The 72,089-nt window shown below is 40.8% G+C and overlaps 1 protein-coding gene and 1 long non-coding RNA gene across 2 annotated transcripts; both read left to right on the top strand.

Annotated features, from left to right (window-relative positions):
- The first annotated feature begins 36,618 nt into the window (after positions 1 to 36,618).
- On the top strand, positions 36,619 to 39,896 carry LOC119263270. The gene is made up of 5 exons (XM_037538113.1): positions 36,619 to 36,974; positions 38,573 to 38,766; positions 38,862 to 38,967; positions 39,618 to 39,710; positions 39,827 to 39,896. The coding sequence occupies exons 1-5, from the start codon at positions 36,619 to 36,621 to the stop codon at positions 39,894 to 39,896; spliced, it is 819 nt and encodes a 272-aa protein (XP_037394010.1).
- A 477-nt stretch (positions 39,897 to 40,373) lies between these two features.
- Positions 40,374 to 41,749, top strand: LOC119263160. The gene is made up of 3 exons (XR_005130162.1): positions 40,374 to 40,552; positions 40,692 to 40,847; positions 41,260 to 41,749. It is a non-coding gene; the product is annotated as an uncharacterized LOC119263160 (long non-coding RNA).
- Positions 41,750 to 72,089: the final 30,340 nt, after the last annotated feature.

The following is a 72,089-nucleotide window of genomic DNA, read 5'->3' as shown; positions in this document are numbered from 1 at the left end:
CAATTCATAACATTCCACTATACACACTGGGCCCCACTTAGAGGCCAACAGACAGACAGACCCCCCCCCCACCACACACACACACACACCCTCCACTCTTGCCTCCTACCTGCCTCTGTACTCCTGTTCTGCTGGAACACTCCAGGCTGTGATCTCTTCTTTATCCTCATTACAGTCTGATATCCAGCCATTCAAAATTTCAGAATGCATTTTATATACTATAATAGCTGTTGCTATTTGATGTCCTATAAGAACACTATGGATAAAATTTATTTTGAGAGCAACTAGAAGTTATAAATCACATGCTGTAATTATCTATTTACAGTCATTCTTGTCATATTATCAGCTTTAACACACTTTCTAAAAATGTATTTTATTATAACTTATTATCATCAACATCAAAGCTAGAATGGTAGTGTATCATACACTTATTTAGGACTGTAACAGGAGTGTGAAATACAGGGAGTTGTGGGGGGGTCCCTGAAAATAAACTTATGACATTATGCTGTCCATTAATGAAAAATAAATTCAGGGCAATGCCACTGCTTAGCTGCTACACCCACAATACAAACTAATTAGAGCTGCAGTAACCAGAGCTGTGCCTCAGGGTGGCACTGTAGCAAATTGGTTCACCCAGTTGATCCTTCATGGGCTAACAGCAGTAACTATGCGCAGGATACCTTTGAAAACTTTACACCACAGTGTATTGCCACAGTGTATTGTAAACCTGATAAATTGGTAATTTCCCAAGGAAAGGGGATTGTTACTCATTTCTCAAACTGAAGACAAAAGAGACACAAGTAAGATCTCAGTGCATGGAAGGCCACATTACCAAACTAGAAAATAACATTTCCAGAAGAAGAATTGTTAAATCATACAAGCTAGCATCAGCACCACTATGGTGAGTGACTTGGCAGCCGGCCATCACTGGAGTCCCTCCTAAAGAAGAACACAATGTTTAGTCTTTACCACTGCAGTTCCACCATCTCTAGTTGGAACCAAAAAAGCTGCATATCATTTCACAGTGGTGAAGATAAAGCAAATACCCCTCTGCCCAATTCCCATTGGTAATAATCACATTGATTTGCTCCTAATTTGCAGAAACCTTTCATGGGACAACATTCCATGTATTCAGCAGCATATCCAGAGTTTGGCTTCAAAAATTAGATACGAGTGCTGCTAGCATTGCTCAGACCACACGACGCATAATGCATCAACTCTGTCTGCAAGGCCGTCGTCCCAGAAGGAAGCCTCTTCTGAAGCTGATGTACAAGAAACTGTTTGCTGAAGACTGGATTTAATTACTGGACCCATTTTAATGTGGTCTGACAAGACCAAGATAAATTTGTTTGGCTCAAATGGTGTCCAGCATGTGTGGTGATGCCCTGGTGAGGAGTACCAAGACAAAAGTCTCTTGCCTACAGTCAAGCATGGTGGTGGTAGCATCATGGTCTGGAGCTGCACAAGTGCTGCCTGCAGTGAGGAGCTGCGGTTCATTGAGGGAAACATGAATTCCAACATGTACTGTGACATTCTGAAGCAGAGCATGATCCCCTCTCTTCGGAAACTGCTCAGTATGGCAGATTTATAACTCAATAACAACCCCAAACACACCTCCAAGATGACAACTGCCTTGCTGAAGGTAAAGGTAATGGACTGGCCAAGTATGTTGCCAGACCTAAAGCCTAATTTAGCACCTGTAGGGCATCCTCAAGTGGAAGGAGGAGAAGCGCAAGGTGTCTAACATCCACCAGCAACGTGATGTCATCATGGATGAGTGGAAGAAGATTCCAGTAGCAACCTGTGCAGCTCTGGTGAATTTCATGCCCAAGAAGGTTAAGGCAGTGCTAGATAATAAGGGTGGTCACACAAAATATTGACACTTTGAGCTCAATTTGGATATGTTCACTGTGAGGTGCACTCAGTTGTATTGCCAGCTATTTAAAGTGGTAGGCCACGAAAAATGACAGATCGTGGGTCAGCGGATGCTGAGGTGCATAGTATGCAGAGGTCACCAACTTTCTGCAGAGTCAACAGTTGCTACAGACCTCCAAACTGTTTCCTTTAGATTAGCTCAAGAACAGTGTGTAGAGAGCTTCATGGAATGGGTTTCCATGGCCGAGCAAGTACATCCAAGCCTTACATCACCAAACGCAATGCAAAGCATTGAATGCAGTGGTGTAAAGCGCCATCACTGGACTCTAGAGCAGTGGAGACATGTTCTCTGGAGTGAGGAATCCCACTTCTCCGTCTGGCACTCCGATGGAAGAGTCTGAGTTTGTTGGTTGCCAAGAGAATGCACTTGTCTGATTGCATTGTGCCAAGTGTAAAGTTTGTTGGAGGGGAATTATGGTGTGGTGTTTATTTTTCAGAGATTTTGGACAATTTCATGCTCCTAACTTTGTGGGAACAGTTTGGGGATGGCCCCTTCCTGTTCCAACATGACTGTGTACTAGTGCACAAAGCAAGGTCCATAAAGATATGGATGAGCAAGTTTGGTGTGGAAGAACTTGACTGGCCTGCACAGAGTCCTGACCTGAACCCGATAGAACACCTTTGTGATGATTTATAGCGGAGACTGCAAGCCAGGCCTTTTCGTCCAACATCAGTGTCTGACCTAACAAATGCACTTCTGGAATTAGAACAGAGACTGCAAGTTAAAGCTGTTATAGCTGCAAAGGATGGGCCGACATCATATTAAACCCTATGGATTAAGAATGGGAAGTCACTCAAGTTCATATGCCTGTGAAGGCAGTAGGAAGTAGGCTGTAGGCAAGAGACACACATGTTGGACACCATCTGAGCCAAACAAGTTTATCTTGGTCTCGTCAGACCACAGGGCATGGTTCCAGTAATCCATGTTCTTGGACTGCTTGTCTTCAGCAAACAGTCCAAGAACAGTCTGTTTGCGGGCTTTCTTGTGTGTCAGCATCAGAAGAGGCTTCCTTCTGGGAGGACGGCCATGCAGGCCGAGTTGATGCATTGTGTGGCATATGGTCTGAGCACTGACAGGCTAACCTCCCACTTCTTCAACCTCTGCAGCAATGCTGGCAGCACTCATGCATCTATTTTTTGAAGCCAACTTCTGGATATGACTCTGAACATGTGGACATCTTTGGTCAACATTGGCGAGGCCTGTTTGGAGTGGAACCTGTCCTAGAAACTGCTGTATGTTTGGCCACCATACTATAGCTTAGTTTCAGGGTGTTAGCAATCTTCTTATAGCCTAGGTCATCTATGTGGAGAGCAACAATTTTCTTTCTCTAATCCTCAGAGAGTTCTTTGCCATGAGGTGGCATGAATATCCAGTGGCCAATATAAGCGAGTTGTACCCAAGATACCAAATTTAACAGCCCTGCTCCTCATTCACACCTGCAACCTTGTAACTCTAACGAGTCATTGGAAATTGGCACAATTTGTATTGCCAGCTATTTAGACATTAATGGCTGTGTGTTGAGTTATTTTCAGAGGATAGTAAATATGTTCTGCTGTACACTGACTACTTTAAGTTATAAAGTTATAAAGCCATAATGTTGTCCCATGAAAATATATAATAAAATATTTGCAGAAATGTGAAGGGCTATACTCATTTTTATGAGATACTGTATACATACACACACACACACACACACACACATATATACATAAATAAACTGAGAAAGTGAAGTTTAATAGGGTTTTTGACTTTTTGAGAGTATTTGAGTATTCATGGCGGACCTATACTCATGCTTTCCCACCTCCCTGGCTGGTGCCCAGTTGTGTGTGTATGTGTGTTTTAGCTCAGACATTGTTTATCTCTGCAGCAGTGGGACGTGTCTCAGTGTGAGTGAGAGCATTAGCATCTGTAAATGACCAAACCAAATGTCCCCACACGCATTTACATCTTTGACTCGTTATCTGTGTATACACACATGGCAAACGCAAACAAATACACACAGGCGAATCATCACACTTTGTGACCAGCCTTCAAAACACTACCCCATAAAGCACACACACAAACATATGCCATATTCCTTCATATTCATTGATCGGTGCAATTGTTTACATATGTTTGAGTGTGTGTGAGTGTGTGTGTGAGATGTTTTATTCAGGTCTGATGTACAGTGTGTTCTGGGAGAAGGTGCTGATTTTATGCTGATAGCTTTTGATGAGGCGAAGGGGCTGCAAGTAGAAGAAGGCATGAATATATTTATGGTGTTGATGCTGATTGGGCTGTGGCTGTGCTAACACTGCCTTGCTGGGTGTTAGATTAGACCTGGCCGGCACTGTATCAAAGTTCAATACTCCATTAGTTTTGTTTATGCGGACTGGCTTGTGCCATTATTGAGGTCATCTTGGGCTTTGCAAAAGCCACTCGAGCCAATCGCAAAATGGCATGATTTATGGTGAACTGCAGACCCACCAGAGCGAGACGCAGGTGAATATTCCACCTACTGCATCAGGGACACACACACAAACACACACACACACATATCTGCATACACATTCATACTAGCGTGTATGAGTGTGCTCACATACACTCACACATACGCCCACATTTTAAATGTCAGAGTGTTTGGGAGATGAAAGAGTAGATAGGGGAAAGAGGGAGGATTCTGTGAGAGAGCTTTGGAATAATGATGGTTTTTAATGTCATATTATCACTTCACTGATAAATACCCTGGACACTGGCTCTAAAAACCAAATGGTCATTGTGAATATTCAGAATGAATAAACAGTCACACACTCTCCAATCCCATAAACACAACTGCAATGATATATGAAAATAAGCTCCTAGTTTGGTGGCTGGGAATTTCCTCTACACAGGGTAACAATATACAAGGCAACCCTCTCGGACAGGGGTGCACAACTCCAGGCCTGGAGGGCTGGTGTCCAACAGAGTTTAGTGATTTACCTGCTCAAACACACCTGATTACACTCATCTGTTAATTGCTAGGTTTGATGAATGTGTTTCAGTAGGGAAACTACTAAACTCTTCTGGACACCAGCCGTCCAGGACCAGAGTTGTGCACTCCTGCTTAAAGTGTTGGCCCTATCATCAGGAGAGTGTTAGTTTGATCCCCAGGGATCTGTGGCCAAGAGATCAAGAGATGATAGAGGACCTCGCTCTCTGTGATTGGGTAGGGCAGCCATCCCTCACTCCATGCGCTGCTAGCCAATGATAATGTTCTCCTTCAAATGTGTTGAGCTGTCCAAACACATTCCATTAACAGCAGTTGATATAGTATGTATGTTATATATCACTGCTGTCAGAACAAAACCTAATTTCTCCAAAACTGCAACTTTATACACATAAACCTTCTAAGCCACTTCTCCTACTGGGTCGTGGAGGTGCCAGAGCCTGTCCCAGCTGTCATTGGGCAAAAGACAGGATACACCCTGGTCAGGTTGCCAGTCCATCACAGGGCAGACAGACAGACACGTTCACACCAAGGGGCAATTTAGCTTGTTCAAACAGCCTGACTGCATGTCTTTGGACTGTGGGAAGAAACCCACACAGACATGGGGAGAACATACAAACTCCACACAGAGAGGACTGTGGTTGCCCAGCTGGGGACTTGAACCCAGGTCCTCCTTGCTATGAGGCGACAGCGCAACCCACCACGCTTTACATTCCAAAAAAATATATTCTTAACTTTTATTCTTCTTCTTTCGGCTGCTCCCTTTAGGGGTCACCACAGCGGATCATCTGCCTCCATATTAATATGTTAATATTCTTAACTTTTAATGAAAATAAATGCAGAGATATTTTTTACCTAGTAATTTGGTCTGTTCATCATGAAATTTTCAAACGTTATAAACGGAAACGTCTTTTTAAATGTAAAAAAATGAAAAATAGCAAAAATTGACATGTCTAATGGCAATCAAAAAATCAGTATGAGAAATTATTTAGCATAGGTCATATTAGTTACCTCACCTAGACCTTACCCAGCATACAGTATTAAACAAAGTTTTTAAGGATAGCTTTTAACTAAACTAAGCTATAAACATTTAAAAATGTCATGTTTGGCAAAACATGTTTCAATTCGTTCAATTTGAATGTCTGCATGACTGGACCTCAAATAGGACATATTCAAGCTTCTCGGATGAGGAGCTCTGATCTAGGATCTGTTCTTGTTCATAAGGTCCTAGTAAATAAGAGAATAATCTGATCTTAGGTCAGCACTCATACTTTAAGAGGTTTTATGAAAGTGTGCCCTAATCTGTGGCTAAATCATAATAATAGTATAGAAAGACTCAAATAGCACATACAACAATTTACTGTGCCTCTTACATACCAAATGTTATTCACAGAACATATGGTTTAAACAAACAATCTCTTGGTAATCACTTTAACGAAATGTTTTCTGTAAATGCTGATCAACTCTGTGCAGTGATTATGATATACAGAACTGTTTTAGTCTTGCTTGAATTGCTTGCTTCAGATCATGATATAGCATTTCAATGAGTCAATACTAAAACTGATTTGATTTACTCTTGTGTTTAGAGACACTATCATGTCATAGTAGACACTGACTCAACTTAAATATTACAAGTCCTTCACAGTTGGGATAAGGTCTTAGTGTTGGTGTGCAGTGTTGTTTCTGTATATTATGTGTTTACATTTATTAGAATGTTCAATGTTTTGTTTCACTTCCATTTATATGACCACTGTCATTTTCAACATTCTGTGGCATGCTCTTGTACTATTGAATATCATAGGAGATAGCCAAGCCTAAGGGGAGTAGCGATGGTGCTGAATTTCTTTTACTTATCTATTATTGTCTATTATTAACCAGTCTGCCAAGTCTCTAGAAATCCTCATGTAACCTTTTCTTTTGTAACCCTGTTGAAGTGCTATGAGCTTCAGCAATATATCTTTTGAGATTCTTTTGAAATCTCTGGATTTATTTTATGCATTTATTTATTTATTTTAAAGGTAGTGCATGTCAGACCCACTAATTAATTGGAACCACTTGCCTTCTTTCAGGTGTCAAAGTATTTATAGTTCACATGCTGTAAAGGGGAGCGAGGAGGCGGATGCACGTGCTGAGATAAGCAAGATTTATTAAGGGCATAGTCCTGGGTCAGAGATCCAACACGGATTAATCGGGGGCAGACACCAGAATCCAAGAAGCAGAACAGTACAAAGATTAGTACAAACAACACAAGCAACAAACAACAATGCAGACAGATTCAAGCAGCAAACACAAGGCTTAATTACATATGGGTAATGACGGAGAGGTGCAAACACAGGTGGAGACAATCAGGGGTAGAGTCATGAATTGAGGGGGCAGGACTAGAAAACCAAAAGAAATGCACATGGAAGATCAAAACAAAGGGACACATGGAGTAGTGGGAGGAGCCAACCATGTCAGTACCCCCCACAAAGGCGTGCACACCGAGGCGTGCCAAACCAAAAAAAAAAAAAAAAAAAAAAAAAACACCAGAACAAAACCAAAACAGAAACCTAGGACAGGACTAAAGCACAGACACAGAAGGAGGAACACGAGCAGAAACGGGCACAGGAGCAGAAACAGGAGTGGAAGCCAAAGGCACAGGAACAGAAACAGGCATGGGAACAGAAACAGAAGACACAGACACAGAAATGGGAGACAACACCAGACGAAACAGGAACAGAATGAGGACGAAACACGGAGGGAGGATGAGGAGGCACAACACAAAAAGACGCAGAACGAGAGACTACCGGAGAAACAGGACGAGGGAAACAAGAACGGACCACAGACCACACAAACGACAGGGAAACAGGAACCAAGACTGACACAGGAACAGAAACCGACACACAGACAGAAACAAAAGGAAACACAGGAACAGTAATCACTACAGGAACAGGAACGGGTGCAGACACAACAGACAGGAACAAGACAAAACCAGGAACAGAATAGGGCAAAAACGAAGGAACAGAAACAAAAGACACACAAGCAGACACAGAAGAAACAGGAGACCCATGGGGAACAGACACAGGCGAGGGCGGGATGGGCAGGAACAAAGGGGCTGCAATGTCCACGGGGGCAGGCAGGCCCGCAACGACATCCATGGGGGCAGACGGGCCTGCAACGATGTCCATAGAGACTGGTGACGGGTCCGGAGGCGCGGCGACTGGTGGCAGGTCTGGAGGCGCAGGCTTGCCGCAGGGTGTGGCCACGGGATCAGGAACTCGGGCTGGGGACCGCTGCTCCAACCTGGCGGAACAAACAGAAATGGGACCCACTCGGCCGTTCCCAAGGCTCACTCGAGAGATAGGCAGCTTGCAGTGGCACTTGCGAATGAGCAGAGTACCACAGCATGGGTTATCTGAATGTTCCATCCATCTAACCACGTCTTGTGCTGCAGGTCGCTCCTCCCTGCAGTGTTGCTCAAGACGAGCAGACCCAAGGTGCTTACCTGAGGTCTCGTCATCCAAATCGAAGACGGAATGGTCCTTCGCCTTCTTGCGGGACCAACGAGACGCTCGTGTTCCCTCAGCACCAGGGGATCTGCTCTCACTGGCAGGCCGGCGTTGGGACGCGGGTAACTCAGGCTGTCTGGAAACAGCTGGAGTTTCGTCCCAATGGAACAGCCACATGCCAGTATCTCGCTTACTCGCTGTGTCCTTAGAGGGGAGCGAGGAGGCGGACGCACGTGCTGAGATAAGCGAGATTTATTAAGGGCAAATCCAACACGGAGTGATTGGGGGACAGACATGACAGACACCAGAATCCAACAAGCAGACCAGTACAAAGACCAGTACAAAGACCAGTACAAAGACCAGTACAACAATGCAGACAGAGATTCAAGCAACAAAGACCAGCAAACACAGGGCTTAAATACATAAGGATAATGAGGGAGAGGTGGAGACACAGGTGGAGACAATCAGGGGTGGAGTCATGAAATGAGGGGGCAGGACTAGAAAACCAAAACAAACGCACATGGAAGATCAAAACAAAGGGGCACATGGAGTAGTGGGAGGAGCCAACCGTGACACATGCTTTTTCCATCAGTAATCTTGATTGTTTATATCATTTGTTAAGTAAATTGCGAAATAAAATGCTTTTTCTTGTTTAGTTAATTATTAATATGACTTAGATGAAGGAAAAAGGCTTCTACTCTAAAAAAAAAAAGATAATAGATACTTAAGCATTTATTTTCAAATTGAAATATGCACATCACATAAAAAAACCTGACATATATAGTAAAGTACCACAGATACTTTATAATATCTAAAAATCATCTAAAAAAGTTATCCTAACTGCCATTACTATTTTCTCAGTTAAGTAAACAATAGATCATTTGTTCATAGTCTGTTTCCCAACTAGCTTTCTATCACCCAATCCTGACAGACATTTTCCATGGGATCACTGGGGTTCAAACTCACTATCTCTTAATGGAATCTTGGATAGTGGATCCTTTGCTCTGCATGTAACTACATTACTTTTCAAACTTAAAACAGTAAATATTTTTGTATGTATTCAACATTGAAGAACACAGAAATCTCAGGAATTTTCAGAGCTTGCCAGTGGTCAAGACAGACTAAGCAGTCACCCCCACCAGGAGGTTGAGAATTTGAACCCTGGTGATTCCATAGCTGTCCGTAACTAGGAGCTGAAGACAAGATTGCTTGATGGAAGTGCCTGACTGAAAGAGTCCCAGCCACTGAGTAAAATACATACATTTTGTGTTGTTTACCCAACTTAGATAGAGAACACAAAAGTGAGAGTCTGGGGAGCTTTTCACTAAACCAATACATTGGGTGAACTCTAGTTTCCTCATGTTAAGGTAAATCAAGAATAGCAGTGTAATAACTTTAAGTTGGCTTTCATTTTTAGCACTGTAAACAACTCTATGTCTCTCCATATTAGACATTTCCACCATTATTCTATGAGGACAAAAGCCTGAATTCCCTTGGCAAAAAAAGTTGTGAGTGGATTCAGTAATAAAGATGTGAATTGACTTTAACCATGTTTTTGTTTTTGGTTAAATTAAATTATATTAATTTATATATAAATTATTAAATTATTTTGTTGTTAAATAGTGACCAACTGAGACTAAGATTGTCTTTACACAGTACTAACTAAATTGCACTTGAGTTGAATAATGTAAAGTACCCTCCTGCAAGTAATTTGAAACAACAGTGCAACAGTGGCAAGTGTCTCAGCTTTGTGGAACAAGTTCAAAATGGCCAATCAAAAAGGCCATAACACATCATATGATAATGTTGGACAACATACTTTCAGACAGTTGATTTCACCAAATCAACAGATGACAAAAATTAAACAGAAGATGGTTTATTGGGCAATTGAGAAGAGACCTTCCTCCCCCTTGACCCAATGTTGGTTGTTTTTTATGTTTCTCAAAGCTAATATTTCTGTAACCATCTGTTAAACAGCTGCTTGTGCCACTCTTTATTCTTCTGTGTTAGCCTGCTGATATCAATAGATTGATTTTTTCCTCTCTTCATGCCCTTAATTTTACACAGAGCTCGAAGGATGAAAACAGAAGGTGGAGAAGAAGACTCGGCTAATGATAAACTTGGGCTTCTATGACAGAAAAAGTAAGGCATCAAACCGAGTATACCTGTAATAGCTACTTATTTATAATTATTAATAAGCACTTATTTTGAAAGGTTTGATATACACGCAACAGATAAAAAACTCAAATATAATATGTATATTTTTTCCTGTAAACTGTCAACTCACAACACACAAATAGTTGCACGTAAGTCTTTGTGTAAAGCCAGCTTAAAAAGCAACAAGACAACAAAAGATTCTCAAGCCACATTTCAGGAAGTTTACTTTATTTTTCACATAAGCAAGGTTAGTATTAGTATATGGGTGCACAACTCTGGTCCTGTAAGGTCTGTATGCAACACAATTAGGTAGTTTTCTTCCTGAAACATTCCCACTAAACCTGACAATTAACAGAGGAGTGTAATCAGGGTTTTTTACCAACCTTTGGACACCAACCTTCCAGAACCAGAGCTGTGCATCCCTGAATGGTGCTACTAGACGTAGTGACAGCAGTGGTCTAGTGTTGCTACCTTTGGTTGCATAATGTGATTCATCTAGGGAAGAAAAATGGAAAGGTTTGATACATTTCTGCCCATGACCATACACAATAATCAAAGATGCTGTATTGCAAGAGACAGCATTTGAGAGCAGGGCTGTTTCACTGATCACAGGGTACTGCTGAGGCAAATTATCTAAAGCCTTATCAGAAATGCAGACTCTCATGAGACCTAATGGCCATGATCTGGTCTGGCATCATTACGTCGCTGAACTTTGGACAGCTTTCAATCAGTTGCCTTGAGGCAGACATTCTGCAGGAACTCTCTCGCCAGTCCACATTCAGCCATACATGGAGCTGTCTGGCGAGAGATGACAGCAATGCTGGAAGCATTAAAAGCTGCTGTCAAAAGAACTTAGTCATTAAATCTGAAACAATAAAAAATTAAAAATCCATAACTTTTGCTTCAACTCACTCGGTGAACAACTTAATTCCCATGACTTCCTACCACCTGAGGGGCCCTTATGTGTGTGTGTGTGTGTGTGTGTGTGTGTGTGTGTGTGTGTGTGTGTGTGTACGTATGGTGTTAGTCTACACCTGTCAGAACAAATACATCACACCTACACAGCTCCAGATGGTTCTCTTACTCATTTGTTTATTTATTTATTCTTGAGCTCTTCACATTGTTGGGATCTGTTTTAAGTCTTTAAACTTACTGTAATTGACTTCCAGGAGTGTTTTTTACCATTCTGTGGAGACATGATTTAAAATCACCACTTAAAAAAAACACAAGCAAACACACACAAAAAAAACAAATATCAATGACCCACTGTGTGTCAATCACTGTGAAGCGAGTTTGCATGGCATCAATTTAGTGCTGATCAACAGCAAAAATCACTCTTCATATTCTGGGTATAATGAATCTAAAGAGTGAGGAGAGTTTTTTTATATTAACACATTAACTATGTGTGAAATTAAATGAAGATGATGGCGAGCGCTAAAGTTAAAGTAATATGATCTAAAATTATCTCAGCTGTTTCTGGCACTCTGAAACCCAGCCTGCGCCTGAAGCACTAAACCGACTGCAGAAATCTTCACTATTCCATTTAACACCATCAGTCACAGAAATCTAGAGGACAGGAACTGTACTGGATGATTTGAAGGAGTGGTGAAGAGCTAAAGACAGAGCTGCAGGTGAGAACACAGAGAAAGAAAGAGACTGCTGTGATAGTTTAACCTGTAAGACTGAATGTGTCCCTGTCACATTCACAGCACAGTTTAAGTTTTGCATTAAAAAGCTGGAGCTGGACATGTACATTGTTGTGTATGTTCCCTATGAATTTCCAAGCCTAATTTGCATCACACTGTAAAAATGTTCTGTATTCTCTTGAGTGATGGAGTATCATCCAATGTCTTTGGGATGAGCTAGAGTGGTGTTTATGATTCAGAACAAATCATCCAACATCAGTACCTGACTTCACTGATGCTGTTGTGGCTGAATGCAATCAAATCCTCACAGCAACGTTCCAACATCTAGTGTAAAACCTTCCCAGAAGAGTAGAGGCCGTTACTGCAGGCAAAGAGGGGGATAAATCTCTCTTAATATCCTTGATTTCAGAAGAAACCTTCTGAAGGCAATATCTACAAACTAGGTATCTAATGTCCATGTGTTTTTATGGGCATTCGGTTGATTATGGTTGGTTATCTTCAACATTGCACAGGAGATGTGATAATTAAGTTGACAACAAGCTAATGATTACCAGTCAGAAATTCAAACAGTGCTAAAAAGTATTGTGGGAACAAGTAAATCATTTAAATAATAACAATTAATGCAAGTGCTAAAATCAGTTCAGCTGCACATTAACATTCTAACCACAATGGAACATTGTTTCATTGTTCAAAAGCATTTGGAAAGGCACTATTTTAATGGACGTTAGAATAAAGCACAGGTTCAACAAATGAGAGCCAACAGTGGTGCAAGTACAGTATTAGGACATTTGCCCATTTGGCCAGTCTACTGAAGCAGCTGTAAAAGGATCAGGTAAAGACAAAGCTACAGTGTCCAGCTCTTTCACAAGCTTGATTGGCAGTTCTTTCCTCAGCAACATTTGAATTATTGACAGAAAATATCTTGAAATTCAATAGAACATCAATAGATAATGACATGAATGAAAACACAAACACAGCCACACTGAGAGAGAGACAGTGAGCGAGTGTGAGAGAAGTGAAAAAGACTGGTGAGCCCACAGCACAGTTTTGTATAAGAATATGTAGTCTCAGTGTTGCTCCAATGTAAAGGATCTGAAATGTGTGCCAGCTCACAGGAGAGCGCTGGTCAACGGTCTTCTCAACTTCTCCAGATCTTCAAGAGGCCCTCAGCACCGAACACACTGCTGTGTGTCCTCGAGGGGCGAGCCACAGTATTTAGAAAAGAAGGTCAACATTAACTTTTCAGAAGTGAATTCATAAACTATTTATCAAGCAGCTATACAGTCCAAAACTTTGTAGGAGCTGCTTAGATTCCATCTACGTTATTCTCCCCAGTGAAACAACATTGCAAGATGCAGAACAAAATATGATGAAATACGAGAGTCTCTTTGAAAAAAGGCATAAACAAACTGGACTGAGCCTGCATTCAGCTGGGGTCCAACTCATTAACCGGTGATTTAAGTGTGACTTTACAGACGGTTAGTCAGATAATAAGCTAACAATAAAAATACGAAGAAAGGAAAGTGTTGACACACACATGCATACACACACACACACACACACACACACACACACACACACACACACACACACACACACACACACACTAACAGTAGCCTCATTACGCTGGCAAAGGGCCAGGTAGCTTACTGAGTTCACTCAATTAACGAGAGAGCTTTTTAAAAAGCAGCTTGCTCAATTTCCAGGAACGGCACTGCGCTTTGAGATGAGAAACTCCAGATGAAGCGCAGAGGAACGGCCGAGATTGCCGCATCTAGATTTTGTCGTGAGCCAGCAGGTGAAAGTGTCATTTGGTAATGGCTCTGATTGCTTGAAGCCAGAGAAACAACCCCCTGGATAGTAATTTCTCAGCCGAAAAAGATAGGAGAACTCAAACTACACAACTCCCCCCCCCTTGTGTTTACACAGTGGACAGAGGTGTATGACCAGACCTTGGCAATTGGTCTTAGCCCTCAGGTACAACAAAATATCTGAACAAGCTTTCCATTGGGGACTTCTCTCACAAAGCTAAAGGTCACACAAGGGGGAAACTTGTGTTTTACCTTCATGGCTCCACACATGCAGCAGTGGCAAGTTTATAAAGTTTTCAAGGAAAGTGTAATGACCTTAACGTGTGGAGATTTAGCTGGAAGTCTGAATGCTGGACTTGGACACACTCTGACCTTTGTGAGAAAACCTGAGCACGTTTTTTTTTTTTTCATTCTTCTTTTGCAGGTATTCGAACCTTTCATTCCGTGACCTGCTGAGGCAAGAGCTGCTGTGCAAGCACACTGTGAATCATTTAAAAAAAGCTAGGGCTTTGCTCGAGCGCATCCAAAAGTCACCATGTGGACCTCTTTTAATTCTGTTTGCAGAACGTTGGGATGTCCTGGTATGACCCTGCTGCCACCTGAAGCTGCGCATTCTAGTGGAATGTAAATCTGAGAAAGAACTTGTGAAGTGGCCGAGCATTACCATAGCAGGCTATCTCTCAGAGCTAATGGAAGAAATGCAAAATGTGCACATTTTTATTCTGTTTCATTCCCCTCCATCTCAAGTTTAAATTGCTAGTACATGGTTGTATTTAAGGCATGACATTTTAAAGCTCATATCATATTTCAGGTTGACGAAGTGCCTTGACTGACTGCAGTTAAAGTGATGCATCTGCAAATGGTTTGTTAAAGATTGATGCTTGCAGACAGCGTAAGTGTGTTATTGAGTAATGAGAAGAGCATCTTTGAGAGATGAAAGAAGCTTGGTTATCAGTGAGTAAGTAGTTTTCCTGTGAACAGTTGCATTACCCAACAGCACCTCTTATGAAAAACTTCAGTAAAACCTTCAATCTCTAGATAAACTGATCAGGGTTACATGAGACCTAAGAACATTAGCACTTCACCCCTTAAAGGGCCAGGGCCCATCAGCGGCCTCAAAGTTTTATTACACATTTCTGTAACCGAAGCATAGCTTGGCCAGTTTGCATTGAACTGCCTGTAGTTACTGAATAATGAGCCTTAGTGTGTAATAACCCTGAGATTTTAAGGGGATAACTCTTTTGCTGTCATTTTGCCACACTTTTTAATATAATTACCCACTTAGATCATTATTAGATAGTTATATAATTGTTTACTTTTAACTTTGGAGTTCAGTTCTCACATTGACCCTTATTTCACATTATGACTGAAATATCCAGTCAGGGAACCAAAGAGTCATTCATTACTGTTTTAGCTAAGTGATGGAAGATGTGCTTACTTGTTAAGTCATTATGTCCCATTATGTCTCTGAAGCATTTACTGTGGTTATCAGTAGGGACGAGTGAAAGTGAAATTATGGCAAGAATGGGACTGTAACAAGCGTAACATCTCAGGAAAGATCCAAAGCACGTATGAATGTGGCTTCATAATCATTGGTTGAAAAAGACAGTTTTTACTGTTGAAATCATGCACAGAAAATCCAACCAGACGACAAACTTCCAGTTAAATATCACTGGTTGCTGCTAACAGACTTCTTTTTATAATCGCATATATTCAGACCTCAGGGCAATATACTGAACAGGTCAACAGAAAAAAAAAATCTATGCTATTTTTAACGCAACGTTGATGAATAAGGGCCAATGTCCTTGCTACACCACAAGGTAACAAACTGAGGTTAAGAAACATTATGCATACTATCTACAATGGAGGTATGACAAGCTAAGCAATCCGAATTTCCTTGACCTGTCATTGCAAGGCTTGGCTCATGCCTCCACTCTCACAACTTTTGTTCCCGCTGCTCTTGGTTGTCATGTACAGTTTTGTACAATGTTTTGTTCTTGCAAATGTAGAAAAACCTCCCTTTTTACTCCTGCTTCCTGTTTATTTTCTTTCCCGTTCCCATCTTCAGTTTCAAATCCTTGCCGTATTGAGCCAGCACGCCCACAAGAGACAAACACAGTGAGATAACAGAGCCATCCCGCCTCCTAATGTGAACACAGGGTAAGCTGCTTTTGCTCTGAGGCGACAATTTGGCACTCATTTTATGGGAAATCTCATTCGCTTTTCAGACTCGATAAGACGCAGGCTCATACTGAACGACTCGCAGGAACTCAATGTTCCATTATTTAGTGAAACAGATCAGCATTTGAATATTCGCTGCTGCTGCTCTCTCTAATAGATGAGGACAGGGGAACTGTTGTGAGTAAACAGATGAAGCAGAGAGAGATTTATATCATGATCATGTGAATTTCCATTTATCATTGTATTGTGTCAAGGTTGACTTGGCAGCTGTGGTGTGTATTTTTATACACCAGATAATTAACTGACTCACTCAATCAATCACTAACTTACTCACTCACTCACTCACTCACTCACTCACTCACTCACTCACTCACTCACTCACTCACTCACTCACAGCAGGTTGATGATTTTTCAAGGGGGCACCATTAACACCATGTAACTTTTTGTGCTTCATGAGAGTGATGCTTTACATTAGTGACACTTTGCAACCTGATACAGCAAGTAATTGTGTATCAATAGATTGCAGTTGTCCTCTGACAGATCCCCTTTCAGTCCCCATTTGTGTAGAGGAGGTATTTTATTATGATATAAAAGTGAACTGCAGTGTGTACAGTTTTATTTTGCATACAGAAAAACAATCCTTTATTTTGTGTCTGTTGACCTTAAAACAAAAGGAAAAAAGTCACATGTGCAGATTCACGCCTGTGAATAAGGAATGTAAATTGAATGCATTTTATTACATATTTATGTCACTGTGTAATTATGTTTATAGCAAAATTATGGCAATAAATGTTGACCTATAAGAGTTAAATTGCGTATCCAGGTAAAACGAATATAGCTTAAATCAGCACAAACAATGCAAATATATGGCTTAGTTAATATATGTTTATGAGTTTATTTTTATGAGTATACACACTACCAGTCAAAAACTTTGGACACAACTGATTCATTTTTTATACTCTTAAAGATATTCTGAGCTAAAGGATTATGCTGAAATGCAAATGAAATTTCCAAAAAAGAACAAAATTAGTAAAGGTGCCAATTATTTCTAAAACAAAAATATAACTCTTTTCACAGTAGCCGTAAATGCAGTTTAAGGCCCCTATGGGTCTGCAGAAAAAGAGTAATTTGAAAAAAGTGCTTGCAAAACAGCTAGTAGTTCTCAAATGCATCTCATGTGGCTGCTCATGAAGCTGCTTGAGAGAATGATGAAAGAAGTGTGTTTAAAGCCATGGTCAACCCAAATGCAAGTAAAATGTGCCTGGTGAAAAAGCAAATAGATTTAAATGGTAAGGATTTTAAGAAAGCAAAAAATGAAATTGTTAGCAGTCAGTTTTGCTTCACACCAAGTTCATCTATGTAAACTTACCCCTACGAATTTGCAAAAGGTGACGGTCAGGTGTAACTGGCATAAAAGTGCATTATAGCAAAGGAGAAAATAGAACATAGTTTGATTTGTTTAATGCTTTGCTTCTTTAGTTCCAAGTGTGTTATTTTCTAGTTTTGTTGTCTTCACACACACACAATCTAAACCACTTATCATCCTGGGTCGCTAAATCTCAGTGGTCACTGGGCAATAGGCAGGAAGCACTCTGGACGTGTCATTAGTCCATCACAGGGCAGATAAAACAGACATATACATGCACACCTAGGGCCAATTTAACTGACTTCTTATCTTTGGACTGTGGGAGGAAACCTGAGGACCCGGAAGAAAAACACACACACACACACACACACAGGGAGAACATGCAAATTCCACATAAAAAGGACCCTGGTCGTCTGGCTGGGGCATTGAACACAGGCCAGTCTTACTGTGAGTCGATAGTGCTATTAGTAAAAGTGAGGAAAACCCTTCTATGGGTAGGTCTGTGTATGTATGCACATGTTAATCAGGATGTATGTGTATGTGATGTGTATGTATTCATTGGTTTGACATTTGGCATAGCAGAACTGCATTGTATGTAGTTTCAGAGCGTGACCCTTCATGATGAATCTATGAATGTGTGAAGCTGCGAGTCTAGCAGGGAGAAAGGACGAGGCCTTTTTTTTTCACCCTCTCTCCTCCTCACAGACAACCAGAGACAACAGAGAAAACTATCCATAACTACAGCGCACAGTGGGTCATACAGGAGTATGAATGCACCTCTGGGGTATCTCTTTCTCTGTCTTTCTGGTTCTGTCTCTTTGTTGGGTCTCCAGGGGAGGAAAATCAAGCCCAGCAGCCAGAATCCTGTTCCCTGTGGATACCATGGATACCATCGCTACGGAAACTGGTGCTGGCTGCCTTTCCCTGGAGCACAATACATCCTACCCAACCCAGAGAGAGCACACAGGGAGGATAGTCTGTGTGTGTGTGTGTGTGTGTTTAAGAGAGAGAGAGAGAGAGAGAGAGAGAGAGAGAGAGAGAGAGAGAAAGAAAGAGTAAGAGAGAAAGAAAGAATGAAGAAGGGGGTGAACACAGCACAGAAAAAGAGTGATGGGGAGAAGGTTAGAGAATGATCACTCCCAGTTTGTTGGTCCACCCCATGTATACCCTTCACATGCACAACACACACATACAGCTCTCAGTGAAGATGTGAAGATGACAGTTGGCTGTATCTTTGCTCTTTTTCTGCCTTATTCCGCCCCCTTATAATCGCACAACACAAGATTATTTTAAAAAGCAGCTAACGCTCTCTCACACACACAGTCTGTGAGCCTAATTGGCCTTCTTGCGTGGGAGAGTAGATCACAGTCTCACAGTAATTAAAGTCAGGGAGCGAGGACTGAGAGAGTGAGAGAGAAAAAGGACAAGAGAGGAAAACGGAGAGCACAAACCATCAAAGTGAGGGTGGAGGAAAAAGACCTGAATGGAAGAAAATGTTGGAAGGGGGGGACAGAGAGAGAAAGAGAGAGAGAGAGAAAGAGAGACAGGTGGAAGGGGGATCTGAATGAAGGAAAATTAGGAGGGGGAAGGCAAGAGAGACAGAAACACAGAAAGAGAAAATGAGTGAGAAAAGAGAGGGGAGGGACGAAAGAGAGGGAGGTAAGAGACACAAGAGAGATATAGCATGAGAGAAAGACAGGCATAGAAGGAGGACCTTAATGGAGGAAAATGGGGAGGAGAGAAGGAGAGAAAGAGACATCGAGGGAGAGAAAGAGAGAGGGAGGGAGAGAAAGAGAGAGAGAATGAAAGAGGAAGAGGGGAAGAGAGAAGCAGTGAAAGGGGAGAGATTGAGAGAGGCAGAAAGTGAATGAGAGAGAAGAAAGAAAGAACGTAGAGAGAGCCAGAGAGTGGACATCAATGGAGGAAAAAGGGGATGACAGAAAAGATTAAGAGAGAGAGTGAGAAGGTAAGAAACAGAGCATGAAAGTGAGAGAGAGACAGCGGGAGAGAGTAAGAGAGTGAGAGACCGAGTCTCTGAAAACTGCAGGTTTGAGCTGTGTGGTATTAAAGCTGTGTGGTGTCTGGATGAGTCAGTTCATATCACTCCTACTCACTGAGTGCTCACCTCTCTGGATGTCATCATGTCAGCCTGAGCAAAGGCTCTCTGTGGGAACCTTGTGTCCTCTGTTAATTGAACGCATTTATCCACTTCACTATGCAGAGTTCAGCTCAGGCTAGTTAAAGGACGAGTGTTTGCCTCTAAAGGCCCTGACAAAGAAGAGGATCAGAATTAAAAACCTAAAACCAGCTTACTTTATCCTCAATAACTCTTACTTTGTCTCTCTTCTTATTAAAATTAAATAAATAAATCGTTTAGCCTTGGCTGGAACCCTTTCAACTAAATCCCTCAGTTCTCTTGTCTGATGTTAATTGCTAAATGCTTTAAAAAGGAAGTACTCAGGGCTCATGGGAATTGTAGTCTTCATTGCTGGTCTTAGGGAGAAGTCTTTGGTGAGGCTTTTCAGCTGTCCACTAACCACCACCTCCTGGACCAGGTGGCAAGTAAAAAGCTTGATTTCATCAGGCCGGCGCTTCAGCCAAGAAGATTAAGCCATTGAGCTCAGATGGTGCTGGGCTAAAGCCCATTCACTCTGTAAACATGGAAATTTCTCTAATTGTTGGAGGCAGAGACAGATATTAGGATGGGATGGTGTTTTTCTGCTGCTGGTGGAGTCGATTAAAAGCTTTAATCAGTGAGTCAGCGAATATAATTAAACCCATGGGATCGGAGTGGAATTTACGCTAATTAAAAACACTCACTTCACACACTGCCGAAGACACTGCCATGTCTCTCTATCCCTTACAACCACACTCACATACACACAAAGTAAACACATGCAGTGTACATACAATCTTAAACATCTGAATTGAGTGAAAGGGGGGATGGGGGGCTGTCGTTTATTGTAAATACATTTGTGCACTGAACAATCTGCATTTTGTGGAAAAAGTCACAGTACAGTACACGATACCTCCAAGGCTAGGAGAGAGAGAGAGACTGAGAAAGAGAGAGAGAGAGAGAGAGACTGAGAGGGAGAGAACAACAGAGTCAAAGTGTGACAGATAGATAGAAAGCAATGTACTACAAAAACATTTGTATATTGTACAAGAGGGAGCATGAGATAGAGAGATATAGAGATAGAATGAGACACAGCAAGAGACATATAGAGACAAAGAATGAGAGAATGAGAAAGAAACATTTGTATATTGATCAAGATTGAGAGATACGCAGTGAGAGAGAGAGAAAAAAGGAAAGACAGAAAAAGAGAGTCTGGGAGAGAGATAGAACAAAACAGAGAGAGAAAAAGAGAGAAATATCATGAGAGAGACAGAATGAGACAAAGAGGAAAAGAAGAGAGAGGGAGAGAGAGAGAGAAAGAGATAGCATGAGAGGAGATAGAATGAGACAGAGAGAAAAGGAAAAGGGAGAGACAGAGAAAGGGATAGAATGAGTGAGAGATAGAATGAGAAGGAGAGAAAGGGTTAGACAGAAAGTGAGAGAAAATGAGAAAGACAGAGAGAAAGATAATTATAAAGACCTATACTCTCAATGCTATTATGCACAGTCACTAGAGAGAGACACACAGAAAGCAAGATAGACAGAAAGAGAGTGGGAGAGAGAAAAGTAGAGAAAGAATGAAAGAGACGTACAGTAGATACATTTGTATATTAAGCAAGAGTGAGAGAAGGAGACAGAGAGTGAGATAGAGATAAAATGAGAGAGAGGACAGACAGAAAGACAGAGATAGAATGAATGAGAAAGAATGAGACAGCCAGAGAAACAGAGAATGAGACAAAAAGAGGCACTATCAATACAATCTATACAAGCTCAATAGAGTTGAGTGAGAGACACAGATACAGGTAAAATATGCAAAGATAGAAAGAGACAGATAGTGAGGGAGAGAGAGAGAGATCGTCAATCTATGCAGCTTCCATAAGCAAAACAGAGCTCTCTCTAACAGAGTTCGATGAAAAGGAGGAAAGTGTTGGAGAAGCCTTGGCCAAGTCTTCTAACTCACACTGCATGAGAGCTTTTAAAGGCAGTGGGAGGCAGAGAGCGAGAGAGATGTGAGAGGCAAAGCTGTTTGCTTCTTTACAGTGACACAGATCAATATCCTGATCTCCCAGCCAGGTTAACTCACATGAACAAACACATAACCTTTCAATTCTCCATCACCGCAACTCACACGCTCTCCACCGCCACTAACACCCACCGCCACGGCCTGCACCTCTCACTCACACCACAAGCGCTGCGGTGACATTTCTGCTGCGAGCAATGCTGTTATTCTGCATGCAGTGTGTGTGTGTGTGTGTGTGTGTGTGTGCATGTGTGCGTGTGCGCGTGTGGCCCTTGGTCTGTCAGAGTTAAACTCCAGAAATCCTGGCCCGTTCTCCTCTTCATGCTTGGCCAATTAACGGCTGACATTTGGTGTCGGAGAGGCAATCCAAGAGCATTGATCTGAAGGGATGAAGGATAGAAAGAGAGAAAGCGATGGGAGTGGAGAAAAAGAAGAGAGAGAGAGAGAGAGAGAGAGAGAGAGAGAGAGAGAGAGAAAGAGAGAGAGAGGGAGGTGAATAAAGGCGGGTGAATCAATATTGTGTGTGTGTGTGTGTGTGTGTGTGTGTATGTGTGGATGCTTGGGGATGGTGGGAGCACACGTATGCCCCCCCAAAAAAAGAAAGAAAAGAGAGAAGAAAGGGGCGAAACGCTTGGGTGGCTTTACATGTCCGCCAGACAAACCTCGACAGAGCTAATGTCAACTGAGATGAGAGAGAGAGAGAGAGAGGGTTATAAAGAGAGAGAGTGATAAAGAGAGAGAGAGAGGCTTATAAAGAGAGAGAGTGATAAAGAGAGAGAGAGAGATAGAGAGAGAGAGAGAGAGATATCCAGCACAAGCACTTGATCCACTCAAGACTCATTTAGTAATTTACCACTACCGCTAAAACAAGAGCCAATGAAGATCGCAAGTTACCATGGAAACATACTATGCAGGATTCTAGGACCTCTTACACGTTTGTCTATATTTATGTGTACATTACATACACAATGTACATTTTTAGGGCCCCTGTCTGCTCTGTCTACTTCACAAGCTAGATGAAGAGATTCCTGCACACACACACACACACACACACACACACACGACTCATGCTCATGTACAGCCACGCATACACACCTGCACAATTTAACAATGTTTTGTTCTGCGTGTGCTGTTACTTTGAATGTATGGGATGAATCTGATGGGCTAGATGGTAATTGAGTTATTTGATGTTTTTCTATCTGCTGGACATTTGTGTGTCTGTGTGCGTTCGTGTGTGTGTGTGCGAGAGTGAATGCATGTTAATGCGGAAGAGCAGAGTGGAAGATTACCATGACATAAATAATCAATGAGGAAATTTTGCAGCCAAAATCAGTCATCCTTAAAAATGAAACGAAGAGCCTCCCACTCTCCTCCTCTTCAGTCTCCTTTTTTCCCCCAATCCGAACTCATCTCTCTTCCTCTGTGAATTAGTCAGTGGGAATAAAGTGGAATATGCCAACTGTCAGAACTGTCACAGAAGAGATGAGAAAGATGACTGGCTAAGGCTAGCTAACTAGCTAATTTGTTACCACATGTGTTGCTATACTTGATTTCATTAGTTACAGCTGAATATAGCATGATACAACTTTATTTTCCTATAGCAGTATTGAACCTTTATTGGCTGATACCAGCACTGATCAGATATTTATTTAGCTTTAAAATGAGCTACTTTTGATTGAAGTACTTTTTAAAAGGAGCATCTAAAAGTAGGCCACTATTCTCAAACTACTCAAACTCTCTATTACCACCCAGGAAGAACTACACAGCTAATAATCATCTCATGGTGTAAGTGTGTGTACTGTTTCAGACTTAATTTATCAAAGGATTTAATCAAATTGCTTTATCCTTCCGATATCCCATCCAGCATTTTCTGTTAATATTGCTACTCAATTCCAATAAACCAGGGTTGTTAAATTCCAGAAATTTTGGAGTCCTCTCTGATTCCAATTTTAAGTGATGGGAATCAATACAGTCAGCTCTAAAAATCAAATCCATTCAACAATCTCGATTCCAAAAACCTAGATATGGAGAACTAAAAAGTACAATATAAATTACATTTGAAAGGAAAATTTGGAGCCTTAACACTACCTATGCTGGAATGGATGTGTCTGATTCCTCTGTCACCCCCTTCAGGTGGGTAAATGTTTTTGCACTGGCAATGTTCTTTGAGTAAAAGCCTTTTTGTGTTGTTTTCCAACTTTATCTAAAACAAAATGCAGCTGGACTATCAATGTGTAAGTTGTGCAAGGATGCATTTTTCAGACAGGTCATCTAGATAGTGACAGCAGAATATCTCACACTCCATATGCCTGCTGGTGTGGGCTAACTTTGTCACTGTGTGGTACTGCCCTCTTGCTGCCTGAACTGTGCTGAACCACATCACTATATCACCTCTCTTGTTAATACACTCTGTGCAATATATCCTAACCGCTGTTGTAATGACACTTTCACTGCACACTTTAGACTGTAAATACAGTTGATATTCCTAATATGTTAATACTCATTATGTTGTAAAAAAACATACCACTTAATGCAGTACATGCTGTCATGTAAATAAAACAAATCTGTCTTATATTCTATGTAAATATGCAAATAGATAGACCGATCAGGCATAACATCATGGCCATCTCCTCGTTTCTACGCTCATTGTCTATTTTATCAGCTCCTCTTACTATATAGGTGGACTTTGTAGTTCTACAGTTACAGACTGTTTTTCATCTGTTTTTCTGGATACTTTTTATCCCCTTTTTACCCTGTTCTTCAGTAGTCAGGACTCCCATGGACCCTCAAAGATCAAGTAGTATTTGGGTGGTGGATCATTCTCAGCACTGCAGTAACCCTGATGTGGTGGTGGTGTTTTAGTGCTGGTACAAGTGGATCAGACACAGCAGTGCTGCTGGAGTTTTTCAACACTGTGTCCACTCACTGTCCACTCTATAAGAGCCTCCTACAGTACCTTGTCAGTCCACCTTGTAGATGTAAAGTCAGAGATGATAGTTCATCTGTTGCTGCAGTTTGTTTTGGTCACCCTCTAGTCCTTTTTCAGTGGTCAAAGGACATTGTTGGCTGGATATTTTTGGTTGTTGGACTGTTCTCAGTCCAGCAGTGACACTGAGGTGTTAGTGAGTGTTGTACCTGCACAACACACACTACACAACACAACAATGTTATGCCTGATCGGTATATATTTCTATTTTACTCCCTCATGCTTTACTAACTGATGTCTATTTTTTATTTCTGCCTAATGTATGCAATTATATATTTTGCTACTGTAACACTGCAATTTCTCCTCAGGTTACTCCATCCATTCAACTGACTCCAAAACTATGGAGCTCACAGGACAAGGGCAGGAGAGGATGATGAGGCAAGATTTTTTCAAGAGAAACACACTTACTCTCAACTACGCTAACCTCACCTCATTGAGCTAATTTGGCTAGCTGATCAAACTCTAAACAGCAAATTTTTGAGACATTCAAGCATAATAAACACAAACCTTGTAAATAACCGCCTTTCCTAGTTTAAGCATCAGGTTCAGAATGATCACTTTGGTGCACTGCTTTCTTTTCCTGTTGCTGCTTGCTTTGCAACCCTTAGCTTGCTTACTAACAAGCAGACTAGCGAAGACTGGTTCATTTTCATTACACTTCGTCTTCATTAAGTGTTTTTTGTTCTCCTTTTTCCTTTGTTTTTCTTTTTGTGCTGTTGATAATCTTTATTCAATTCATGTGTGAACCACATCGATTTACAATGGTGTAAGTAAGGCATTCTGTAGAGCACTGCCTGTTGTGTTAATCAGCCCCAGATTAATAGCGCCACGCCTAATTTGAACAGGCTAATCTCTACCCACTCCATGATACTTAATTGACCAATTACAGTCAGCAAACCCAGAGCTGTACCGATGAGACCACTGATTTAACCCCTAAATTACTACAAAACTAAACTTGGTTTATTTCTTGTATTTATGTATATGCGCATTAATGTGTTGTTAGAACACAGTGACCAGTCCATAGCATACTGGCCTAAGAATTCCCCTCACCCCCCTGATTACTCACTCTGGCATTGCAGCAGATTAACATAGCAAATTTATATCAGCAGTCTTATAAAACAGATGGCCGGTTACTACATAAAGCCCAGTTTGAATGTCAATGTCAACAGATAAAGAAACACAGGGGCAACCATGTTGCATATTGAACACCCTGGCAGAAAAGGCACATACAGAACACTGAAACAGCCCAGGAGGTCACCAATACCCACAGGCTTCACCCCAACAGTGAACCCCCCCCGCCACAAACAATCCCCCTAACTAAACTTCAACACATAATAACACAATAAACACATATACACAGCTTAAACTAACAAAAACCAACATTTAAGTCTCTTATTAGGAGAGTGCGCACACACCATGAGACTCTGTGCATGGCCACCTGCATAGCCATGCCTCCAGAGTCTCAGGAGCCAGTGCCAGTCAGTAGTAGGCGCTACAGTATTATACTGCTCTGAACTGTATACAGCTGGATTTCTAGGTTCAGCTCCTGAAATCTTCATTATGTTCACTTCTAGTAATCCAGCCCAAGAGCTCTGAGTTTTCTCCCCTCTGTACCACTCTGTTCCTCATTCCGCAAAAACTTAAGATGTGATTTGCACTTGCATACTGAGTTTTATAGCTAATTAAGTGGCAAGGTTACCTGTTTGTTTGTTATGAGAGAGAAAATCACCTTTAAATGTCCTATGCTCTGTAGATTCACTGCCACCCAATGAATTCCACAAAGAAATGTATTCAGCAAAGAAGCAGTCAGCCATGCATCCCACTCAGTGTCATTGTCGCAGCTGTGTGACTACCGCACTGCCGTATTTTGAATGTAGAAAATTACCAGCATTCTACTGCAATTTACTCTGAACAACAAAGCGGCAGCCGTAACGTTTGAATTCTCTAAAGCACCGATGGAACATGTTCTGAAAAAGCACAGAGAGAGCTGTGAATGTATGTGCCAGCAGTGAATGGTGAAAGGAAAACCATTTAAAAGGGCTTACTTATGTTTTACTCCAGTCACATCCCTCCTGCTTTTGGCTCATATTGTAGTATGACAGCTATGCTTGGCTTAAAATAGGTTAGTCCTATAAATTTAATGTAAGGAAACAGCCTTACAAATCCCTAAGTGAGACCTTAAAGGATGTGGCAGACTAATCAAGGTAGCTGAAGATGTAAATTGAGTGAATGTTTGAAATCCTTAGATGTGTGATTTTGCTCTGTTTGTCTGTAAAAGTGCTCATTTCCTGTTGGTAGATTTGCCATTCTGGGGGTTCTGATTTAGAATCGGCGAGATGAGCTAATGTGATAAATCTTGATTAAGGACGCTGATTAGATGATTACAAGTGATTTACAAAGATCCGATAATCATAATTAATTCAATTTAAATGTAACAGGCATGAAGTTCTCTTAATGAATCCCCACACTGTGCTTTGGAGGAGCTTGTTCTCTTTTTCTTTATGTAGAGCAAACTGTGTAAACCAAAATGTCTCCTTTACTCTTTTTATCCTCCTGTTCTATTTCTCTCGTTCTCTCTCTTTTCTCTGTCCTTTCTCTCTCTTTTACATAAGAAAGAATGGCAATAATAGGTGCACTTTGTAGTTTCTCTGCATAATTTGTTAGCCCTTTTTACCCTGTTCTTCAGCTGTCAGGACCCCCATGGACCTTCACAGAGCAGGTACTATTTGGGTGATGGATCATTCTCAGCACTGTAGTAACACTGATGTGGTGGTGGTATGTTAGTATGTGTTGTGCTGGTATGAGTGGATCAGACACAGCAGTGCTGCTCGAGTTTTTAAACACTGTATCCACTCACTGTCCACTCTATTAGATGCACCTGTGTTGTTGGTCCACTCTGTAGATGCAAAGCCAGAGACGATAGCTCATCTCTTCCTGTACAGTATGAGCTAATGATCCTCTAGCCCTTCATAAGTGGTCACAGGATGCTGCCCACAGGATGCTGTTGACTGGATATTTTTGGTCAATGGACTATTCTTAGTCCAGCAGTGACAGGTGCTTAAAAACTCCAGCAGCATTGTGTCTGATCCATTCGTACCAGCACAACACACACTAACACACCACCACCACTGAAGAACAGGGTAAAAGGGAGCTAACAAACAGATGGACTACAGTCTGTAATTGTAGATCTTCAAAGTGCACCTATACAGTAAGTGGAGCAGATAAAATGGACAATGAGCGCTGGAACAAGGATATAATGCTGTGCCTGATCTATATATATATATATATATATATATATATATATATATATATATATATATATATATATATATACACTGCAAAAAAAATAAAGGGAACACTTAAACAACACAATATAACTCCAAGTAAATCAAACTTCTGTGAAATCAAACTGTCCACTTAGGAAGCAACACTGATTGACAATCAATTTCACAGCTGTTGTGCAAATGGAATAGACAACAGGTGGAACTTATTGGCGATTAGCAAGACACACTCAATAAAGGAGTGGTTCTGCAGGTGGGGACCACAGACCACTTCTCAGTACCTTTCTGCTTTCTGGCTGATGTTTTGGTCACTTTTGAATGTTGGTGGTGCTTTCACACTCATGGTAGCATGAGACGGACTCTACAACCCACACAAGTGGCTCAGGTAGTGCAGCTCATGCAGGATGGCACATCAATGCGAGCTGTGGCAAGAAGGTTTGCTGTGTCTGTCAGCATAGTGTCCAGAGGCTGGAGGTGCTACCAGGAGACAGGCCAGTACACCAGGAGACGTGGAGGAGGCCGTAGGAGGGCAACAACGCAGCAGCAGGACTGCTACCTCCGCCTTTGTGCAAGGAGGAACAGGAGGAGCACTGCCAGAGCCCTGCAAAATGACCTCCAGCAGGCCACAAATGTACATGTGTCTGCACAACAACGGTTAGAAACCGACTCCATGAAGATGGTATGAGGGCCCGACGTCCACAGATGGGGGTTGTGCTCACAGTCCAATACCGTGCAGGACGCTTGGCATCTGCCAGAGAACACCAGGATTGGCAAATTCGCCACTGGCGCCCTGTGCCCTTCAAAGATGAAAGCAGGTTCACACTGAGCACATGTGACAGACGTGACAGAGTCTGGAGACGCCATGGAGAGCGATCTGCTGCATGCAACATCCTTCAGCATGACCGGTTTTGGCAGTGGGTCAGTAATGGTGTGGGGTGGCATTTCTTTGGAGGGCCACACAGCCCTCCATGTACTCGCCAGAGGTAGCCTGACTGCCATTAGGTACCGAGATGAGATCCTCAGACCCCTTGTGAGACCATATGCTGGTGCGGTTGGCCCTGGGTTCCTCCTAATGCAGGACAGTGCTAGACCTCATGTGGCTAGAGTGTGTCAGCAGTTCCTGCAAGATGAAGGCATTGAAGCTATGGACTGGCCCGCCCGTTCCACAGACCTGAATCCGATTGAGCACATCTGGGACATCATGTCTCGCTCCATCCACCAACGTCACATTGCACCACAGACTGTACAGGAGTTGGCAGGTGCTTTAGTTCAGGTCTGGGAGGAGATCCCTCAGGAGACCATCCACCACCTCATCAGGAGCATGCCCAGGCGTTGTAGGGAGGTCATACAGGCACGTGGAGGCCACACACAATACTGAGCCTCATTTTGACTTGTTTTAAGGACATCACATCAAAGTTGGATCAACCTGTCGTGTGTTTTTCCACTTTAATTTTGTGTGTGACTCCAAATCCAGGCCTCCATTGGTTAATAAATTTGATTTCCATTGATGATTTTTGTGTGATTTTGTTGTCAGCACATTCAACTTTGTACAAAACAAAGTATTCAATGAGAATATTTCATTCATTCAGATCTAGGATGTGTTATTTGAGTGTTCCCTTTATTTTTTTGAGCAGTGTATATATATATATATGTGTGTGTGTGTGTGTGTGTGTGTGTTTGCCATCACATAGATTTGTAAAATTCCTTCGGCAGCACATTTGATTTAACATAATGCAGCTTTGATTAGCCGAATCAGGCACTGGATGATAATCATGAATAAAACTGGCCTTTCATGAGGAGAGGTTTAGAAATGTGTTTATTAAAGTATGTACTGACAGACATCAAATCATTACTTATTGTGTTGATGTTAGTTGTATTTACTCTAATATTAGTGTTTTTCTAAGCAAATAAACTGCCCAAATAAAGACTTTTTCATTCTAAGTTTCTCAAGTGCCAAAACTTTTCTTTATACATAAATATTTCATATCACTTATCACTTTTAGTGTCTTCTCTCTCTCTGTCTCCCTCTCTTTCTCACTCATCCACACTTTTACTTTTATAAGGTGCTGAAATGCATAAACTGATTTAATGTGTATGAGGCAGTGTGAGACATACAGAGAGTGTGTGTGTACTTGTGTGTTCAAGTGGGTGACAAAGACTCACAAATAGAGAGTCCCTGTGTGAGAAGCAGACAGACTGACAGAAAGAGAGAGGCTGAGAGAGAGAAACAGAGAGAGAAACTGAGAGAGCGACGGGGGAGAGGGAGAGAGAGAGGGAGAGAGAGAGACTTTTATTCAGTCACTTCAAATCATAAACACAGTGCTTCACACATAATATGACTGCCACTAAACAACGTCAGACCCAAAGACTGGCAAAGACCAACTCACCCTCCACCACAGGGCAGAAAACATCATTATAGCATCCTTCAAATTCAAACACTTCTAAGTTGTTTTTTCCTTTATTGAACTCAAAACAACAAATGAAAACAATTCTAGATTTCACTAGAGCACACATTGTAACCAGATCTGTTTTCTACTTTGAGAGAGAGAGAGAGAGAGAGAGAGAGAGAATTGGAGAGTAGGAAGTGAGTGATAGTGAGAGAGAGTAAGAGGGTGAGAGGGCAATAGAGAGAATCACTAAGAGTGAGAGACAGAGTAGGAAGAGAAAGAGAATCAGAGAGTGGGGAGTGAGTGGTAGTTGGAGAGAGTGAGAGGGTGAGAGGGCAATTGAGAGAATCACTAAGAGTGAGAGACAGAGTAGAGAGAGAGAGAGAATCAGAGAGTGTGGAGTGAGTGGTATTGAGAGGATGAGAGGGCAACAGAGAGAATCACTAGGAGTGAGAGAGAGAGTAGGGAGAGAGAATCAAAGAGTAGGAGTGAGTGGTAGTGAGACAGAGAGAGAATAAGAGAGTTGGGAGTGAGTGATAGTGAGAGAGAGTGAGAGGATGAGAGGGCAATAGGAAACATTAAGAATCACTAAGAGTGAGAGAGAATGTACGGAGTGAGCAGGGATGGGGGAGTAGCTAAGTAGTGTGCTACTTTTTGTAGCTAACTGCACATTTTTGTAGCTAGTAGCTGTAGCGGCTACAGTATCTAATAGCTTTAGCACCTACAAATTTTAATGTAGCTATAGTGATCATTTTCGCTACAATTTTGCTACCGGCTTCAGGCAATCAGCGCAAAATTTGAACCTGTCATGACTGGCCCCTCCCAGTCTCCCCGTGTGCTTTTTATTTACTTTTGATCTTCCACGAACATTTGTTTTGGTCCTGCTCCCTTGTTTTCTTGACTCCACCCCTAAATCGTTTCACCTGTTTCCCACCTGTCCCTCATCATCCTTGTGATTATTTAAGCCCTGTGTTTGCCCCTAGTTTTCGTTGGTCTTTGTTTGTTTGTGCTGTTTCTTTGATGTTTGAATTGGTGCTTGATTGTTCTGTTGGAAGTGTTTGGTTTCGTGGTTGTATTTCACCATGTCTGGCCCCATTCCATCCGTGTTGGCTATATGAACCTGGACTGTCATGACCACGACCCTGGATTTGCCCTCAATAAAAGTCACTTATCTCCGCACATGCGTCTCCCTGCACGCTCCCCGGCGTTACAGAACCATAAAACGTGGTCATTAACTGAGATGGTGGCAATTGTGCAGTAATGAATGGGCCACGGACAGTTCGAGCAAATGGTCATGCGCTGGCTTCACGTGCTGATCACCCCTTACTAGCAGGCTTAGCTCAGGGATCGCAACCGAAAACAAAAAGCCATTTTGTTCTTTCAACAAAAATGAAACCACCTCGGCAGCCACAGCATGTTATGTCCATTTTGCCATCTTGGCTGTAAGTATGTCTCAGTTGTACTAATGTGCTAGTACAGGCTAAAAATATGATATAAACAAAAACACACACTTAATTTGCTCTGCTTTAAGCTTTCGCTCAGCAGCCACTTCTTTTGCATCTCAGGAAACTTTTCCACAAGTTTCTTGTAAAATGTCTCTCAATGTTCAGCTTTTTTTTTTACAAGGCTGAAGTCTTTTCTCATTCTCTAGCTTCTTGTTCGATTTGTCCTATTCCACCTTAAATGGTGCCTGAGGTGCCAGATCGCACTACTGTGCCATTTAATGTAGAACTTATTGCGGATTAAACCTATGAGAAAACCAGCTGAGCACTTATAACTGCAGATACGTTTGTTCATCTCCAAATTGTCGGTGTTCATCTTACATCTCTCTGTTTGCCATTTCGTTATCTGCATTGCTGTGTGTCCAGCAGTCTGCGTGTCAGAATTCAGCGTTAAAGAGTGAGTTAGCAGTTATACACTCCAGCATTTACGACCATTTATTGTGAAAACTGTGTTAGAACTTTGTGTTATAATGATTTTACACAACAGCTATGCAGCAGTGGAGAGATTATTCATGCCTGATTCTGACCTCAAACAGAACCTTTTTATTTGTAAGTTTCTTTCTGGCACATGATTAAATGCTATGTCTTGTTCACACACCACTGTTGGGCTTTTTTGGTGTGTCAGGTGCAGATTCACAAAAATTCAGACAGTCATGCTTTGAAAGTAGCTAAAAAAATTGGCCATTACTTTTTTTCTGGAAAAGTAGCTAAATTGTAGCTAATTTGGAGAAAGTAGGAAACTACTATTTTTTTCAGGAGCCATCCCAACCCTGGGAACGAGTGAACAGAGGGAGAGAGGAGTGAGAGAGGAGTGAACAGTCGTGAGAGAAAGTGAGAGGGTGAGAGGGCAAGAAAGAGAGAGAATCACCAAGAGTGAGAGAGTGTAGTGAGTGAGTGATATAGAGATAGAGAGAGAGTGAGTGAGAGAGGGAGTGATGGAGGAGTGAGAGAGGGAGGCTGGATTATTGAAAAAGTGAACTCCTGCTATCATGCCCTGTCTGAATTATACATGAATTGCTGGAGATGAAAGGCATTGTGGGCATGGCCTTGTTACCTTGCTCACCCTGACGTTTGCATGACAGACCCTGTGCATTCTGGGTGAAAGACAATTAGCTTCTGTACAACTAAACAAAGTGACAGGCTGGACACGCACACAGTGACCCATCACACGCGCACGCGCGCGCGCTCACTCAGGACGCGCAACAAAACGGAGCGCGTGCGCATGCGCGTCGCCCTGCACGCCGGTGTGAGTGAGATTTGAGGAGAGAAAAAAAAGAGTTTCCTTCTATCGGCGCCCGCGTCCCGCGAGAACCCGAGGCTTATCTGGGCTGCTATCAGCCGGCGCTCTGCTCTAATGTACCGTCCTAATTCCCCCAGCTCTGAGAGAGAGAGACACACGCACACTGCCGCTCTCTCTCCACACTTAATGAGCGCGCGGATTTATCGATAACCCCGAGGGATCCACACACACACACAGACACACACACACGCTGCGATTTCCGCCTGCCTGAGACACCGAGTCGACGCCGAGCATGAGGGAGATATGATTAGACACCAGCGACGACACAAAGCACGAGGAAACGATCGACTCTCTCTCGCGCGCGCTCACCTGTCTCTTACTGTTATCTCTCTCTTTCCCTGCATATTCATTAACTCAACAGCCAGGAAGCCGATTCCGAGCACAGCGACTCCAGTCTTTCCCTCTCCCTCCTCTTCCTCCACCACAGCTCCTATTTCAAGCCGGTCTTTCTGAGGAGGAGATGGAGATGGTCCAGGCTCCATGCTTAATATCCGTTCGTTGGATCGTGCAGAACTGAGCGCGAGCTCGGGCTCAGCCATGCGAGGAGGTGCAGCCTGAGCCAGGTTTCATTAATTAGGGATGACTCTCGCGCAGGCAGAGCTGAAGTGGGCCTCCGTACAGCTTTAAGGGTCTTTTTGCTGAAAGGTCTCCATATTGATTGAGGAGGTCTATAAATTCAGTGTGCCCCGTGCGACCTTTCCTTCAGGCTTCAATCTCTGAACAGAGCCGGGCAAATTGCCCTAATTACTCTCAGGCAGAGCGATGTTTGGTACAATGTGCAGGTGTTCAGGCGCACACTCACAAGCTTCAGTCCCTGTCTTGGTGTATTAAAATGATAAAACATGAATATTTGTTGAAAATAAAAGGGAATCTTTTTTATTCATAATGACGTTGTTGAGATGCAAACAACGTCATTCAAAGTGGTTAATTGTCGAGATAGTTGTTGAGAAACATACCAACTCCGAATTAATGTTTAAGATAGTGGTGATAAGAACTCTAAGATGTCAGAAGAGCTGACATAAAAGCTTCCCTACAAAGTTATTACATTAAATCCCAGATAGCAGCAGAATCCGGGCCGATTCTGGCGTACATTTGGCACTATGGAGAGCGGCAAAAAGTTTGTGCAGACTGTTCAGAGGATATTTTCTTGCGGACTGGGGAACAACTTCTTAAGTGGAGCATTATTTTCAAACTGAAAACGTTTGTCCTGTCCGTTTTCCCCTACGTGAACAGACTTGCAGTCATTTTTACATGTACTTAAATTAGAGTAAGGTAGGTTTGTCGGACTTTCATTGTTTATACAGCTTAATTGTCTAGGTTAAGCCTTCAGTTGTCAGTAGATTTATTATTTAACAAATATGATTGATTAATCGCGATTAAGTGCCCATTTCCAACTTAAGTAACGTTAGCACATTTTCAGCAAGCTAGCTGGCTTGCAGACTGTTATGAGGTAACCTAGCTAGCAAATAGCATATACCTTAAAGCAGCAACTAGGTTTCCAAATATAAAGGTAAAATGTTTAATTATTAATTTAACAGACCCCCAGCCAACGTAGTTGAGGTTAGCTTCTTGTTCGAATTTTCCGTTCCACCTTAAATACTGCTGCCCGAGGCGCCAGCATGTAACTGTCGCACCACTTATGGTAGAACAGAGAATTCAAATAAGAAGCTGGGAGCCGTTATTGAGCGTAAACCCGAGGCAAGACGTGGCTGAAGTTAGCTTCTTATTCGAATTCCCAGAATTTTCCGTTCCACCTTAAATGGTGCAGCAGTTACACGGCGCCTAAGGCATCAGAATGTAACTGCTGCACCATTTAAGGTGGAAGAGAAATTCGAATAACAAGCTAACTTCAGAAAGCAAGCGCTTGAGCTTTACCAGCAATGTGACAGCGAGCCTGAGTTTTACTGTTACCCTAAGAAGCTTCAGCCTCACCCCCAGCCACAGCACGTTACCCAACAAAAGCTATTTAGCCATATTTTAGTGTATGTTGTTAGCTAGTTAACATTAAATTAACTGTTAACTTCTTTGGGTTATACCAGCCCCTGAAGTATGAAGGCAGGAAAAAAATTGTTCTGTCAATTTAATAGTCTGTTCCCCTTAACTTAATAAATCGCTCTTATTTTCACTGTAATGACCCTTCCATATAAATTGGTCTAAATGGCCAAATACTTTAAAATGATATAATTCTTAAAAGAGACGGTTCTTTAAGTGTACTAAATGTTGTGGTTCTATTTAGAACCATAAGTTATATATTTAACTGTCTTGTGCTTAAATGGTTTTCTGAATTGTGAAGTGATTCTTCAGATTGATGGAGGATGTGTTGTATATGGTCCCATATGGCACCTTTTTGAAAATATTTCTATAGAGCACCAAAAACCATTGCGTTTGGAGCCTTGAGGAACCATCTTTTTTAAGAGTGTACAGTAAAATAATTTATTTATAATGATAGGCTAAGAACAGACTACATATTGGTCTATGTTTTGAACTTGACTTTTTATTGACCAATGTGAAAACCTTGACTGCTAATTGCTTATAGTAAAATCATTTCATATTTCTGCTCAGAACTGATATATGGCTGATTATTGGAAATGGACACATTTTGAGATGTGTTGAAATAGACTGATAATTAAATTATATCAACCACCAAGAGTGTGAAACACTGACTTATTAAAATGTGCAGTATGTGTTAGAACTAGAAGTAATGTGTAATGTAACTGCTACAATTTATGGCCAGTAGGGGTCTCTTCAAATAGTAAAAAAAAAAAGAAAAGTGCCTCTGATAGATGCTGTAGAGCAAAACAGAGGGAATATTTTTTGTAATTTGAAATAATGGAATGTTAAACTTAATTAGTTTGAATTGACCTTTTAGCACTCAGAGGAATGCATCATTTGACATACAGTAATATAAAGGTAACAGAGATATGAAAATAGTGACTAAAGAAACGACCGATGAAACATTCAAGAACGAATAAAGAAATGAAATTAGCCATTCTTATATCCTTGATTGACTTCAGGACGTATATAAACAGGTAAACGGGTGTAGTGCACGGGGGTAAAGTAATATCCACAAAGGCCCGGCATGATTGCAGGTTTTCATTCCAACAGAGCTGGAGCACCTATGATCAGTTGCTGAAGAACAGAGTCCAGCTAATTAAACGTAAAAGTAGGTGTGCTCCAGCTTGTTTGAAATGAAACCCTGCAGCCACCCTTGGATAAGACTAGACAACCCTGGTATACTGGGTGTGAAAGGTGTACAATACTTAGGGTTTAACATTGACAAAAACGTTTATTACGTTTTGGGAACATTTTGAGCTTCTAAAAATTTTAAACTCAGAGAGAGAGAGATTCTTTGTACATAGAACTTTGTCTACATATAAAATGTTTTTGTTTTCTTTTTTCAGTGTATAATTGAACGCAGATGGGGATACAGTGAGCGGAGTAATATGCGCATAAGAGCTGTTAAGAGAGTTAATGACATGATTACATCCTTGGACAGAGATACACCTCATAGTTCCAGAGTAGACCTAACCCAGGAGGACAGTGTAGTAGCAAGCTGTAGTGGTGCCACATGTGCGTTTGCTGATGCTTGTGGAAGTGAAGAGGAGGTTGACTGTGAAATAGGAAGTAGTTCTAGTGACAGTGGCATTGAAGATTTATCACATAGTGATTTGAGAAGCTCTTTGTCAGACTGGGCAGTTGAGTTTGGTGTTTCACTTGTTGCTCTTTCAGCACTTCTGTCCATACTTAGGGTTCACCATCCTTTCCTCCCAAAAGATGGCAGATCATTGCTTAAAACAAGAACTGAGTATGTAGTGGAAAAGAAAGATAGCAGGTGGGTCCTTTTACTATTTTGGTATATTAAATACTCTTGGTAAAATGCTTGAAAAAAATGGCTTCTAAACTTCCAGAAAAATATACATTTAAATTGCAGCTAAATTTTGATGGTCTGCCATTATTTAAAGGTTCTTCTGTTCAGTTCTGGCCAGTGCTTGGTATTCTGCAAGAATGCACTACCAAAGTACCAGTATTAGTTGCTGTGTTCTGTGGTGTATCAAAACCAGCTTCATTGAGTTGAGTACCTTAATGATCTTGTAAAAGAGTTAAAATTGTTGAGTGATGGATTCATCATGGGTGGGAAGGTTTTTTTTGTGAAGATAGCCTCCGTTATGTGCGATGCTCCAGCTAGAGCCTTCATTAAAGGTGTCAAATCTAACACGGGTTATGCTGGAGGTGACAAGTGTGTTCAGTCAGGTGTTTACATGAATCACCGCATGACCTTCCCTGAGCTTCATGCTGCTCGTAGGACTGATGAGTCTTTTAGAATTGATGCAGATGAAGACCACCATTTGCTGGAAACAAACATTGGCATGGTTAGTTGTTTTCCTCATGATTATATGCATTTGGTGTGTCTCGGTGTGTTGCGAAGGCTTTTGGATCTCTGGATGGGCAGCACTGGGCCTCTACGGTGTCGTATTTCTACACGTGAGAGTAGTGCCATTTCTGAAAGATTGATTGCTTTGAAAGGTTTTCTCCCAGTTGAATTTGCAAGAAAACCAAGGAGTCTTTCAGAAAGATTAAAATGGAAAGCAACAGAATTGAGACAGTTTCTTCTGTTTACTGGTCCAGTTGTCCTTCGAGGTGTCTTGGCTGAGGAAGTGTATAGCAATTTTATGTTGTTGTCAGTTGCAGTTTGCATTTTGGCAAACCCCTCGTTTTGTTTTATTTTAAATGACTTCGCAAAAACGTTGCTTGTCTCATTCGTTGAACACTTCAGTCAGCTATATGGTGCTGAGTTTGTAGTGTACAATATACATGGATTAATTCACCTCAGTGATGATGTCAAGCTTCATGGACACTTAGACCTTATTTCTGGATTCCCATTTGAAAATTATTTGCAGAAATTAAAGAAGATGGTCAGAAAACCACACAACCCTTTGGCTCAAATAATTCGAAGGGTTTCTGAAATGGAAAACATAAATCCGAAAGGTAGCACTGAAACACATAAGACTCAGACAAACCTAGAGCACAGAGATGGGGCAGTGCCACAGGTGTTTGAAGGAACAGTGTAGAGAACTAGTTACTGATGGTGTGGTTGTCAGGATGTCTGAAGGAGATAACTGTATTAGGCTTAACACTGCAGTTGTTTTAGTACAAAACATAGTTCTTCATCAATACAAAGTGTACATTATTTATAAGGAATACACCAGAAAAGTGATGTTTTTTGATTACCCTGTTGATTCTTGTGAGTTGGGGGTTTTTGTTGTTTCACATTTGTCCTCAGATCTCAAATGTGCAAGACTTGAGAAAGATGAGCATGTGACCAAATATTTTAGGATGCCACTTGAGGTTCAGGATAAGTTTGTTGTTTTCCCTCTTCTGCATTTGCAGTAATAGGACAGGACATATGTTTCTCCCCCATTTGCATTTTAGCACAAGAAATATGTACCACATAGTGAGCTTTGTGGAAACAGAAGAAGTAGAAATTGTCCCTGCCGTCTGGGTGAAGGACAGTGTTTGTCTGTGGACTCCATACAAGAGTGAAGGTGTCCAGAGGGCAACCAAGTCTCAGGAGCAGCCTCATGAGAACTGGACTCCATATAACATAAAAGTGTTATATACAACAAGTATGTATACATACCCATATACTTTGATAAAGTGAGCATAGTCATGTGTAATGGATTCATTAATAATCATAAATGTTTTTGCCTATCATTGACAGATAATTACGTTGAAGCACGAAGAAAACTTCCACTTGCAGAGCAACAGACAGATCTCCAGTCAGAAGCTGAGAATGAGTCACTGAAGCCACCAAAAAGGAAAATAAAGTAAGCTTTCATGTAATAATGACCGTTGTGCCCTATATGAGTAGTTAGGCAAAAAAATCTAATTAACATATTTGATGTTTAATGTCAGATGTGTTCTCTAGTTTACAGCTGGGCCAGTGTTAAAAAAACATGGTTTTTAATTGACACCAAAAATCATCTCTGTAAATAATTGTCAATATCTTCATTTATTTGCTTCAATTTTTTTTTGGAAAAACAATGTAGTTATGCAGTCAGACAATATAACACATGTTGATGGACAGTTTATGAATCCTGTAACTGCTCAGTGATCAGTTTCTGACAACACTGGTACTTTTGGTGTGATATTTTTGTGGTGGAACTAGGGCTGGGCGGTATGATCAAAAATATTGTATCACAGTATTTTTAAAGATTTAGATGGTTTCACGGTATATCACGGTATTTTTATTTGGATTATTTTTATTACTATTTTGCATGTCTAGTACTTTATAAAGGTTTATAGGTCATTAAATTCTCAAGAGCATATCTAAATATAAAAACATTTTAATTACTTCATGTTAGGGCGATATGAGAAAAAATTACTAAATTCATAAAACGTTTGTATGAGAAATGTTTGCTTAAATTTGTATGGAATTTATGGGTGACCACAAAACCTTTCGTGTTTGTCTCCAAAGACCAAACAAACATCTGCTTGAAGATGGATATGACACTGATGAAGAGGCCTTTGTTCCCAAAAAGAAGGTCTTGCCTCAAGCCCCCAGAATAAAGCAACCATTTAAAAAATGCACTGTATCAAATTCTCCTGGTTTACAAGTGCACCCAAGCCCTGAAGCTCAGAGACAAAGCAACTCTGCCTCAACTCTGTGGCACCAAATATCTCCAGATCCACTGCTGTACCATGCAACTTCTACATCAACTTCAGCAACATCATTGTTGTCAGCAGCCTCACATAAGGGCCTAGAAAATTCATCTGAAAGGCATGGAGAAAATACTCTTGGGACATCCCTGCGCCAGGCTATTGACCTATCAGGCGACCCACAAATTCCTAGTCAAACACCTGAACAGTTATGGCAAGACAACAATTATGAAGGACAATCATGGATCCAAAATCATCAAATAAATTTGTGGCATCAAGAATCACCTATAGAGTCTCAGCGCCAGGCAACTCAGTCGGTATGGCAGCAGGAATCTGCTCCAGTGTCAACCAAGGAAACACTCGAGCTTCAAAGGCTGAGAAATGTCTCTGTTTGTGAACAGAAGTGTGCATGTAAGAATTTTTATCTTTGTATATTTTTTTTCCCATCCAGTTGTCAGCTTATACTGACTATATTTTAATTTTGTAGATTCGTTGAATGCTCTAATAATGTTTCTTCTAATGTTGTTTCAGCACTACTGCATGACCTGTTGATAAAGCAGGAAATAGTAATTGAGCAACAGAGGAACTTAATAAGGATGGTCCAAGATCACTAGCACTAGGGAGAACACGGCTGCCTGTGAGGACACAATTGCTTGTGACATGAATCAAAGGCACCTTCCTATTGAAGAACTTCCTTCACTGATGGCTCTGGAAAATGACCTCCAATCATCTCCAGACAAGAGGAAAAAACTGGTAAACAGAAATTTGTTTTATATAGTTTTCCCTTTTGAAAATATATTTTCATATTTCATGTAAACATAATCAAAGCCTATGTTGGTGATACTTATTTTTCTCTACTAGAAGATTCATGGCATGTTTAACATTTTTACAGGTGCTTGAACTGGGGCTTATTGGTGGTGCTGACATCAAAGACACTGTCTGGCGCATTTTGAAACAGACGATTAAAAATGATCTAGCTAAAACTGTCAACTGGGAGTGAATGGGAAAACAGGTTTTCAAAGCCTGCAGCTGAAGAATGTTGTAACTGGTAAGTGGTGTTGTTTTGCTGAAGTTTTTTTCACATCTTAAAGGAGAATACCTCAGACAAAGTCACAGTTTGTATTGGACCTGAGATCCCATGTCCTCCTAGGTGTTGTCCACTCCCATTTTCTTTCTTAGTTTGGAATATGTTTCTACAACAAAAATTAAGAAAAAATTGTATTGTCTGCATAATCTTTTTTTCTGAACCACCTGCTAAAGCCATGTGATAATTCCACAATGTATCTGTATGCAGGTTAAAGTGCTAGTATGATTGTCAGAAAAGGTGCATGACCAATTTATCTTTAATATGGGTTAATATAATTTGTAAATGTTTTTTTTTACTTGAACTACTGTGGAAAAAATAAATGTATCGATAATTTGTACTAATCTTTTTACATTGTTCTGTGCCCATCTGCTAGAAGCTCTGAGAAGAAACCCAGTATGTTCCCAGGCCACTGAGATGGAGGTAGAACGAGTCATTAGAAGATGGTTTCATCTGGCTTGTGATCGGGAGGGCAGAAGGAAGAGAAGAAAAGTGGAAAATGCATCAGGACAAAACAAAATGTAATGGACACACCGCCACACTGGAGAGTGTGTCAAAACGTCACACTGGAGACAGCGGTACTTGACTTGCTCTTAGTTAGCTTTTTTTCTAGCTAGCTAATTACTCTAGGTGCTCTCCCCTCTCTGTCTATTCCAGAGCATTGATGTAACTCTCCCACTCTACTGCTTTGTGGGAGAGGAAGATATGTTTGGAGATAAGTAACAATGTGGAAGAAAGCTTGCAAGGTGTTTACTGGTTTAATTCTAAGCAGGATAAGTTATTGCATTCTTGCACTATCCACTGTGCCTTTTCTACAGTTACACATTGTATGTAACAACTTGCCCAAAAACAGAGTTACAACCATATAAGCATTGGTTGTGTTTTTCACTATTGTACGCAATACGGTATGTTAATAAAGGCTTTGTTTTTCACTTCAAGTTTAGTGACTTAATTGTACAAATAGACCCAAATATTATAAGCCTGGCAAATTTTTAGTTTGCATTTGGGCCAGTATTGGCTCTGCAGTGGCTTAAATATCGGTCTTCTGGCTCAGCTGTGGTTAAGTTATGGCTGTATTTTGGGGTGTAGTTTAACATGTGGGTGAGTTTTGGCCTTGTTCTGGCATGGGTTTGGTTTGACTTTGGTATATGATGTTTGGTATACACATATATATATATATATGTGTATATGTATGTAAATATAAAATCAACCCAAGACCTAAACCCTAACATAAAATAAACATAAAATGCCTCTGAAACACGTATCAAGCTCTAGTCCAAACAAGCTCTAGTCCAAAACGCTGCAGATGTCAGCAAACTGCCTCATTAAACGCACCTGATTCAGCTCATCAGCTAATTAGCAAGGCCTTCATGAACTGAATTCAGAACAATTCAGAACATTAGATGAGGGTGAAAGATGAGCATTAACATTTGACATTGCCAGCTCTTTATAAAATACATCATATATATATATATATATATATATATATATATATATATATATATATATATACACACACACACTATACCACTATGTCTGTCTGCCTGCCCTGCAATGGACTGGTGACCTGTCCAGGGTGTATCCTGCCTTCCACCCAATGACAGCAGGGATAGGCTCCAGCAGCCCCCGCAACCCAGGAGAAGAAGTGGCTTAGAAAATGTGTGTGTGTGTGTGTGTGTGTGTGTGTGTAGGTGTGTGTGTGTGTGTGTGTGTGTGTGTGTGTGTGTGTGTGTGTATACCACTATACCGATACATTATCTACAGACGTTCAGACTGATTGTTAATAAACTATTTGTTAATACTTGATTATAATCGGTGTGGTTAGGGTGAGGGTTTGGACCAGGGTTAGGCTTACCTAACCCAACCTAACCCAGCCTTAACCTTAAAAGAGACAGGAAACCTTTGATCTATATCAAATAAAAGTCTCAATTTTTGCAAACAAGCACCAGCCAACAATGCCCACAATGACAAATATGTCCAGGTTGTTTGTCATTTGGTCTCCACAAAAAGCTGAATGCATGGTCAAGCACAGGAGCCTGAGCACTGGAGTATGTGGAGCACCTGCAGCCCCACTTTTATTAGCAATACAGCAAATATACACTTTTGGTCCTGCACCTTTTATTTGAGCAGGTTCTTAACTTTTTTCATCGTCTGACACTTTTTTGGGTATCCGTTTTTTTTTTCTGCCTCCCTATTTACTGCATGGAACCACATCGCAACCCTCAAGGGTGTCTTGACCTCCCATCAACTCCCACTAATTGTCATGAAAGAAACCTTAATATCTGATGTCATGGCATGTTGCATCGCATGATAGTTTTGTTAGTTTGTTAGTCATCATGACATCTGCTATGATAATTAATGGTAAATTAACATGACACTGTTATATTACTGGATGTAATCTGTTATGACAGCATCTGACATCTGCCATGATATCTGTTTATGGCATGGTTGCGTCAATGTTATGTAGCAGTGTTCAAGTACAATGTTGGCACAGTTTTGTGTACTGCAGTTTTGCTAACATATCTGTCATTCTGCTAATGGTAATATGACAAACTGTTATCTGACTGAACATGCTAGCTGCACTGAAAAAAATGTGTGTGTGTGTATGTGTGTGGGGGGGGATCTTGATGCCTGTTGTGCTATATTGAGATGAACTGTTTATTACTTAATGCTACGGTCCTTGGTGCCTCAGATTCATAAATAGTCCTAAGAAATCTTAATGAATAAATAATACAAATAAAAAAAACAAAAAATAATGCTTTGAATGTATAGGTTTCAAATGTGTTAATTGGTTACGCATCAATAAGTGAAATGTTTTGCTGTCACAGGTGCAGCCTTTCAAGCTTATTTCTTTTGGCAAGAACAGTGTTGATGAATCAGCCCTGTATTCAGTCATATGAGGGCTCGTAATCAATCAGAAGCCTGGCTAGTGTAGATGAGGGGAGGCCCAAATGTTTTGACCCCACTGTTGTCTAGGGTGCTGTGGGATCAGTAACATGTGACCTTTAAAAGACTAAACTGGTGATGGATTTGGTGATGGATTAAAGGCTGGAGGAATAGGCCAGTAGAGCTTATGAAGCCATTTTATTAAAACCAACCACAATGTTTGCCAACTCAGAAACAAAAAGTACTAAGTAGGAACTTAAAAGAAAGGAAACAAAAGCTAACTACACTTCCCTGACCAGTAATTAAAAGTACATATGGTGATGCCCACCCTCTGACCTAGGGAACTAGACATGGATGGACATCTATGTGGTGTGAATCTGTGGGCGTGCCACTCTTACCTGTTTGAAACCCCAGGTGGTACAAATGATCAATCTCTTGTAAAACAAAGTTAAAAGGGTGCAGGTAAAATACCAACTAAAGCACTTCCCCTAACACAAGAGACAAACTCATACACTTACATTTACATTTACAGCATTTAGCAGACGCTCTTATCCAGAGCGACTTACAAGAAGTGCTTTGTCAATCTAGAGAAAGTATCTTTGCTAGTTACCAATAGCTTAGAGAAAAAGACAGTCCTGAGCTCAGATACTGCTAGAAACAAATGTCACTGCAGACACCAAGAGAAAAAGAAGCAGTTGAATGCAGAACTCTGTGCCATTCAATGCAATACAATAACAATAAGATACAATACAATAAACTACAATACAGAGTGCAGTACAATAAAATAAGTGCAGCTTATAGTTCAGTGCTCATTTAAGTGCTGGTTAAAAAGATGAGTCTTCAGTCTACGTTTGAAGACAGCAAGAGACTCTGCTGTTCGGACAGCCAGTGGGAGTTCATTCCACCATCTGGGTGCCAGTACAGAGAACATTCTCGATGCTTGTCTTCCGTGTGCCTTGAAGGATGGCGGGTCAAGCTGAGCTGTACTCGAAGCTCGAAGGGCTTGTGGTACAGTTCGAGATTTCACCATTGCCATCAAGTAGGTAGGGGCTGGTCCATTTCTGGCTTTGTAGGCAAGCATTAGGGTTTTAAATCTGATGCGCGCAGCTACAGGAAGCCAGTGAAGGGAGTGCAGCAATGGGGTGACGTGGCTGAACTCGGGCAGATTGAAGACGAGTCGTGCTGCCACATTCTGGATGAGTTGCAGAGGCTTGATGGTCTGCATGGGAAGACCAGCCAAGAGTGAGTTGCAGTAGTCAAGCCTTGAGATGACCAGAGACTGCACTAGCACCTGGGTGGCCTCTCGGGTGAGGAAGGGTCGGATCATCCGGATGTTGTACACTAAGTTAAAAGAGGTGCTGATAAAACACCTAAACCAAAAGCACTCAACACAAGAGATTAACACACAAATTAAAACACAGCACACATGATCACAGCACTCATTCTGTCTTCAGCCAGCTTGAAGGCTTCTTTTACATCTTAGGCTACTCCCCACAGCTACACCAGCCAGACCTTGGATTGATTAGAGGTCCTCATGTTACTGACTGCAGGGCAGGTATACAACTTAGATTCGTGTACTAAAGTGGCATGAAATTTTCATTGTGTAAAGTCAGCATAATAGTCTAGCTCAATGTAGTGCAGCAAGAATAAACAGGTCACCTCTCAGCTTCCTCGACTACCACACACACACACACACACACACATATGTGTGTAACAGGTTTCACAGAGTAAGTAGGAGTACATTAAATGAAATGTGTGGTATGTGTATAATTAAGCATGTAATGTATAACCCACTGTTTACTCTAGAGGGGTGTTTGGTTTAATTACACCTACAGTAAATGTGAAAAATATAAAGATCAGCATATGCTCTCTCTCACCCACTCCCTCTGAGGCACAGGCATGTACATGTGTACTGACTCACAAGTGCTGACTGCTATCACACTGCCCTCTAGGGAAAGGAATGGGAAGTGCATGTTTGACAAGCTAGTTTTCTATTAGGCCCTATCAGCAAACTGTGTGATATGCACTGCAGTCCAGTTAGTACTCCTCATTTTCTGTTTCCTGTAGATGTTTGCTTTCTCACCCTCAAAATGTGTCTCATAAGGAAGCAAAGCAGACAAATAAACCTCTGAGGATGTAATTTTTCCAAATTCACAAAAAGCTGGGACAGTATGTGAAACACTAATAAAAGCAGTGAATAGTAAATTCTGTTTGATCTGTATTAATTTGAAAACAATACCTTCATTTGAAAAAAAAAACACCTTGTGATCCCAGAAGCACATTCCAATAAAAGTTAGGTAGGGAGCATGTTTACAACTATGTAGCTATATGGTAACACAGTGGTAAACGTGTGCTACTTTTTAAAAAGGTTCCATAGAGAATCATCTACAGCACATTCTCCATCAATCAGAACCTTTTAGTCATACAAAAGAAGCTTTTAGTCATACAAAGACGGGTGTTCATTGTTCTATATAGAACCATTTTCTTTACTAAAGAACGCTTGAAGAACCATATGTGTGTGGCCTAGGTGGTAAACGGTGTCAGTTACAGTTTTTGCTGTAGAATTCCTTATGAACACTGTGCATGGAGCTGTCCATGGTGCTGAAGCAGAACCTGTCTGCTCAAACAGAAACTGCAGCTCAGTAAAGATAGGATGATGTGGGCGTGAGGCTGAAAGAGACAAATGACTTGATCATTGCTAACACTCCAGAAGGCGGCTCAGTTTATTTCATCTCTGACTTTTTGCCATAGGGATGCTAAAACTGAGAAAAGTAAAATGCTTAAATGCCCATGATCCTCATCTGATGTTAATGAAGGACACATGAACCAAGATGCATATCTGTACGAGAGAGAGAGAGAGAGAGAGAGAGGGAGCAGAACAACATATATATATTGCTTAACTGGCTGACTTTAACATCAAGCAGAATTCATTGAACCATTACATTCTTGCTCTACATTCGTGTAGAGCAACTCAGTTCTGCAGTTCTGTAGGGGTAGTTATGCAGGTCTGGCAATCTAATCATGAAGAAGACTTGCCTTATAAATAGTTAATTGAGATAGTTCTGTTTTGGCTTGACTTGAGAGCCGTCATTTTCCTGCTGTTGTTTTTTTTTTTTTCTTTCCTTTTGCAAATGCACTCAAATGTGCTGCATGTAAGAGTGCTGCAGGGCAATATGCTGTTCTGCTTTCTGGGGCAACAGAATGGAAAAAAACACTGTCAATTCATGTTAGGTTGAAGGGTGAAGAGATAGCTGCTACATTTTTAAGGTTGCCAGTGGCATTGCACTCATTTAATATTTTATTAATTTTCAATAGCACATAAATACCTAATATACTTATGCAATTCTTTGCTTCTTGGTCTGCTTAAGTCAGCTCCACTTTGCAGTTCTTATGGTTCTGTCTCAGTATCATCACCGCTTCTCCTCTCACCCACATGTGTGAGCTCTGGTACTGTTCTTTTTTTTTTTTTTTTTCAAAGCAGCAGCTGCTCAGTAACGCCAAGTGTTTCCTTTTCCTACTTGGAGGAGAGCACTAGCCACATGACCTACTGTGTTACTCTCTAGTGCCAAACTGAAGGAGAGAAAGTGACCCCTGCTGTCCAGTCTGTCCTTCTGGAAATGGGGCCAATTACATCCCCTCTGGATTGCCACAGGCAGCAGAAGGCACAGTGAGCTGTACAGTGTCGCTCTGATCCACACGCAGGGTTTTGCTAGTTGGCTACTTCAGGAATTCTTCTCTACTTATCGCTCTACATAGTATTTTTAATTAAAGCCTGATTTGCCATCTGGCCATGATGATCACAATGGAAATGTCAAACTTTCTCATTTCAAAGCACCAGCTGAGCTTTTTGTTTAAGTACTTATTTATTCATTTTGACTGTCATTCAAGCTAAACTTAACAAAATAGTTTACTCTTCAACATTGAACAGCATTACTTTTATTTGGCTATACTATTCAAATATGATTCAAATATGATTAAGTAACTACGAATGTATTACATAGCAGTTGCATTTTAATCTATATTATATGTATAATCAGTGTTCTATAATGACTGTTTTGAGTCTCATCATTTCTGACTTTTCTCTGTTTATTTCAAATGTCAGTTAGTAAGAACTTAAAGGATGTAAAAGTTTTTCTAGCATAAAACTCAGGGGGCAGTTGTGGGCTGGAGGTTAGGGAACCAGCCTTGTGACCAGCTGCTCCCTGGGTGCCTTGGATTGGGCTGCCCACCACTCCAGGCAAGTGTGCTCACTGCTCCCTAGTGTGTGTGTTCACTAGTGTGCATGTATGTAGGTGTTTCTCTGCATGGACAGGTTAAATGCGGAGGTCTAATTCTTCTGTGTGCAAACACAGTTGGCTGATGGTTCTGAATTCAGTTCTATGCACATACATTTGATCAAATTTAAATCATAATAAAAGCTGTGATATTTACTGAAAGTTAAGAATGGTACCAGGTGGCACGGTGACGCAGTGGGTAGTACTGCCGCTTCACAGTAAGAAGGGCCTGGGTTCAGTTCCCCGGCCAGACGGTTGAAGTCCTTTCTGTATGGAGTTTGCATGTTCTCCCTAGGTAGTATATGCACCATGTGGCCAACAATTAAACTTACAACGTTGCATTAACATTGGTGTGCAGCTACATTATGAGTAAAATAATTCACAATTAACAGTAATGTCACGAACTTTATTCTAGCAAAAACAAATATTAACTTTAGCTAGTCTACCATTAAACTTATCCAGGTGAACAACTTAGTCTGTCTACCATTAGTGCTGCTACCTCTATAACAAGTGAGCTGAGGATACAGCACAGATTAAAATGAATTACAACTCCATTAATGTTAGTCTATATACTGTAAAAAATGAGAAGTCTGCTCAACTTAATATGATATCATAACTGATTACATGGCTTTTCTTGAGTTGACTCAACTTTAGGACACCAGAGTTCTCCCACTCAAACTTCTTAGTTGAGTCAAAAAAAACTCCCACCTACTGTTTTTAGGTCTGTATTTCATTTAGATAAACAAAACTGAATTTGTGTGTTTTTACTCTCCTCACTTGCTGGCACTCCTTCTATCAGACAGTCCCAATCTGGCATATTTTCCTCTTGGGCTTCAGGATATGGAGGGCTATGATATTGCCAGGATTCAAACTCACAATCTTCTGATGTTGCAATGAAATATTAGACATTTGAACCACATGAGACTCTGCCATGCTTTAAAGGCAAAACAACATATATTTTCTCCAGTGTATTAAACATTTGTAGACACAAAATCTGAGTTGCTTCATGTGTTCCTGAGTTGTGCAGCGGACTAAGCCATCACCCCAACAGGAGGCTGTGAGTTTGAGACCCAGCAATATCATAGCCATCCATAGGTGAGTACCCAAGAGGAAAAATGTGTAGGGGGTTGTGTGAAAGGGTCCTGGCTAGTAGGGAAGTTGAGTCAACTCAAGAAAAGCCATGTAATCAGTTACTGTATCATTTTTAACAGCGCACCATTAAACTTGTGTAAGATGTTGCTAATCTGTAAAAGACCATAAAAACACCCAAGGAGAGCATGTGGCTTATACACTACTACCACTGTTCACTTGTCTCCTTACCTCCAACAATGTTTCCCAGATATTGAAGTGAGATGATTCCACAGGAGTAAATCCTTTGACTCAACACATCTGGAATCAGGGTCAACTCTTGGTCAGTGACCGATGGTCAGAGTTGAGATGCTTGGAGTTGACTTTTATCACATACAGTATGTAATTCTTTTTTAATAATAGAAAAGGATTCAGGGCCATTACATAAACATTCAGGGCTAAAGCACAATGGCTTGGACGTGGGCTTGGCCCTGCATCACAACAGCAAAGATGGGCAGACTTTCAGGTGGATGATGCCAGCAGTGCCACATTATATACATTTTTAGGGTACTCATTTCATAAGGCTGTGCATAGAAAAAACAAGAACACATGGTACGTAAATGAAGTTCTAGTTCTAGTTCTGCTCTAGAGACATGTGGAACAGTTACAACAGCCACAGTTAAGAACTTAATGGTGTTGTTGGCTGTTTAACGTCAATGTAAAGTGACTAATTTGGCTTATTAGCTACATTGCCTGCTGGTCATCTTAACTTGGCTGATCTACAACAAGATACTACGCTGTTCTGGGTGCACAGGTTTAAAAAAAAGTCTACATTTACAACAAATCAGGTGCAGAATCAAACAAAGCTTCAATTTATTTTCTGACAAGTATGAAAATATGAACAAATATGTTGCTGTTAGCACAACTGGGGGACTCTTTACTACATATAAGTACTGTATCTAAAAATAGCAATTAACACATTAATATGCTATCCTAGTGTATCCTAGTATCCTGGAACACTTACTGGTCATATAATAGTGCTTTTTATTTATCTGAGTAAAGGATTCGCTATACTGTTGGTTTCACCTACAAATCTCAGTGGGATTTGTACTCCTATAGCAGCTCCACCTGCTTTTCAGATCAGAAAAACAGGAAAAATGTCCGTTTTAATGTCCATTAAAAATCTGTTTGGCTACATTTAACATTAGAACTTCGAACAAAACAATATTTTACTGTTATTATGAATGGTTTGTCTGTTTGTCTTTACTCTTGTTTCAGTGATATATTAGTAAGAAATATGTTAAAAGCACACCATAATTTTTTATCGCTTGAGACAACTGCAACTTCTAAGAGTTAGCCGACGAGACAAAGCACCCTGCAGCTACATGAAATGGTTAGCTTGGACCGGCCCTGTAGTCTGTCACATTGACAGGCATGGATCCACTTGTCCTGCTGTCAGTCAGTAAATGTTAGAGATGAGGAGAAGAATACCTAACCATTCCTCACCCTCACTGCACCACACAGAACATATCAAACATTCAGTCCAGGAATACCATCAGTGAAAGGTCTGAAAAAAAGTAGTGCATGAAATTTATGTGAGTCAAATGTATACATCACGGATCACAGTTATTGCTGAAAGCAAGTAAACTGAAAGATAAGATTGTGATAATGTAATGTACATTATTCATGTGGAAATTACGGGAACATTTTAAAAGTAACCTCAGCCCTGTTTTCTGTAATGTGTCTGCCTATGTGTGTATGTGTTTATGTATGTATACACTCGAAAAATGAAAATAAAAGACACATTTAATTCCATACCAGTGAGGTTGGCATATTTTCCTTCAAGCTGTTATATTGTAATTATGTCTGAAAGACCAAAATTAAAACATTACAGCGTAATCAGACCTTGAAGATGTACAAGCTGGAGCGAGCATAATTGGAACTGACTGATTGAGTAAGTGTAATTTATGAATAAATAAAAGAAGTGCTGGAAAAGTGTTTTGTTTGTTGATACAGTCATATGCTAAAACTTGAAACCCCTGGTTTCCTAGATGTTTTTTAATTTTCTAAGTGAAAATAAAAAGAAATGCGCCATCCACAGGAGCCAGGCTTAAATGTGGCATGTTGTTGCCAATTTTAGTGCACATTTTCTATTTATTTGCTGTGCTTCACATATTGGGAAAGAAACACAATATAAAATATGAAATGTGCCATAAAATTTGGACAAGCCCCATTTTCTGTTTTTTTTTCCTTCCAAATATGTTACAAATAGACTATAATTATGTGTTAAAATGTGCAGAAGTTTGTTCTCTGTTGAGGATGTGTTCACTTATTTTTCACTCAAAATGAACAAAACATTATTTGACAACTGCTCCCAAACTTACGACTGCATATGCATACTGTAAATGTAACTCTCTGATCTTATAATAATTCAATTAGATTGCAATTCTTTCAGAAACATATTAAAATTTCACTCAAATCTCTTTTGATTTGATGATTTTGGTATTTTTCACAATTATTTTGACCGCATGTGCCTTTTAGAGTTATTTACAAAACAGGGCAATGTAGACAATGAAAACAACAGTTTTCAAAATAGCCAAATAACTTTATTTTGGGAAAAAAAAATTAGGGCACACTTTATAGAGTATTATTATAATCAAACAGAATCAATTCTTACATTTCAAAATTGATTTAGATTTTTAGACCAATTTACCATGATGCCTGCATGCTTTTTAATCAGAATCAGAATCATTTTTTTTGTCTTTATTGGCCAGGTATGTTTACATATACAAGCAATTTGGTTTTGGTCACAGGAGCGCACAGTGCACATTATCATTTTACAGTAGTAGATAAAATAAACAAAATAAATAGTAAATAAAGATGAACAAAAATAAAAAATAGCATAAAATAGAATATGCATTCCTCCCACACACTCGAACCATCTCACACACACACACACACCTGTAAACCTTGCCTTGTGCAAAGGATATGTCTTATATTGAAGTGCTGAGTACGTCAGCAGTGAAAGGATGCATAGTGGAAAAAAAGAGATAAGTGAGGTAAGAGTCAGATGAGACCGGTAATAAGACAGGTAAGTGAAAACCCTATGTTAACCCCTATGGATATTGGCGTATTGGGGTGGAAGGATTTTAAGCTGTAGTCGTGGCAACCAGATCACATGCTGAGGCTTTAGGCATGCCAGCCAGAATAGCCAGAGAATTTTTGAACTACAGCATCAAAACTCCCTCTCAGAGTTGGGCAACCTGATGATATGATTGATTATCCTGATAATCTATAAGACAGAATGTTTTTCTGTATATCAAGAGTATCATCTTCTCTTAAACACCTAACTGCCTGCATCATAAAAAGACAGATGTAGGCCATTTATAGACAGTAAAAACCTAAAATAGTAAATGAGTAGATATGAATGTGTTATCATCTACAGTTGTATGCAAAAGTACATTTTGCTTATTTTGAATAAGGTAATTCTGCACAGTTTAATGCACAATTACTGATTATTTTATGTGTGTTTTATATTCTTTGTAGAGGATGTGTTAAATTATTTTCACCTAGAAAATCAACAATATGTCATTTTAAAATGTAATCCTAACCCCGGCCGTAATCCTAACCCTAATCTTATCCTCAACCCAAAAACTAATCCTAACCCTCATATGTTTTTGATGTGTTACTGAGTCTGTTGAGTGTTTCTTTCATCTAAAAGGACCACTTAAAATAATGATCAGAAACATTTCTCCTTACATATTGTTGGTGAATGAGGTTCATTGTGCTCATTGATTTCTTAGCAAATGTAACTGTACGGCTTTGCTGATGCATCTTCTGTTACGACCTCTTTGCAAACTTCAGAAAAAAAAAAGACGTGAATTTCACACATAAAATTAGACACATAGACACAAATAATATTTGTATTTCTCATGTTATTTTTCACATACATGTGAAACAAACATGTGATCATATTAAAAACGATGCCATTTCATGACACATGCGACCACACGTTATTCACATATGTTTACTTGTAAATACATATGGTTTTTGCGTACTTCACATGTGAAGTGCACATCGCTGTTCTCTAAGGGAACACATAACAAGTATCATGAAAGAATTATCTTCAAGTATCGTGATTTTATATTTTTTCTATATTGGCCACTTTTCCCCCTTAGAATGAACGCTTCAGCTCTGACAGGCTAAAAGGGCAGAGTCAGAGAGCAGCTGTTGGAGTGGGCTGAGAGGCTGCTCAGACCCAGGTGCTCAACAGCAGGCTCCAATTGCTCCATGCAGGGCTGAGAGACAGAGAGAGAGAGAGAAAGAGAGAGAGAGAGAGAGAGAGAGAGAGAGAGAGAGAGAGAGAGAGAGAGAGAGAGAGAGAGAGAGAGAGAGAGAGAGAGAGAGAAGATGGGCTGCACTCACTGGCAGCATTAAAGTAAAGCTGCAGCACAGAGAAAGCAAGTGAGAAAACGAGAGAAAATCAGCAGGAAGAGGAAATGCGTTGCCTCCAGGGAGAAAAAATTCCATCCCAGAGAGCGATAAAGGAACAGGGCGTATAACTGAGGGGGAGTAAGATAATGACTATCAGACAGCCACCCCGGAAAGGGGGAACAATCTAAAGCCATAAAGAAAAAGTGTTTCATTAAAAGGGCGACGACCTGGGATTCATTTTATAGCGTGTTTCTGTCTAACTTACGGTGTGTGTGTGTGTGTGTGTGTGAGAGAGAGTTTCTCTACCAGCTTTTTGCTGATAGAGACAAATAGGGGTGTTATGCTATACATATTAATATTCATTTTTATGTTACTGGGATTGTGAGACAATATGCAGTGTGAACTGAACACAGTTATATTTTATGCTTTAAAACATATATCACATACTGATTATACATTGTAATGAGATCCACTGTTTTATTAAAAATGCATTAAATTAAATTAGACATTCATGAAAGTAAGAAAAGTACAGCTGAAATCATTTACAATCTGTGGGTTTAAGTGTGTTTGTCTTCTAAGAGAATTACTTGTTTGTGTTAATTATGCTAATGTGCATGTGACTTTATAGGTCTGTCTGTCTGCCCTGCAATAGAGCGGCGACCTGTCCAGGGTGTATCCTGCCTTCCTCCTGATGACAGCTGGGACAGGTTCCAGCTCCTCCCACGACCCAGAATAGTAAGTGGTTTAGTGTGTGTGTGTGTGTGTGTGTGTGTGTTGATTACACTTTGGCTAGGAACTGCAATAGAGTTTGGGAAACTGGACAAAAAAATGAATAAATAAAATTAATGTGGCATTTCTTTTTTATATATATTTCTGTATCCCGGTGAACAGAGAATGTGCTTGGTCCAGAATTTGTCTAAAAATAGTCTGTGGGGGCCATGACATGAACATCAGTGGACATCTAAAGTCCATTTTAAAAAGTTGGCTCATTGGTGACTGAATAATCACGTGCACCAAAGTCTCTTCATTAGGAACATTTTCTCAATCTCTGAATTAAGGGAGCCTGTTATTTTTCGCAAAAAACGTAGCTTATAATCACTTATAAGACTAATATATATATATATATATATATATATATATATATATATATATATATATATATATATATATAAAATAACATTAACAAAAAGTTCTTTTTAAGTCATTGAACTGGCAGTACATTTTTTAGTGAAATTAGTTCATTAAAGTTTTTTATCAGTTCCCTATGTGAATATGTATGTATGAATATGTACTGGAAATCTCACTAATATGAATGCTTATTTTACCATGCATTCTTTATTTATTATGATATTAGAATGTAGTTAATGAGATTAATGTAGTGGGTTAGAACTTAATTTTTGTTTAACGTTCTTTTTTTTTCAATACACGAATTATAGATTTTGCAACATAATCTTTGTATCTGTATACCAGCATAAGCTACAGCCAAAGTTCATAAAAATGTGTTGACAAAGTTACACAAAGTGACAAAGTGCGAGTCAAACATGACTTCATAGTGTCCCTCCACTACACACACACACACACACATAGTCTGCTCTGTGGCCTAACCTTTCCCCTTGTGATCCTGTGACATTAAACTACTGTCAAACGGATCACAGGAGCCTTAATTACACTGACATATTCACAGAGAGAGAGAGAGATACAGAATGTCACTAAGATCAGGTATTTTGGCTTTTATCTGGCCTTCCAGGCTAATTAGAAAGTCTGCCAACCCCCCTCTCTCCAATACACAAACTCACACACACACGCACACAGGCACGCACGCACGCACACACACACACACACACACACAAACAGCTAGCTTTTAATTAGAGAGCCATCCATTACCCACGGCGACCCTGTAACCCTGGCCCCCAATCTGACTGGAGAAGAGCCCAACATGTCATGTTAGCGTTACTGCTAATCTTAGCAACTAGCTTTTTTCTCTCTCTCCCTCTTTCTTCTTCTATCTCTCTATTCCTCTCTTTCACTCTTTCTCTTCATCTCTCGCTCTCTCTCTAAATGAGGCTGGTATGTGGCTTCTGGCTACAGTGTGTGAGTGATAGACATTGACATGCGCCAAATACAGTGTGTATCTCCCATGTGAGGTCATTTATAGCCCTGATTTCACTTAACATGTGCATGTGTGTGTGCAGAGTAAGCAAGTCTGTGTGTACATATAGTAAGGTTTTTCAAGCAGGAGAAAAACATACAAGCTAGGCAACCAAAAACAGAAACCAGAGTTGTGATTTGTGTGTGGGTGTGTGTGTGTGTGTGTGTGTGTGTGTGTGTGTGTGTGTGTGTGTAAAACACTGTGTAGCATGACTGCAGAGCTCATCCAATCGATGCCTATTTTCAGGGCATGACCCTGTTACCACAGTGCTGACAAACTGTGAATCCACCAGGGGAATGCTGGGAGCTGAGCCACTGTAGCACGTATATATACACACTCACACACACACACACACACACACACACACACAATTTTCTGTCTGGCTAGTAGGGAAAAATTCACTGATATTAAAAAAAGTGACAAAATATCATAAACACCATTGCCTGTGTATTATATTCTCAGTAGAAGGTGATTGATGCTATGGGTGTTACTCAGTGTTAAAAGGTAATATTTCATGCTTTTTTTAACAGTGCCTTTTTTTTGCTCATGTACACTACTGTTTAAAATTTGATCAATATTTTCCAAAATGTTAAATTAACTTGATTGCAGATACATGTATACAATGTATTCTGTGTGGGGGGCCCCCCTGCGTTCTCTTGGTTAAGTGATTCTGTCCCCCACACTTTTCACACTTTGCACATTTCTTGAACTGAACTTGTGACTGGCAATTACAAATCATTGTGGGAAAACACCATTTTAAGATAAATAGCACTTTTTAGAGGTGTTGCTTAATATGGCCTGATGGAACAGCAATCCAGTCAATTACAATTAAGCAGTGTGGGACGAAAAAGATCAAATTCACTGCACAAAGTCAGCAGGAGTTTGATGTAGTGGACCAAACTGTCTAGCAGATTTGACTTGACAAAAAAGGTAGTAACATGTAAAATTTGACTTGTGTTCTGGTATAAAAGTCATACAGCTAAAAAAAATTGAGCCAGGTAAAAACTTGAACAAGATACTCACGGATGTGAAATAAATAAGACAAAATCAAGAATAGCCAAAGATAGTACAGACAAAAAGAGTATCGAGTAAACAGGCGAGGGTCTAAAGACCAAATCAACCAGTTACCTTGGTGAAAGGGGTAAATCCAAGAATCAACAATAATAAACAAAACAGGGTCATAACAAGAGAACAAACTACAAATAAAAAGGCTCTGTACACACTGGTAAACAGAGGCAATACTTCACAAAGAGAGACAAGCAGACAGCCTGGCTCAAAAAGAGCAAATAGAATTCAGGTGACTGGAATCTGCTGACTGAGTGAAGATTGGATGGCTGGGTCATGTGACTGGCTGATGCATCTTGGGAATTGATGTCTGTAAGATAGTGAGAGTCTGTTTAAGAGCTGGGAATCGTGAAACTAGTGGTATCTTGCTATTATAGCAGTCATCAGCTAGTGGATATGCTGTTGGCTGAAGTCACTGTTCAGTCAGAGATGTGTCAACTTCTTCTTTTTAGGACTATCTCCATTTACATTTACATTTACAGCATTTTGCAGACGCTCTTATCCAGAGTGACTTACAAGAAGTGCTTTGTCAATCTAGAGAAAGTATCTTTGCTAGTTACCAATAGCTTAGAGAAAAAGACAGTCCCGAGCTCAGATACTGCTAGAAACATATGTCACTGCAGACACCAAGAGAATTGTTGGTGTGTCCTCAGCTGAGGCTGAACAAAGTTTCAATAGCCTTCAGAGACTGAAAGCATGGCTTTACATTTTACATATATGGCATTCTGGCAGGTGCTCTTATCCAGAGCAGTTTATAATTTGATCATTTTCACAGGAAGGTGAAGGCAGTGTTAGGAGTCTTGCCCAAGGACTCTAAATGGTATAGTGTAGGGTGTTTACCCAGGTGTCTACAGTGTAAAAGGCAGAGGTGTTAAATTATACTATTCCAACCACCATGGCTTCTATATATATATATATATATATATATATATATATATATATATATATATATATCAATCAACATTCAACCGCAGCTCCCTAATGCCGGCAGCACTCAGACAGCCCCAGACCATAATGCTACCACCACCATGTTTGACTATAGGCAAGTGACAGTTGTCTTGGTATTCCTCACCAGGGCGCCAACACACATGCTGTACACCATCTGAGTCAAACAAGTTTATCTTGGTCTCATCAGACCACAGGACATGGTTCCAGTAATCCATGTTCTTGGACTGCTTGTCTTCAGCAAACAGTCCAAGAACAGTCTGTTTGCGGGCTTTCTTGTGTGTCAGCATCAGAAGAGGCTTCCTTCTGGGAGGACGGCTATGCAGGCCGAGTTGATGCATTGTGTGGCATATGTTCTGAGCACTGACAGGCTGACCTCCCACTTCTTCAACCTCTGCAGCAATGCTGGCAGCACTCAAGCATCTATTTTTGGAACCCAACTCTGAACACATGGACTTCTTTGGTCAACACTGGTGAGGCCTGTTTGGAGTGGAACCTGTCCTGGAAACTGCTGTATGACTTTGGCCACCATACTATAGCTTAGTTTCAGGGTGTTAGCAATCTTCTTATAGCCTAGGTCATCTATGTGGAGAACAACAATTCTATTTCTCACATCCTCAGAGAGTTCTTTGCCATGAGGTGCCATGTTGAATATCCAGTTGCCAGTATGATCGAACTGTACCCAAAACACCAAATTTAACAGCCCTGCTCCCCATTCACACCTGGAACCTTGTAACTCTAATGAGTCATATGACACCAGGGTGGGACAACAACACAACTGGGCACAATTTGAACATCTTCACAGTGAGGTGTACTCACTTGTGTTGCCAGCCATTTAAACATTAATGGCTGTGTGTTGAGTTATTTTCAGTGTATCTATACTGCTATACAAGCCGTACATTATATAACTACTTTAAGTAATATCCAAGTTTCATTTCTATAGTGTTATCAAATGACAAAAATGTGAGGGGTGTACTCATTTTTGTGAGATACTATATATATATATATATATATATATATATATATATATATATATATATATATATATATATATATATGCTCAGCAGCGATCGTGAAGTGCACTAAAGTGTCTGCTGAAGTATTCAGGAGTGATTCAGATGTAGAGTAGAGAAGCAGCTGATGTAAGCAAATGACAGCAGAGTTAAGCTGTGGATGTAGTCATTTCCACATCAGAGAATTACAGAGTTTATTAATGTATTTCTCTAATGCATGCTGACTGTGGTGATCTTTTATACGATGAAGTTAAATTTAATCTCTTACTTTTAATAACCTCACTTCAGGTTTTTTGGACGTTCTAAGAAGTGTGGACTTCAAGGCAGCGAGTTTGTGCTTACGAGGTTTTTTAATGTGTGTGTATGTGTGTTTCTGAATATGTGTGTGTGTATAGCTGTAGTCTATGTGGTTTAGATTAGATGCGCTCCAGATGAACACAGCAACTCATTTCAAATGGAAATCTGCTGCTAAGCTATGGCAGAAAAACCTGACCGCTTGATTAGTGAGCATGACAAACACTATCCTCTCTCCTGTCTTTCTTCCTCGTCATTTTTCTCCTCTCCTCTCCTCTTTCTTTTCTCTCTCTCTCTCTCTCTCTCTCTCTCTCTCTTTCCTCTCTCTCTCTCTCTCTCTCTCTCTCTCCTGCCGTTATGGCTCACAGGGACCATTGTGCTTCCCCATCAACTCACATGCGCACACACACACACACACACACACACACACACACACACACACACACACACACACACACACACACACACACACACACACATATATAAACACACACACATACACACACACCTGCTCTTTACAGATAAGTGGAGAGTCTGAACAGGTCTGGCTCAGGTTGGGTTCTAATGGAATTCTGCTCAGTCTGACTGCTTCTCTCTCTCTCTCTCTCTCTCTCTCTCTCTCTCTCTCTCTCCCCCCTCTACTGTCTTCCTCTGCCTCTTTCTCTTGCTCACACTCTTATTATTTCTCTCTGCCTCTCCTTCTTTCTCTCTCTGTCTTCCTCTATCTCTCTCCTATTGTCTATCTCCACCTTTCCCTCTCCTACTGTCTCTCTCTGTCTCTCTCTTTTCTACTGTATCCCTCTGCATGTCTCTCCTGCTTGCTCTCTTATCATCTCTCTCTGCCTTTCTCCCCATCTCTCTCTGAGTGTCTTCTACTGTCTCTCCCTCCTACTGTCTCTCATCACATTGTGTCTCTTCACACACATTTCTACTGTCTTGCTCTGCCTCTCTCTTTCTCTGTCTGTCTTCCTCTGTCTCTACCTCCTATTGTCTCTCATCACATCTCTACTCTCATGCTCTGCCTCTCTCTTTCTCTGTCTGTCTTCCTCTGTCTCCCCCTTCTACTGTCTCTCATCACATCTCTACTGTGGTGCTCTGCCCCTCTCTTTCTCTGGCTGTCTTCCTCTGTCTCCCCCCCCCTACTGTCTCTCATCACATCTCTACTGTGGTGCTCTGCCTCTCTCTTCCTCTGGCTGTCTTCCTCTGTCTCCCCCTCCTACTGTCTCTCATCACATCTCTACTGTGGTGCTCTGCCTCGCTATTTCTCCCCCTCCTACTGTCTCTCATCACCCCTTTTCTGTCTTGCTCTGCCTCTGGCTTTCTCTTTCACTCACTCTCTTACCATCTTCTCTCTGTAGCTCTCTCCTACTATTTCTGTCTGCCACTCTCTCTCTTCTTCTCTTATCTGTCCCCCTCTGCCTCTCTTTCTCTCTCTCTCTCTCTCTCTCTCTCTCTCTCTCTCTCTATATATATATATATATATATATATATATATATCCTTTATTCTCTCTTTGTCTCTGTCCTTTCTCTTAATTACTGTATCTCTTTTTATGCCTCTCTCTGTTTGTTCTATTTTTCTAATTCTCTCACTCTTTTCTCTCTCTGTACATATGAAAAAGAAAGACATGGATACACATTGTGTTATATGTAAGATAAGTACATTTCAAATACATTGTTTCATTTCAAAGTGAATTCCAAACAATAAAGTAAAAAAAAATATTTTGATACATTTTCAAATGCATTTGATAAATACATTTGCATATATTTATTTTCCAGATGATTGTCTTGCCCTTGTTTTCTGTCCCCTCCTCCCTCTTTTTTTATCCCTTCATTATACTCTCTTTGTCTTTTTTTTCACTTCTTACTCTATTTGTCCTCGCTCCCTCTTGGTCTTACTCTCTTTTACTCCAGCATCTCTCTGTCTCTATGGCTTTCTCTCTCTTCATTATCCTTTTTTACTATCATTTTTTCTTTCTTTCTGCCTTACTCTTTTCCTCTCTTCTCTTTCTGGTTCCCTCTCTCTGTCTTGCTCTTCTCACTTCCTTTCTCTCTTTCCCTACTCTCTCTATATGCTTTACTCTCTCTCTTTTTCTCTTCATTTTCTCTTATTTTTATATCCTTACTCTTCTATCTCTAAGTCTCTGTCTCTCTTTCTATGATATCTTTTATACCATAATCATTTTCACACACACTCTTCACTCTCTATGACTAAGGCCCAATCCCATTTCACCCCTTACCCCTCTGTTTTTTTTCATTCATGCCTAACGGTGGTGTGTCTTGATTTTGTTGAGATAGAGGGGTAGGGCAAAGTGTTAGAGCCTCCAAATGAAGATGTTTCAGAGATACACTCAAAACACAGTGTTATGAGAATAAAAGAAAAAAAAACAGCAAGATGACTGAACAAGAGACCAAAGAAACCCACAAATATGTTTTTCAGTTAAAAAAATATGATATAACCATTGTATATTCTTAGTTGAATGTTGTTGGTGCGCTGATGTCTTGGTAGCTAGCAAAATGTCTCGTTCCATCTTCATGCATCAGGTGTGCTGCACAATTTTAGGTGGAACAGGAAATTCAAGTGAGAAGCTGGCAAATAGCTGACTTTAGCTTCATATCACTGAAAAATTATGGGTGGTCGATAATAAGTGATTACTCCATCCCCATTTTTTTAAGGCATGAGATTCCATAAATGTAACTAAAACCCAGCAGTGAGGCTGCTGAACTTTACCCACCTCTGCTGTCACTGTAATGTTCTTCTTTATGTGAGATTCTCAATTCACAGAGGAAGATTTCAACCACTACCCTTTGTAACTCAGCACCAAGTGACAAAGTGACACTTGAAAACAAGGGGTAGGGGAAAAAATAAGAAACGGAATTGGGCCTTAATCTCTCTCTTGTCCCACTCTCTCTCTCTCACACACACGCACATACACACGCACATACACACCTACACACCCACACCCACACACACACACACACACACACACACACACACACACACACACACACACACACACACACACTTCACTCTCTATGACTTACTCTCCTAATCCATTTGATCCATCTCTCCCCTTCTCTCTCTCTCTCTCTCTTGCTCTCTCTTGCTCTCTCTCTCTCTCTCTCTCTCTCTCTCTTTTTACCTTTTCATTTATGGTCAACCTCACAGCCCTTGTCTGTGGTGGGGTTGTGCACTCTCCTCTAGTCTGATGTAAAATCCAGACCATAAAATGATCAGCTTCCAGATTCAGTCACTTAAAGCTTAAAACCTCTTGGAAAGCTTTGATAAATAATTTGGGAACACCGCTTCCTGCCTCATGAGTTCACTGAGTTATTTACAGTCTACTCCATTTTTTTGTATCCATATATGTTTAAAGTTTCCCTCGCTGATTCTTAGATGTGTCTCAATGGCCCTTATCTTATTCAATCTCCTTCAGTAATGTGCTTGTGCAGTGATCTCTCCTCATTTCCCCTAGGTACAGAGCCTTGCCTTGGATAGAAAAGACTGACGTTTAGCCAAAACTGACTGCCAGGTGCACTGATATTACGCTCCAAGCCTTCCAAATGGAATCATAGCACATATTTGGTGTTTATTGCATGTTTTAGAGAGCTGGAGCCAAAGGAGCTGTGAGATATTTGATCACTCAAGAGCTTGTTGTGCTTTTGGGGATGAAATCGCCACGTTTAAAGACACATTAAGAAATATGTTGTGTGTTTTATTTTATCACATATTGGCTTGCTGTTTGTCACATGGCTGGCGCCATGCCTTAGGAACAGTTAAGTGACCCCATTGTGACCCTCAACACGGTAAAGCTTTGCTCAAGATGTATGCACATGTTTGTCATTGCAACATTCCTTTCTTAACTATTTAATATCGAGACAGCTATTTCAGCCCCCTAGTCTAAAAGCATACAACTTCTGAGTATTTCTACTTAATAAAGCCATTGCCAGTCATTTGGACTGCCGTAGATTAGACTGTGTTTCGCCTCTGTGGGCTGGCAATTTATTCCAATGAGTTAGACAATGAGTTAGAAGCAGTCATCCAGTAGCCTACTCACCTCCTTTGATTTATGACTCAAAAGTCCACACAATGGCCATTTTACAGTATTTCATCTGAATGAGTTTCATTTTGATTATATTAAATAATATTCAACAAAACTAAAATATTTAAATATTGTATATTTAGTATTTTTATGGTTAAATAACTTTATTCAAACATTTAATCTAATTTCCTCTGACATTCAATTTGATTGGATGTTTAACAATAAAACAGCAGGAATTTCACCGCATAGTAACATAAAAACTTGCAACCATGCAACAGGAACATTATTGTATATTTTGTTTGTTCACATATCTGGTGCTGGCATTTTTGTGGCATTTTATTCACAGCAGCATAATTTCATTATGATTGCCAGTATTTCAAAAAGTTGCATAATTTAAATCTAAAAGCATTTACAGATTTGAAATTTTGATTCTTCTGCTTCTACTCAAATCAAGTGTTCAGAATGCATGACAATTTGGGTTTAGTAGAACCAGAAAAATTGACAAAGATACACATATAAATCCTATCCAACACCATCCATCCATCCATCCATTATCTTCCGCTTCTCAGGGGTTCGGGTCGCGGGGGCAGCATCCTAAGCAATGAAGCCCAGACCTCCCTTTCTCCAGCCACTTCCACCAGCTCTCCAAGGGGGATTCCGAGGCGCTCCCAGGCAAGCTGGGCGATATAGTCACGCCAGCGTGTCCTGGGTCTTCCCCGGGGTCTCCTCCCAGATGGACTCGCCTGTGACACCTCCCGAGGGAGGCGTCCAGGAGGCATCCTAACCAGATGCCCGAACCACCTCAGCTGGCTCCTCTCAACGTGAAGAAGCAGCGGCTCTACTCCGAGTCCCTCCCGGATGACTGAACTTCTCACCCTATCTCTAAGGGAGAGTCCAGACACCCTGCGGAGGAAACTCATTTCGGCCGCTTGTATTCGCGATCTTATTCTTTCGGTCATTACCCAAAGCTCATGACCATAGGTGAGGGTGGGAACGTAGATCGACCGGTAAATCGAGAGCCTTGCCTTATGGCTCAGCTCTTTCTTTACCACAACAGACCAGTAAAGAGCCCGCATCACTGCTGACCCAGCACCAATCCGCCTGTCAATCTCCCTCTCCCTTGTACCATCACTCGTGAACAAGACCCCGAGATACTTGAACTCCTCCACTTGAGGCAAGAGCCTATCCCCGACCCAGAGAGGGCTCTCCACCCTTTTCCGCCTGAGAACCATGGTCTCGGATTTAGAGGTACTGATTCTCATCCCAGCCGCTTCACACTCGGCTGCAAACCGATCCAGCGAAAGCTGAAGTTCGCGGCCTGATGTCCCCAATAGGACCACATCATCTGCAAACAGCAGCGATGTGACCCTGAGGTCACCAAACCGGACACCCTCCATCCCTTGACTGCGCCTAGAAATTCTATCCATAAAAATTATGAATAGAATCGGTGACAAAGGGCAGCCCTGACGGAGTCCAACTCTCACTGGGAACGAGTCTGACTTACTGCCGGCTATGCGAACCAAACTCCAGCTTTGTTTGTACAGGGCCTGAATGGCTCTTAGCAAAGAGCCATGTACCCCGTACTCCCGAAGCACCTCCCACAGAATACCCCGGGGAACACAGTCGAATGCCTTCTCCAGATCCACAAAGCACATGTGGACTGGTTGGGCAAACTCCCATGAACCCTCCAGAATCCTGGAGAGGGTGAAGAGTTGGTCCAGTGTTCCACGACCAGGGCGGAACCCGCACTGTTCCTCCTGGATCCGAGGTTCGACTATGAGCCGGACTCTCTTCTCCAGTACCCCTGCATAGACCTTGCCAGGGAGGCTGAGGAGTGTGATTCCCCTGTAGTTGGAACACACCACCCCAGTCTGCCAATCCAGTGGCACTGCCCTCGATGTCCATGCAATGTTGAAAAGGCGTGTCAGCCAAGACAGCCCCACAACATCCAGAGCCTTGAGGAACTCAGGGCGGATCTCATCCACCCCTGGAGCCTTGCCACCAAGGAGCTTCTTAACTACCTTAGCGACTTCGGCCTCAGTAATGGACAAGCCTATTCCCATGTCCCCAGACTCAGCCTCCTCACTGGAGAACGTGTCGGCGGGATTGAGAAGGTCCTCAAAGTATTCCTTCCACCGCCCAATGACGTCTTCAGTCGAAGTCAGCAGCACACCATCTCCACTATATACAGTGCTAGTGGCACACTGCTTTCCCCTTCTGAGTCGCCTGACGGTTTGCCAGAATCTTTTCGGAGCCAACTTAAAGTCACTTTCCAAGGCCTCACCAAACTCCTCCCATACACGGGTTTTTGCCTTGGCGACAACTGAAGCCACAGATCGCTTGGCCTGTCGATACCTGCCAGCTGCCTCTGGTGTCCCACAGGCCAACCATGCCCGGTAGGACTCCTTCTTCAGCTTGACGGCATCTCTCACCTGGGGTGTCCACCACCGGGTTCGAGGATTACCGCCCCGACAGGCACCAACTACCTTACGGCCACAGCTACAGTCAGCCGCTTCAGCAATGGAGGAACGGAACATGGCCCATTCTGAGTCTATGTCCCCCACCTCCCCCGATATCTGGTCAAAGTTCTGACGGAGGTGTGAGTTGAAGATCAATCTGACAGGTTCTTCTGCCAGACGTTCCCAGCAAACCCTCACTATACGTTTGGGCTTGCCTGGTCTGACCGGCATCTTCCCCCACCACCTGAACCAACTCACCACCAGGTGGTGATCAGTTGACAGCTCAGCTCCTCTCTTTACCCGAGTGTCAAAAACACATGACCGCAAGTCCGATGACACGACTACAAAGTCAATCATTGAACTGCGGCCTAGGGTGTCCTGGTGCCATGTGCACTTATGGACATCCTTGTGTTCAAACATGGTGTTCGTGATGGACAAACTGTGGTTTGCACAGAAGTCCAAAAACTGAACACCACTCGGGTTCAGATCAGAGAGGCCATTCCTCCCAATCACACCCCTCCAGGTCTCACTGTCATTGCCCACGTGAGCGTTAAAGTCCCCCAGTAGGACAATAGAGTCTCCAGGAGGAGCACTTTCAAGCACCCTTTCCAAGGACTCTAAGAAGGCTGGGTACTCTGAACTGCTGTTCGGTGCATAAGCACAGACAGCAGTCAGGACCCGTTCCCCAACCCGAAGGCGTAGGGAAGCTACCCTCTCGTCCACCGGAGAAAACCCCAACATACAGTCATAGTCGAGGGGCTATGAGAAAGCCCACACCTGCCCGCCGCCTCTCACCATGGGCAACTCCAGAAAAGAATAAAGTCCAGCCCCTCTCAAGGAGATTGGACCCAGAGCCCAAGCTGTGTGTTGAGGTGAGCCCGACTATATCTAGCCGGTATCTCTCAACCTCGCGCACCTACCCAACACTGACAACCTTATAACCCTTCTATTACTGGCCTCGAGGGGGATTACACCTCCGAATTACACCTCCACCCCAGAAACCCCACTGCACTAGACATATGGCTAGAAAATATAGATTTAATAGGATATTACTCTTGATCTGTTTGTGTCTCAATATCCATGCCATGTTAAAGCTTTAACAAACCGATATCATGATTTAATATGACTGAAATATTAATTGCATCCCTGTAGTGTTTTGTGCAAAGCTGAAACACATTAACAATAAGCCTTTACTGAGCTGAATCCAGTTCTGAATGTGTGTGAACACTTACTCAGAAACTCTCACAGTACATCCAACAATTAAGTGCTGCCTATTTATACAGTGATAGAAAACACAGTAGCAGACAGAAATCTGTAATACCACAAGCTAATCCATTTTGCTTTGCTGAATGTGGACATGCACATGTCCCGATTACTTTGAGAGCAGATTTTAATACGTTAAAGGGAACTGAGACAAAGTCTCTCCTGCAATACATCAAGCAATAGAAGTAGGAGTAATATTATTAACCATCATGTAGTATAAAAGTTGCCCGCAAGACTACACTTTAATACTGATGTTTGAACTAGTCGTGGGGTTTGCATACTTTAAAATCCTGGCTAACCACACATGTAAACATTTTTGCTTCCCATGTTTACCACCTTTGATTTTGTACACTCTCTGACTGCTATGCACGTCCTTATTTGAATGATGATTCAGCGGATTTTGCGCCTTTGATTGGATCTGGCCTAGAGGCGCTGGGGGGGGGGGGGGGGTTCTGTCTGAAAGCTGAAGACTATGCATGTCTAACATTGGACCCCTCTTTGTATGTGTGTGTGTGTATGGGTGTGTGTGTGTGTAAACACTGCTGATCAAGTCCATTAAGCTGACAGAGAGGTAATTTAGAACTGCTTACAGCTGTACATCTCAATAAAGCTTGGCAAGACTCAGGAGCACTGTGAGGGGATCTCCTCAATAAACATTCAGAGAGCATTCACAGCCACCACAACAGCTAATTCCCATATTCAGAACGCCAAAATATCCCTTCAGTACACTTTTGTCTGACTACTGTGTAGAATAAAAATGCTTTCCTGTATCCACACAGTGATACAAAAACTGAGGCTTGTATTTCAGTCTTCAAAAGTTTGGAATCACCTGTCATGTTACTAACATACATTGAAACCATGGTGCCTTTTCAGCCTTTCAGTTAATTTCCTTTGGTAAAATTGTGTTGATATAACACGTTATTCATGTGCAACCGAATGATATGTTTAGCAGTATTGAAGCACCATTTTTTCAGTGTATATTCACTTTAAAACATTGCTGTATATTTATGCTGCAAAGCCTGCATTTATCCACTGTATTCTTTCAATATGACAGATTGCTGTAATTATAATGCAGTCAAGCACCATGTAAAAATGCTTAAAATAACCAGCTTTCATTTGGAGACCATAGTGGAAAAGAGTTCATTTGGGGAGTCTTGAGCTCTTTGAATATTCTAGCACTGAGAGGTTTAGTTTCCCAGCAGCTTTTGTAGTTTTGTTAGATTTTGTAGTTTAGCTTTTTTAAAATTTTTTCATCTATGTGAATTTTAAGACCACTAGTGGTGAGTAAGTCAAGATCAGGAGTGGCTGTGACTGTGACAATGTAAATTCACTGATTACATCACTGCTGACATTTCATTTATTTTTAAAGAAATGTTTTGGAGCAAATCAGATTTTGGGACAATTAACATCTGTTGTAAAGTCTTTAAAACATTTTTGGGCAACTCAGAGTGTTCTTATGACACCTATCAGAGTTTGGTATGGTAATATAGATATTTAAACTCATAATGAATTGCAAGGTACTATCAGTAAACCTTCAAAGCTAATTGGAATATCACTTCCTTCAGTTGACTCTGTTCACATTCTATGCAGACTTAAGCAAGCAAAGAGAATAATTACAGATTCCTCTCATCCAGATTACCATCATTATAGTCTCTTTAAGATTTTCCAGCCTTTGTAAGAATGCAGATATGGAATTACTGTGTATTTTTGAATGATTATCTTACACTAAGTGTTGTATATTGTACATTGTATGGTATTATGTTTACTGTATAGTGTTATTATATTGTATCTTGTGTATTGTGCCACAGCAGGGTTGAATTACATGAACTTCATGCACTGAATAGTGTCATGTGACAATAAAAAACCAACCAACCAATCAATAAATGTGTTTTATTTTATAACATTTATCTATGCATACTGATACATTGTAAAACTGCCTCATCAGAACAACCTAAAACAATTACTTCATATACTAACCAGCAATTACACTCAAACAATACATGGATTGGAAGAAACAAAACAAAACAAACAAAAAAAAAAACATTCAAAGCATTTATTCAGGTTTAATAAAACAAGGTCATTTACTTGTTGCTGCATGAAGTATTTTTTGTTAAATTGACAAGCTATTTTTTACAGGCTCACATATGCCAAAAAGTATTTATACATAAAAAACATTTCAGGGGGTGCACTTACTTTATCACATGTCTGTATAACATATTTTGGATTACAGCAATGCACTTCACTTGTAAATTACAGTATTGGCACTGTAAATAAGCAGCACTATACTGTAGAATTATTGTACCTTTCCAAGTACATTTCTAAAGGTACATTTACTGTATTGTACTAACAAGTTGGTTTTATAGTACTGAACCATTCAGTTCCAGAGTTTTGTATGTTAGTGTCCATATCTTTACTGTATTGACTTGTTTTGCTGTAGATGCTGGGGGCTGTATTGACAAAGGAAAAGTTGAGTTGTGCTCTGAGTTGAGTGAAGGATATGTTTTAAGTGTGTGTGTTGGTGTGTGTGTGTATAACGCTATAGATACACTAGATAGCCTGTACTCTGCAGAGGTTGAGTGAGCCTCTACAGAAGAGATAGAAGGGCAGATTAAGGTGAGAGCTTCCTCGTAATCTAGTCCCTCTGGATCCACAAGTCCCTTACTGCGCTCCGCAGCCGTAACCACGGGAACCACTGTAACCATGGGGACGAGCCTTCCACTCAACTCACCTCATAACGTGTCCAGGCCTGTTCCCTTCAAACTCTCCTTTCCTATCTTTTCCCTCCCTTCTTCCCTCAACTGCTTCATCAATATTAGTTATCTCTGTGTCTCCTCCCACCTCTGGCCCTCTTTTACCACGCTAATTGCCTCCTCTTGACGAGACAAGAGAATGCAGCATGCTTCAGATCGGATACTTTTTCAGCCATTGATTTTTCCCCCTTTCTCTTTCACAATCATTTGCTTTCGATTGCTGAAGTTTCTTTTTTTCCCACAGAAGACAAAATTGCTTGTCCTTGAATGACTGCTTGTGTGTGGAAGAAAGCAAAAGAAGGAAGAAAACAAAAGAGTGTGAAAAAATCTGAAAGATATTATGTGTGTGTGTGTGTGTGTGTGTGTGTGTGTGTATTTAGTGACTAAGCAGCAGATCAGGAAGTGTATGGTGGTGTAAATTGTGATGATCATTTTGGCCCAGCCTGTTGGTCCATACAACTGTTCATTTGGGTAATGATCACAGAGTAGCTCTTCCTCCTGGGCTGTCTGTGTAAGTCTGTGTGTGTGTGTGTGTGTGTGTGTGTGTGTGTGTGTGCATGCTTGTTTTCAGGAACACTGAAGAAAAAAAGGGTTAACATTCAACGTTGTAATAAAGCAATTAATCACAAAAGGCTGTATTTTACAGTGATTTTATCATGAGCAGCATTTTACTGCTTTTATAACAGTAAAACACACATGATAAAGTACATAGATGTGCAATTATTCATTTAATTTATTTTTCTTAAAAACAAAACCTCAAAAAATATTTGGCCCACCAAAAAAGTATTCTTAAGTAGGCTATTATTGCCAAACAGCAATGCTGAATTTTCAATCACACATTATTGTAAACTGCAGTTACTTCATAAACTTATATTTCATGATGTCACAATATAAATCATAAAATAATAATGTTTAATGCAGAAACTTTCACCTTATGAACAGCTTTTTCATATTACCATTACAAGGTTGCTAATTTCCACTAGCTTCTCTATGGGATTTCCTGTGTTGCCCTAGTGTCAAGATAGTGGCCCATAAAAACATTAATAAAGTTCAAAGCAGTTCAAAGTGCTTTACAGACAGAGGATGAAGCTTAACAGTAAAAGGAGAAACTATGAGAAATAATTGAAATAATTTAAAATCATGTAAGACATTAACACAGCTCAAATTAAAAAGATAAATACCTAAAATGTAGAATTTTAATTTAATGCTAGTTAAAAATACATTTTTAAATGTTCCTTTAAAAGTGTGCACTGAGCTTGACTGTCTAATAAAAGGTGAAAATGAGTTCCACAGTATGTTTCCAAATAAGTTCCACATGCTTAATTTTTTGCTATTTTCAGAAGGCCAGTATCTGCAGATCTAAGATCAGGAGTGTAAACTGACAGATACTCTGTGATGTAAGAGGGTCCTAGGTCATTTAGAGCCCTAAAAACTAGTAGTAGAACTTAAAAATCTGTCTCAAAGGATACGGAAGCCAGTGCAGCTCTTTCAAAAGAGGAGTGATAGGAGCACTCTGCTTTGTTTTTGTTAGAATCCACGCTACTGCATTGTACCACAATGTGCCAAATAGATAGATTGTTTTCTTAGAGAGGATAGACTGTTTTCTTAGGAGGCCCAGTAAAGAAAAACATTACAATAATCAGCTCTGCTTGTAGCAAGTGCATGAACAAGTTTCTTTGCGTCACTCTGAGATTTCTCATTCATCATTTCTCAAATGATAAAAAGCCCCGTTATTGACTGCGTTCACATGCAGATGCAGAATAAAACAGCTCACTGTCTAAAATTACATCCAAGTTGCATACTTCAGGTTTGGTATACAAAGCTAATCTTCTCTTTACAAAGCTTCTTATAGTGCATTTGTTTGAGTTCCAAGTATCAGTATTTCAATTTTTTCCTGACTTAACTGTAGAAAATTTTGTGACGTTCACTGAGAAATCTCACAGCTGGTCAGCCTCACAAGAGTCTTGATTATCAGAAGGAGTCGGAATGTAAAAAGCTATAAAGCATATTATAATTCCTATTGACATTGCCTAAACATAATCTATGCAAAGAGAAAAGCAAAGGCCATAAAACAGAACCTTGTGGGTCACATTTGTGATGAACAATTTCTCAGTGAAACTAAGAAAAGGAAGCTTTAGTGAAGGTTCTGCCAGGCCTACACCTGTCTTTGAAATGACTTGACTTACATACCTATTTTGATGCTTTTAGATGCCTATATTTTGACATTCTCCTTCTTCTTCCCCACCATCACTAGTTGGGTCACTGTCTGGTTGTCCTGAGGGTGAGCTCCACTCCTTCTGTCTCTATCCAATAGGATCAGAGAATGTTCCGACGCTCCAAGGCTGAGGACAGGGCCTACACCAAGAACTCTTTAATTTCTCCTGAATTGTTATCTTTCCACTCGTAAAATTTCATTGAGGAAATAAAAAAAAATTGTCCTTCTTCACCTTTGCCTTCTGAGCCTATCTGGCGGAACCATCTATTTACGAAATATGATTTAGTGTGCCAACCCAGTGTTCAAGATGGTGCAATGGTATCAAAAGCTGCACAAAGAAAACCTTAATGA

The sequence above is a fragment of the Pygocentrus nattereri genome, chromosome 4 (genome assembly GCF_015220715.1).
Source record: "Pygocentrus nattereri isolate fPygNat1 chromosome 4, fPygNat1.pri, whole genome shotgun sequence".
NCBI lineage: Eukaryota > Metazoa > Chordata > Actinopteri > Characiformes > Serrasalmidae > Pygocentrus > Pygocentrus nattereri.
Note: the sequence above shows the minus strand (reverse complement) of the source record. Positions and strands in the feature narration are given on the sequence as shown.

Bases quoted from the DNA above. Each gene is read 5' to 3' on its own strand.
- LOC119263270 (XM_037538113.1), top strand. From the start codon at position 36,619: ATGATTACATCCTTGGACAGAGATACACCTCATAGTTCCAGAGTAGAC. The intron at 38,968-39,617 runs GTAAGCTTTCAT...TTGTCTCCAAAG, and splicing joins CCACCAAAAAGGAAAATAAA to ACCAAACAAACATCTGCTTG. The intron at 39,711-39,826 runs GCAACCATTTAA...AAATATCTCCAG, and splicing joins CCTCAAGCCCCCAGAATAAA to ATCCACTGCTGTACCATGCA.